Source organism: Humulus lupulus, chromosome 2 (genome assembly GCF_963169125.1).
Source record: "Humulus lupulus chromosome 2, drHumLupu1.1, whole genome shotgun sequence".
In the NCBI taxonomy this organism is placed as follows: domain Eukaryota; kingdom Viridiplantae; phylum Streptophyta; class Magnoliopsida; order Rosales; family Cannabaceae; genus Humulus; species Humulus lupulus.
Genome location: NC_084794.1, coordinates 171,245,663 through 171,317,751, shown reverse-complemented (window position 1 = coordinate 171,317,751; position 72,089 = coordinate 171,245,663). Strand labels below are relative to the sequence as shown.

The following is a 72,089-nucleotide window of genomic DNA, read 5'->3' as shown; positions in this document are numbered from 1 at the left end:
AATACCATAACTTTATTAGAAAAACTTGTAGAAATAAGAGTTACTTACATAAAATATCAAGAAGGATATGGGATCCCATTGTCTTAAAAACAAAACATAATTTAAAAAAAAAGGAGTTACATAACAAGTGCGGAAAAATACATGTAAAACCATAAAACAAGACTACATCCTCGAAAATCGAACTCTCGACTCCTTGACTCCATTCACCACCGATACACATTCCCCAAGCATCCACGAATCTTACCGCCACTATAGCTATTTTCCTGCACATATAAACAAAAAGGAATGAGCCTAATGCCCAGCAAGGAAAAATCTAACACATAGTTCATATACATAAATTTCATAAGAAACATAAAAACTTAACATAACACTTATATCATGCACATACTATAATGGCCATTATTACTTGGGGTCCCATAGACTAATCAAGTCATATGCCCATTAGATTAGTGGGGTCCTACTAGCTAAGTAGGTCATATGCCCATAATCTATTTGGGACTTGTTAGTCAAATGGGTCATATGCCCAAGCCTACAAACATACATATTTCATAACATATTTTATAACATATTTCATAGCATAAAACATAAGATAACATAAGCATATAACATATAGATTCTATCCTATTTTCCTTACCAAAGTTACCGGGATGTGAGGACAGAGTTGGGACTTTTGGAACACTCCTAAAACCATATATAACAGGGTGAGTAGATTTGAAGAAAAAGAAATGAAAGGATTGGAAGGACTAAACCTTTGAGAAACATACTTACCAAAACCTTTTTGCTCAAGAACTTAGATTTCCTAACCAAAATAGAAATTAAGGTTAGAGGCTGAGTAGAAGACTATGAGAACTTGAAAGAAAAGTACAGAATTGAACTAGAGTTTTGGGTTACCTTGAAGACTTGTAAGACCAATCTACACCTCAAACCGAAATACTATAAAACCTTACTTCCCCAAGTGTTTGATAAGCTTATGATGATCAAGCTTATGATTTCCCCACCCAAGTGTTTAACTCTCACACTCACCTAGCAACTTGCAGCCTCTGAACTTAGAGTAAAAGGTGAATAATGGCTGGGTACTAGGTCCTATTTATAGAGTTTGGGAATGAAAGGATCTTAATTTTACTTGAATAAAAATAATAGCTTTTTAGGTGAAAATAATTTGAATTATTGTTCAGTAGAGGCTGAAGACTCGTTCAAAAAGATGTTGGACTTATCAAGAGGTTGAATGGCTGAATGGAAAACGATTTCAAAATGTTTCAAAATATACTGAAGGAGGCGATATATCGCCCCCTGTAGGCGATATATCGCCTGGGCCAGTATGCCCGAGGCTGTCGTGCATCGTCTCGTGTTTTCCGTATCTACGTGCTGCGATATATCGCCCCCTATAGCTGCGATATATCGGCACACACTGATTATTTAAACACGAAATTACACATTTTTAGCTAAATTTGAATGGGGTAAATAGCCTTGACTAAGCCCTCAACGTATTCAAAGCTGCTGACTGACCTTATAGCATTCAAACTTTACCCCTTATTAAATTTAATCCTCAAAATACTTAATCCTTAATCACCCATACATAACATGTGCTTAAAATCCTATTGGTTCTTATCTAAACCTTATAGTATAATAAATATTATCCTTAATATCAGTCATATTAATCAAACCTTAGGTTAACATCAATATTCTTAAACTATAGGTTAAACTTAGAAAATCTATAAGTACTACTATGAGTGTCCAAATAATTCTCGGTCTGAACCAAAAATCCACAGTTACAAAGATAATACTATAAATACTATAATACTACTATCTAACTAGCTAAGTAAAGTTCTTTGACTCTACATTATTTACCGCTATATTGAAGTAGTAGTTATAAGTGAATAAAAAAAATATAATTAAATTTGATACGGCATACAACACCCATCAATATCACCATGGACTTCGTGGTTGGATTACCAAACACAGTGGGACAGCATGACTCTCTATGGGTGATCGTGGATAGGTGTTATATTATTTTATAATATAACACAATCTTATATTATATTATAATATAATGTTTTAGATTAAATAAATGTGACAAAGAGTGTCACATATTGTAACATATAATAGAGAGTTACAATATTTAGATATATGAGATATATCCAAATATGTAACATATTTGGTGTTACAAATTTGTAACTTCCAAATATCACCCATTATTGTGTAGATTTGTTGTTACACAATATTGAGATGGTTTTCTTAAAGCCATATGAGAAATTGTTGATAGAGATGTGATTTTAACTCCCATATTGTGTATGGAAGTTACAAAATCAAGTGAGAATAAATTTGGAACGTTTTGAAAAAATTGAAAAATTGGTTGCTAGAAAATGTCTAGGGCCGCGGCCCAAGTGGCTGACAGCATCTTCTAACTTTCGGTTTTATCCAATTTTGAACATTTCCAACAACCAAATAACTCCCAAATTCTCTATTTTAATTCTATAAACATCCAATTAATCATTAGTAACATCCATGGGGGTTGGTGGAATTTGAAATTCAAAGGGTGTCTCAAAACTCTATAAATAGGAGCCTAATGCTCACTTGTAAAATACAACATTTCTATCCATTAGAGCACTTGGCTAGAAACACCTTGAGGCTTGATTATTCTAGAAAGTATTTCCAAAAATTTGTGAGAGATCCCTTAGTGCTTGAGTTAGGGGGAAATAAGCTTTTGGACAAAGGTTTCAAACCTTGTTTAAGTTGGTGATCCCAAATACTCTTCACTTTGGTAGTGTGAGTGAGAGTTGTTTCTATTTTGTTTTCTTGTTCTTTCTTTCTATTCTATTTCTCTTCATCTTCATATTCTTCTCTTTTGTTTATTTGTATTTCTTGTTTTGAGTTGTAATCTTCTTTTCTTTTTGTTTCAAACACTTCACTTTATTTGTATTATCACAACACGAAAAAAGGGCTTTTACTTCGGTTTTTAAGCAGGATTTACTTCGATTTTCGCTAAAATTCGAAACCACAGTAGTTCGAAGCGAAGTAAAAAGTAGTTAAAAACCGAAGTGAAAATAGGCTTTCTACTTCGGTTATTATGTAAAAACTGAAGTAGAATCCCCACTTTCTACTTCAATTTTTACATAATAACCGAAGTAGAAAGCCCCCCTCCCCCCCCCCCCCCCCCCGCCATTTTTTAATAATTATTTCTAATTATTTTTAATTGACCCAATTCTATTTATATATATATTGCCCTACTTTTTTTTAAATAATCTAATTATATGAATTTATAGTTATATATATTTTTACAATTAGAATTGGTTTATTGTCATTTAATTTATAACAGAAATAAAAATCACAAAATTTATACACTTAGAATTAAAATTCTTATAAAATTAAATATTTATACATTCACATAATTGTTAAGTAGAATAACCTAATCATTCATATATACATTCACATAATTGTAATTAAGTAAAATAGTCTAAACATTTATATATACATTCACATAAAACTAAAGGTATGTATAAACAAAATAGTCTTACTAATAAATTTAAGTCATCAATCGGCTTAACTATTCTTGTTGGATTCGCAAGATGTCCTCCTGACCCTTGGCGACAATTTGACTACTAGTAACTTTGCCATTTAGATCATTCTATGAAACAAACCAATGAAATTTTAAATTAGTAACTTGTAACAACACTTAAAAAAAATTCCTACTTTGCTTTAAAACACTTACAACTCTTTCTTCAATTTTGTTGTCCAAATTATCTTCGACAAGAGTCTTCTTCGTTTCTCGCGCTCTTATCCAAATTTCATATCCATCTACATCTTTCACTCCTAGTTCTTTTTTCTAGGACATCAAACATAATTGAAGTTTAATTATTAAATTTTCCTAAGTCTAACAAAATTTCGGCAGCATAACAACTGCATTTTAACATCTCCAAAAATTTAAAAACCTGTAAAAAACACACAAAATATCTCGACATAGTGTGCGAATTGAAAAAAGGAAAACAATTAATAAAATCTATAAAAAATTGGCAGAGTTTCCTTTGTTTTTGTAGCATATACCAATTTTATAGTTATATATAAATTCAACACAAACAAACACAAAATCAACATACATAATTCTATCCTTATATCACTGCTAACAACAAATTTCCCAGAACCTATTTCACTAAAGTAAAACATGCATGATTTAACTCTAATTTTATATATAAATATTGCAATAGTAATAAATAAAATTTAAATATTACTCACCTCCAATATTATTCTTGAAGTCACCCAAAATCAATACCAAATTGGCAACTAAATCAACAACCCTACTAAAAACCTTAAATAAAAACAAATAAAAATTAATTACATAATTAATTAAACTAGTTACATAATCATCAAACAACATATCAAGCTAGCTAGTTATAGAAAATAAAAAACAAATGTCACTAATAATCCAAACATTTCAAGTTCTAACATTGGCAACAACATTACCTATTGAAGCTATGTTTAGAAATTTAAATAGCAAGTCACGACAATTTTTAAATTTTACTAATATATATATAATTAATAACATTATATAAAATAACAAAATAAAAAAAAATATAACACAAATATACTAAAAAATAAGTATTAAATTCAGAATAATATAAAAAAAAAATTAACACAAACAAAGTTTTAAGGTAACAAACCTTCTTTGATGCTCAAAATAACCTCTAAATCAATATTAGCAACTCTAAAACCTATATATAATACACACATTATATTTATAAGAAAAAAAATATGAAAATAATATAGAAAAAAAAATAAAAATCATACAAACAAAGATTTAGTGATTCATACCTTTTTTGAAGCTCACGAACTTATTTTAATGTAAGAAAACCAGTCAAAGTCCAATAACAAACTCATTTTCGAACCCTAAAAATACCCACACCCAAAGTCTTTATTTTCTCCCCCAAAAATAAAAATGGAACTAATATTTATGTTTTTAAGTAAGAAAAATGGTTTCAAATGGTAAAAAAAAACATAAAAAAGGGTATATTTGGTGAAACCCTCGTGGGAGTACGACAACAATGGAGGTTTTCTGGGTTTGGCGTTTGAGATTTTTGCTTCAGAGAGACGAATGATGGGCGGGAGCTATATATTAAGGGTATTAAAACTCTTTTACTTCGGTTCTTATATAAGAACCGAAGTAAAAGCCTTCAGGGCCACTTTTGGTTTGCTCCACTTTTCACTTCCGTTTTTTCATAAAAACCGAAGTGGAAAGCCCCAATATAGTGTGCAAACCAAACATGACCCTTGTCTATTTTCTATTTTAACTTCATTTTTTTAAGAAACCGAAGTAATAGCCTTTCTTTATGTACTACTATTCCCAAAAGCGAAGTAAAAACCCATTGAAAGGCTTTTACTTCAGTTTTTTTATATTCTATGTGTAAAAAACAAAGTAAAAGCCTATATTTCTAGTAGTGTATTTTGCATAGAGTTGTATTTCTCTATTTCTCTTCTTCTATTTCTTCTTTTATTTATTTGTATTTTCAGTCATAGAGTTGTAACTTTATTTAATCAATAATTATTTATTTGTAATATTTTGTTTAGAGTTGTAATTATCTTACCATTTCCATTGAGGCAAAACTATTTTTCCTAACATTCAAAAGCTTAACCCTTGTTTGTTTCAATGGAAGGTGAGACCATCAAGATTATGAATCAAGACCTAGTGAGGTTGGATAAGTTTGATGGATCAAACTGAACTAGGTGGTAAGACAAGGTAAGTATAATTGTATACACTATTTTATATAATAGTGATGAAATTTTATTTCATGTATTAGCATGTTTTCAAATGTTGATATATGAATAATTGTGTAGATATTAACATGTTATACAATATGAGATACATTGTAACATAGTTGACACATCTATTTGTGAAAGTTAATGTGTAATTCTTAGAAGTGAACTTTTGACAAGCTCTACATAATGCAGAGATTGTTAATCTTATGTGTAGGCTATATGTGAGATAGTAGTACATACATTTGACATAAAAATTATGTTTTGAGAATTTATAAAGCATGATAATTAGGTACTTTTTGACATGCCTATATATTGATTTTATGAATCAATAGTATATATCAATATGTGGATATGTGAATTATTGTATGATATTTGTGATATACTTACAATATAATTTTGAGATTCAAAATGCATGCTAATATGATGGATATATGTTGACAAATTATGTGAAATTTCTTTGAGACATAATTATGTTAATATATAAAAGTATTTTGATATATACATGAGAATTATCATGATTATTATGGTGTGCCATATAATATGATTATTAAGGTGATAATAATATAAATATGTTTTATCCTCTGTTATTGCAAGAAAATGGATTAATGGGATCCAAAATTATGGGATGGCATATTGACCTATAGGCTTGGAGTCTAAAAGTGTGGTCAAAAGAGAAAACATTTAAGAATTATTTAGTGACAACAATTCTCAAATATTCAATGTCTCAATGAGGTGACATTACAAAATTGGAGAAGCAATTTTGAATCTTTATACCAATAGTGAATAAGGTTGAAGAGAATTTTATTCATTCTTGTTAAAGATGGTGATATGTTCTAAATTAATGTCAATGGGGAGATAATTTTAAACCAAAGCATTAGAAATCAAAGTGTTTAAATAAATCATTGAGGGTTTATTTTCTTTGATTTAAGTGTTTAAAAATTGACATCTTCAAATTTATTTTGAGGAGAAAATCAATTGATGTCAACATGATGTTTTCAAAAGAATCTCAAAGAGACTCTTAGAAAACGCACAAAAGTTTTTTAAGTGATTTTGAGATTATTTAGACAACTAAAAGTGAAATTAGTGATTATTTGCTTGAGAAATGTTCACATGGTGTTTTAACTAGAGGTGGTAAAAGGTATTTTCTTACTTTTATAGATGATTTTAGTAGATATGTCTATGTGTTTCTTTTAAAGCATAAAGATGAAACTTTTGATGCTTTTAAATTATATAAATTAGAAGTTGAAAATCAACTAAACAAAAAGATTAAGGTGCTAAGAAGTGATAGAGGAGGAGAATACTTCTCTAATGAATTCAATACATTTTGTGAAGAAAATGGTATAATTCTCGAGTGCACCGCACCTTATACACCACAACACAATGGTGTTCCCGAAAGGAAAAATATGACTTATCTAGAGATGATAAATTCTATGTTGGTGTTTTCTAAGTTGAACTTCAACTTATGGGGTGAAGCGCTTTTAACCGCTTGTCACATTCTTAATCGAATACTGATGAAGAAAAATGAGATATCTCCATATAAGTTATGGAAAGGAAGAAAACCCAACATAGGGTACTTCAAAGTGTGGGAGTGTCTTGCATATTGCAAGAAAAACGAACCTAATAGAACAAAGTTAGGTTCAAGAGCCATAAAGTGTGCTTTTGTTGGTTATGCCAACAATAGTAAATCTTATAGGCTATTAGACTTAGAGTCTAATATTGTGATTGAATCTAGAGAAGTTGAATTCTTTGAGAACATGTTATGTGACAACAATTCTCAAGCTTCTACATCCAAAATTAATTTTCAAGAGGAGAATTCTCAAAAGAATGTAAAGCAACCCTTTGAACTTAGAAGAAGTCAAAGGCTAAAAAATAATGAGAAAAGTCTAGTAGTGGATGAGATAGATTCTCAACGAATTTCATTCTACATGGTAGAAGGAAATAGAGAGGAAGTCATTAGGAAAATTCCTATTGTACTTTTTTTTTTAGGATGATCCTAAGACTTATAAAGAAGCTATGCAATCAAGAGATAGTGCATTTTGGAAAGAAGCCATCAATGATGAGATGGATCCAATTCTTTCCAACAACACTTAGGAATTGGTAGACCTCCCACCGAGGTCTAAGCCAATTGGGTGTAAGTGGATATTTAGGAGAAAATACCACACTAATGGCACTATCCAAACCTTTAAAGCTAGATTAGTAGCTAAAGAGTTTAGGCAAAAAGAGGGTATCGATTATTTCGATACCTATGCGCCTGTTGCAAGAATAACTTCTATAAGAATTTTGTTCCCTTTAGCTTCTATACACAACTTGTATGTTCATCAAATGGATGTCAAAATGGCATTCCTTAATGGTGACCTTAATGAGGAGGTCTATATGGAACAACCCGAAGGGTTTGTCCTACCAAAATATGAACATAAAGTGTGTAGACTTGTAAAATCCTTATATGGATTAAAATAAGCTCCTAAGCAATGGCATGAGAAATTTGGTCAAGTCATCATGTCTAATGGGTTTAGACATAACAATGGAGACAAGTGTTTGTATTCCAAAACTTGTAAGGGATATGTGATCATTATTTGCTTATATGTGGATGCCATGCTTATTCTAAGTGATAGCATGAAAGGGATAGAAGAAATGGAGAGGTTTCTATCATCAACCTTCAAGATGAAAGATCTTAGAGAAGTTGACACCATACTTGGTATCAAAGTAAAGAAACATAGTGGGGGTTTTGTGTTAGGGCAAGCCCACTATGTTGAGAAAGTATTGAACAAATTTGACCATCTCAAGGTTAAATATGCCAATACTCCATTCGATCATAGTGTAAAACTAGAGAAAAATGAAGGAAGAGTGGTGGCTTAATTGGAGTACGCTAATGCTATAGGGAGTTTAATGTACGCTGTCCAATGTACTAGACCTTATATAGCATTTGCGGCTAGTAAACTTAGTAGGTTTAGAAGTAATCCAAGTGTGGATCACTGGAAGGAGATTGGAAGAGTCCTAGGTTATCTCAAGAAAACCAAAGGACTAAGCCTTCATTACTCCAAATTTCCTTCAATCTTAGAAGGATATACAGATGCAAGCTGGATATCCAATCTTGGGGACAACTTGTCCACAACTGGTTGGGTATTTACACTTGGTGGGGGTGCAATTTCTTAGGGTTCCAAGAAACAAACCTGTATATCTCATTCCACCATGGAAGCAGAGTTTATAGCTCTAGCTGCTACCGGCAAAGAGGCTGAATGGTTAAGGGATCTGTTGATAGAGATACCCCTAATCAAAGAGAATGTATCCACTATATCGATACATTGTGATAGCCAAGCGACATTGGCTAGAGCATACAGCGGAGTGTATAATGGAAAGTCTAGACATATTAGTCTAAGACATGGATATGTAAGAGAATTGATTCAGAGAGGAGTCATCTCAATATCCTATGTGAGAACAAATGAAAAGCTGGCGGATCCTTTCACTAAGCCACTAACGAGGGATTTAGTGGCTACATCATCTCAAGGGATGAGACTTACACTCCCTAAAGAGATTCACGATTGATGGTAACCTATCTTAGCACTAGTTATTTAACTAGTGTTAGGTTCAATAGGTAACAACAAGTCAATCAAGTGAATATTAGTTGTACTCAAAACAAGTCCCATCTGAGATATTGAGTACTTGTGAGTTACCAAGTTAAGGGTTAAAACCGAAATATTTTTTAATAGAATTCAGTCTTGTGAAGACAAGTATTTTTGGTAACAAAATACTGTAAGAATTCTACCTATATGGACCTAGGGGTGGTGCCACCTCTCATGAGAATTGGGAGTATTCTCAAGAACGTCCATAAATGGAAAGTGCACATGGCCATTGACGGTGCAAAGCGAGACATAGAGGTCTCAAGTGAACATTGCAAAGGTGTGTGTGTTATCACTGATTTGTTATAATGAAAAGATGGTTCAATGCCTAGTGCAACCAAATTTTCGGCAAATTTTATGATAATTACACTATAGTAAAGTTCAAGTTGAAAAACACTTTTCTTTATGCACTAATGCAATGACTCCTATAAGAGAGAGTTCTTATTTAATCAAGTGGGGATCTGTTATATTTTAAAATATAATAATTGATTAAATAAGTGTTACAATAGATAACTATTTAATCTAGTGGGGGAATGTTATATTATTTTATAATATAATGTAATATTATGTTATATTATAATATAATGTTTTAGATTAAATAAATGTGACAAAGAGTGTCACATATTGTAACATATAATAGAGAGTTACAATATTTAGATATATGAGATATATCCAAATATGTAACACATTTGGTGTTACAAATTTGTAACTTCCAAATATCACCCATTATTGTGTAGATTTGTTGTTACACAATATTGAGATGAATTTCTTAAAGCCATATGAGAAATGGCTGATAGAGATGTGATTTTAACTCCCATATTGTGTATGGAAGTTACAAAATCAAGTGGGAATAAATTTGGAACGTTTTGAAAAAATTGAAAATTTGGTTGCTAGAAAATGTCTAGGGCCGTGGCGCCTGTTTGTCAGGCCGCGGCCCAAGTGGCTGACAGCATCTTCCAACTTCCAGTTTTATCCAATTTTGAACGTTTCCAATAGCCAAATAACTCCCAAATTCTCTATTTTAATTCCATAAACATCCAATTAATCATTATTAACATCCATGGGGGTTGGTGGAATTTGAAATTCAAAGGGTGTCTCAAAACTCTATAAATAGGAGCCTAATGCTCACTTGTAAAATACAACTTTTCTATCCATTAGAGCACTAGGCTAAAAACACCTTGAGGTTTGATTATTCCAGAAAGCATTTCCAAAAATTTGTGAGAGATCCCTTAGTGCTTGAGTTAGGGGGAAATAAGCTTTTGGACAAAGGTTTCAAACCTTGTTCAAGTTGGTGATCCCCAACACTCTTCACTTTGGTAGTGTGAGTGAGAGTTGTTTCTATTTTGTTTTCTTATTCTTTCTTTCTATTCTATTTCTCTTCATCTTCATATTCTTCTCTTTTGTTTATTTGTATTTCTTGTTTTGAGTTGTAATCTTCTTTTCTTTTTGTTTCAAACACTTCACTTTATTTGTATTATTTTGCATAGAGTTGTATTTCTCTATTTCTCTTCTTCTATTTCTTCTTTTATTTATTTGTATTTTCAGTCATAGATTTGTAACTTTATTTAATCAATAATTATTTATTTGTAATATTTTGTTTAGAGTTGTAATTATCTTACCATTTCCATTGTGGCAAAACTATTTTTCCTAACAATAGGTACACCAAATTAACTAACTTTTTCCCTGTTAGAACAACTCATACAATGGAGAAGTATGTTGAGTTGTATGTGAAGGATATTGTGTGACTCCATGGGGCTCCGAGGTCGATAGTATCCGACATGGACCTTACCTTCACCTCTAAGTTTTGGGAGAGCCTGCAGAAGGCTACAGCACGCAATTGTGGTTAAGTACCACCTATCATCCTCAAACGGATGGACAGTCTGAGAGGACGATTTAGATATTGGAGGATATGATGCGGGCCTGTCTGTTGGATTTTGGGGGATCTTGGACCAAGTATCTCCCTTTTTCGTATAATAACAGCTATCAGGTGACTATCGGAGTGGCTTCATATGAAATGTTATATGGGAGGAAGTGCAGTTCGCCCATCTATTGGGATGAGACGGGTGAGAGAAAATTCTTAGGTCCTAAGGCTATTTAGATGACCAATGAGGCAATTGAAATGATTAGAACTCAGATGCTCACCTCCCAGAGTCAACAGAAACTGTTACTCAGACTTGAGACGCATGAATGTAGAGTTTCAGGTCGATGATCATGTGTTCCTCAGAGTTGCTCCTTTGAGAGGAGTAAAGAGATTTGGAGTGAGAGGCAAGTTAAAGCCTAGGTTTGTTTGCCCCTTTGAGATTCTGGAACGGGTTGGGGAGGTAGCTTACAGATTGGCTATGACTCCAGCCTTATCAGGAGTTCACTACGTATTTCATGTGTCCATGCTCCGAAAGTATGCGTCAGATTATACGCATGTGCTGAGTTATGAAAACCTGGAGTTGGATCAAGATTTATCTTATGGGGAGAAGTCGATTCAGATTTTAGACCGAAAAGATAAAGTATTGCAGAAAAAGACCATTGCCTTGGTAAAAGTGCTTTGGAGGAACAACAAAGTGGAAGAGGCAACTAGGGAGCTTGAGACTGATATGGGGGATCGATATCCTGAGTTATTCAGGTAAATTTCAAGGACAAAATTTCTATAAGGAGGGGATAGTTTTAACGTCCCAAATTTGCTAATAAGGTTTAGTGCCTTGATTAACGTGTCAGGAGAGCAATAATTGATTTAATTATGTTATTATGTGGATTAAATGATTATGTGATTAGGAATGCATGTTTAGGTGAATGAAAATGCATGTGGGCCCATTTTGGTTAATAGGGGCATAATTGTAATTTTGGCCCGTTGAGGGCATAAATGTAAATTATATGTGTGTTGTGCTTGATACCACAAGATTGTGGTGATATATTTGTGATGTGTGATCTAAGACGGTCCTAGGGAGTGAAATAGTCACAACGGGATCGAGTGCCCGGCTCGGGGTGAGCCTAGGGGTATTATGGGAACATAGCACGTGTTCTGGATTTACTGGGTAACGTGTAGTGATTTAGCGATTATTTGGGTATGTCGAGGATTAAATGGGGAACTATAGGAACACTCGAGGAATTAGCGGGATGTAGAAAATGCCAATTTTTCCCTTGGTGGCATTAGAGGACTAAGGATATACTTAGGGCCATCTTGGACATTATGCAGCTGAGATAGACTTAAGTTAATTAGAATTCTAGAACTAAGGAGAAACAAAAACATAACCGTCTTAGCCTTATCTCTCTCTCTACTCAGTTCTCTCCCTCTTTTTGGTGTGCTTGGAGCTTTGGTGAATTCTTTGAGGATTTGGCTGAGAATTGAAGCTGAGAACTTGGGGAAAAATAGGCTAGAAGTGTTGGGGAATCAGCTCAGGTCGAATTGTCCATTGAGGTAAGAATTTAAGGTACTGAATCACCAAGTTTCCTGCTGTGGTTTTTACTTTATTTAGTCTTAAACCTTAAGTCGGATTTTGGTTATTGGTGGGGTTAGAGGTTATTTTTTGAGATGTTTAGACCAGTTAAGCTGCTTTGAAACAAGCTGTAGACTAAATTATGGGTATAGGGGTTGATTTGACAGAGAATTGGTAAGTTTGGCTGAGGGGAAATGCAGTAGAAATGCATGGATATCTGGGTTTTGGGGCTCGCGTTGCAGCCCTATTTTTCAAGCGCCACGACCCACATGAACCCAGAGGCTTGGGAGCCTCGGATTTTTTACTAGGTGCAAGCTGAGTCGCGCTGCAGCACGTGTCCCCTTGAAGAGAGCCCAAGGCTCTTTAACTTGCAGCGGGCTGCGACCCTAGGGGATGGTCCACGACTCAAATGTAGCGTCTCAAAATTTTACTTGGCTAGATAGTAATAGTAGTAGCCAGTAGTAGCTTGTAGTATTTTAGTTTTCGTGATTATTGGTTTAAGCCGGGATTTAGTTGAAAACTTGTAGAAATAGTTATGGGTTTTACAAGTTTAACCTATAGTTTAGAAATATTAATTTTAACATAAGGTTTGATTGATATAGTTGGTCCTAGAAATATTATTTATTATAACCTAAGGTTTAGATAGAACTAATAAGAACGTGACCCTTGTCACAAGCATGTTTATTAAGGATTTAAGCATTTTGGATGAATAATTTAACAAAGGATAAAATAGAGAACCCTTAGTCCCATTATAAATCCACAACTGGGTGCAGTTTTCTTACCTTTAGTTTCCAAATAAACTGGTCACGAGTGATGCCTCTTGAGCACGATCCGATTCCCGAGCCCTAGCTTAGTACCTAGTCACAACCAAGATAAGGAATACCATCAATGATTGTAAAGAAGGGTTTCTAGACAAAGTTCTAATCTCCGGAACATCGAATTCCACCAAGCATGGTAGAAGATTCGATCCCGAGCACCCTAGGTTAAATTCCCATGCTTAAAATCCCAAAATCCCTTAAGGGCCACGGCTCAAGCCACCCATGCCGCGGCGTAGCCCCCAAACAGAGCCCATCTGGGCTCAGAATTAGACAGGGGTCGTGGCTCTACCTAGACCATGCCGCGGCCCGCCCTCCATCTCCCACATCCATCAGCTTCAGAGGATCGCGGCTCACCAAGAACTATGCTGCAACCCAACCCCTTCGAACCCAGAAAAACCTCCATTTTTTACCCTCAAACCTCACTCAAAACAATCCAAAACCATCCCAATTCCACAGCTCAATCATCCCAAAACTTCTCACATGATTCCAGCAACACAACCTAGCTGAAACTTAGCCTAGAAACTTACCAAAATCCCACTTCAATCTCTGAAACTCACTTATTCAAGAACACTAAAACCTGCCTTAAAAACTCAGAATTCAAACACTAAATCACAAATTAGAGCTTACCTTCTTTGATGAACCAACTCCCTTAACGATTTCTGAGCTAAAACCCAAGCTTTCTAGCTTCAATTCAGTCCTTAAATTTCAAAACCATAAACACTTTAAAAACCCAGCCAAATCACAGAATTAACCACCATGCACAAAGCTTAGATCTTACCTCAGTTCTTGATTAAACTCCTTAGCTTAACACTGGGCTAACCCTTCAAGATTCCAGCCCAAACCACTGAATTCCCAGCTGAATTCCTTAAGTTTTTTGTGGTTTTTCCTTAACAGAAAAAGGGAGAAAGAGGGAGGGTTGGTTCCTTGTGTTCTACTATGTTCTGAGATTCTACTTAGTCTATCCTTAGGTGATTAAGTTAATCCCAAGGCTCAGGGTGCCGGAAACGTCCCCGAGGGAAAAATGGTAAAATTCCCTAGTATTCTCGCCTAAGCTTTCTAACCTCAAATATATCTCAAATTATTTATTTCCATAACCCGCTAATCTAAATAACCTTCCAGTACTTAAAATACCTCTTGACTTGCCCAAAGTCAAGTATTAAGCCCCGTTGTGACTTTCCCGCTAACCAGCTCCCTAGAATCGCCTCAAGTCGCATGCTGCAGATTTACCCACATAATAATGTGGTTCTCACAAATTTAACATATAATCACATTTATATTCATATAACCATACTAGCATGCTTGTCATATAATCATGCATTAAGTCAAATAAATTCACGCATGAACCAATTATGCCCTCCTGGCATACTAATCAAGGCCCTTAAGCCTTATTAGTGATTTTGGGTCGTTACAGTTTGGGATTTAAAAAGCTTTTTCAATCTAAGCTTTTCTAAACACTTCGGAAGTAAGATAGAGTGGTATTTCGGTATCGAGGTGTAGATCAAAGTTCTAGTCCATTCAAGGTATTCTTATCCTTAAGTTTAATCCATCATAGTTCTTTTATTTTCTTTCATTTTCTTTGAGATCCTAACTCATTATTATGGCTTTTGGTTAGGCATTTAAGTTTCTTGAAACTTAAGGTTTTTTTTCGGTAAGTTTCTATCTTGATGGTTTAGATCTCTTTTTCATCTCCATTTCTTTAGAAACTCATGATTCTTATTGTTGATTTTAGGAGTTTTCCAATCCCATTCTTGTCTCCAATATCCCAGTTTTTGGTAAGGAAAATTGGTTAGATTATATGTGTTATGATATGTTATGTTATGTATGTATGTAAATATGTTTTGTAGTCACTTGGGACTTATAGTTCTTGTAACGCCCTACTACCTTAGAGCCATTACTTAGTGAGTTTAAATTAGAAATATTGCTTTTGACTGACTCTAAGTGGTTTCTAAAACCAAAAGTGTGGATAAATCAGAATTTAAGGCTGTACTCTTTGAAAATGTTTAACTTCATTAAAACGTTAAATATAAAGCATCTGGGATCCCAAAATAAGGTTTACAAAATATTTACAACTCAAAAATAGGTTTACACTTGATCAGTTATCAAAAGAATGATTTAATACAGCCATATACAAAATGCCCCCAACCAAAGCAGTCGGGCAGGCCGAACATGTACGCGCCGCTCCCACGCTCTCCATACTCATGGCCGGTTGACTGACTCCTTGCTTTTACCTGCCACACGGAGCACCCGTGAGCCGAAGCCCAGCAAGAAAACCCAAATAGCACATAACATATGCAAATAATATCGCTGGCATAATTCACTGATAAATAAGAAAATCATCAATTTAAACAAGCACGGCCATGCCGCCCCAGAGGCCTTACCAAAGCTTGGGGTCTCGGTCATTACCGTAGGATAACTCATGTATCCCTTGGGTCCCACCCTCGCTTTAGCATCCCATGTGCTGAGCGTTGCTTCCGGCCCCACTGCCGTACTCGGCCCTTGCCGCTCTCGGCCTTGCCGTTCATTCAATTACAATCACACATATCATACATTATGAAATAACCATTCAAACATACAATAGTTTATCTAAGATTACACATTTGCACACAATACAAACTAGGGCCGTGCCCAACAATCACACAGTGGGGCCATGCCCTAAACTCGGGTGTTACGGTTTTCTTACCTTTAGATTCAGTAGCCTTGATCAACCGGACTCCTTGAGCACGATCCTACCCGAGCCCTAGCGCTTACCTAAGCAAAATCCACAAGTCAAAGTCATCACCAATCCTCAAGTCCAAAACCTAGTCTCGGGACTAATCCCAAGCCCCCGGGAAGTCCTAGATCCCCAAAACAAAGTGGCGGAATCGAGCCCCGAACCCTAGGTCAAAATCCCTTCACAAAAGCCCAAAAATCCCCTCTGTGAACAGTGCAGCGCTACAGCGCTCAAAAGGTAGCGCTGTAGCGCTACAAGCAGAACCAGCCACACCAGACAGGGGCTAGCGCTACAGCGCCCCCTGCCTAGCGCTGTAGCGCTAGTTGCAGCACAGAAAAACCAAAAATCGCATCTTGCGATTTTCTTCCCCCATTTCGAACCCAAACTTGTCCAACTCTTTCCCAAGCCCAAAAACAAACATATATACACCACACACTCATCCCAAGCACCCCAAGAACTCAATTCCAAGCTCAAGCAACCCACCACTCAAAATCTAACCCAATGAACCCCAAAACCAGAAAAATCAATCAAACAACAAGGATAGGGTCTTAAAAATCATACCGTGGGTGGAATTTCGACCTTGAACTGAACCCTAGACCTCCTTGGCTTGCACCTTCACAACCTTGACCTGTTTTCCCCAAAAACCCCATCCATTTAGCTCAAAAACACAGTTCAAAACCAGCAAAACCCTAAAACCGAAAACCTCAAGAACTTACCTCAATCTCAGATTTGATCTTGCTAATCCCTTGCAAATCCACAAACCTAGCTTACCACTGAGCTTCACCTCAAGAAAAATCAAAGAAGAAGGGTGGGAGAACCACAAACCAAATCTTCCAAGCCAACCCTTCAGCTTTCCCTCTCTTCCTTTTCTCTTCTTTCTTTCTTTCTTTTCAACTTATATTTTTCTCTACTAAATCCACTAAGTATAAAGGCCTTCTTTATTTTATCTCTTGCAAGCCTAATGACCAAAATACCCTCTCTTACAAATTCTAAGCCTTTATGTCCATAAAGGGCATTTTAGTCATAATACCCAAATTCCCACTAATTCCTCAAGTGTTCCTAATTATTCCCGTTCGCTACCCAATGCCTAATAAATCACCAAATACATTCCCAAATTCTCGATTAACTCCCCAGGCTTAACCCAAGCCTGGTACAGGTTCCCGCTTTGACTTTCCGCTAACCCGCTCGTTCTAGGATCGTCTCGAGTCATAGATCACAGGTATCAACATAAACATGCCCAACATGGCCAAATTACAAATATGCTCAATCAGGTCTACATGCATATTAATTCTCATAATCATGCACCACAATTAATCACATAATCATAAAACGTGCACTAAATCATAATCATGCATAAAACCCATTAAGACCCACACAGAATTCCATTATGCCCTCCAGGCACGCTATCTCAGGCCCTAAGCCTTAATACCGAATTTGGGGTCGTTACAGTTCTTTTATAGCAAATCCCAAGATTTTTTTTTTATCATTATCGTAGAGTATAGTTATGATTTACCCTACCTATATTAGTAGACTGAGGACCTAGATGGCTTATCATATACTATTTTGTGATCTAACCTACCTCGATTAGTATACTGAGGACCTAGATAGTTTTATCACATGCTATGGTAATGAGTTAATGGCCATTAATATTGTAGTCCTATATGATATACGTTTTTACATCATATGTTTTATAGAATATGTTTTATGATATAGTCTTATGATTTATGATATATGTTTTTAGTAGATTTTCCTTGCTGGGCATTAGGCTCATTCCTTTTATTTTAGATGGTGTGGGAAAATGAGCATGGAAGGCGGGTCGGATTCGTGGCAGCTTGGCATGTGTATTAGTGATGGATTGATTGAATGGATTGCTGGAAGATCGATGATGAAGTTATTTTAAGTCTTTAATTTATGTATTAATTTTCCGTATATAGTTTTGGACAATTAATTAAATATTATGTTTTCTTTAAGTTCTTATGTTTAAAACAATGGGATCCTATACCGTATTTTGGATTTTTAATAAAGTTCTATTATTACTTTATGCATGTCTTCCAAAATAGTAGTTATGTTTAGTAGTTTTTAATGGTCCGAGGTCTAGAATTAGTCAGGGCATTACATCAAATTAGGGGAAATGGCCTATGTTTGGTTTTAAGCTAGGGAACACAAATGTTAGGACTCGGGAAGAATTTTACTACCCGGTTTAGTAGAATTTGAGGTCTCGAAGGCTAGTATTTTAATATGAAGTTCTTAATTGGCTAGGAATTTATGGATGCCTATTAATTAATGCGTTGTGACTATGATTTACGTCAAGGCTCGGGTTTCGGGGATCATGCTCAGGATCGCATTAATTAATCAGCAGGGGATACAGGTAAGAAAACTGTTTGTACCTGTAGAGCAGAGCATGGTCCGATTATATGTGTTGAATGCTTTATGTGAATATTTATGACTTGTTGTGCAATGTTTGTATGATTGTGAATGAACGGTGAAGGCCAGGAATGACAAAGGCCAGGAACGGCGATGGCCGAGAACGGGAAAGGCCGAGAACGACGAAGGCATCCTGATGCACGCCGCTAGAGCGAGACCCTCTAAGGATGATTTATTCTCCCGCTCGGTGAAGACCATAAACCCTGTGCCTGGTAAAGCATCTGGGTCGGCATAGGTCGCTATGTCTTTAATCTATTGTCTGTTTAAGTTGTATATTATTGGATTTGATTATGATATGCTATGTGTTGAGTTTTCTGGTTGGGCCTCGGCTCATGGGTGCTCTATGGTGCAGGTAAGGGTAAGGGAAAGGTCGACCAACCATGAGTTGGAGAGCATGGAGTGGTTCAGCCTACCTGGTTGCCACAACCGGGGTTGTTTTGCAGGAGATGTTGTAATATTTGGTTTTGTCGCTTAGGTCGATTATGTCTAAACTTTTGAGTTGTAATACATTTTTGAAACAGTATTTGTAATGTCCCAAATTTCTTAATAAGGTTTAAGACCTTGATTAGGAGGCCGGGAGGGCCATAATTGATTTATTATGATATTTAATGACTATATGCATGTTTATGTGAATTATATTATTATATGATGGTGAATGCATGCATATGGGCTTATATTTTAAATGCAAGGGCATTTTGGTAATTTGGTCGTTGGGGCGTGATTGTGTAATTTTATACATATGGGTGAATTATAATTTTACCACATTATAAGGTGGATTGGTTCGAGCCTTTCGACGTGAGACGATCATGGGAAAGCAAGTTTTCGGTCAAGTCATAACGGGATTAAGTTCGGGGCTCGGGGTGAGTCTCGGGATGATATTAATGATTATAGCGTTACCGGGGATTTAAGGGTAATGGGATATGATTTATTGGTGTTTGAGGATATTGAGATTAGCGGGATTCGGGAAGCGTTAATTATGATTAACGGGATAAGCGGAAAGTACCAATTTTACCCTTGAAATGGTTTTAGAGGATTTTGATGGCTTAAGGGTATTTTGGTCATTTAGGGTTTTGGATATATATGACATGAAGGCTGTAGAAAATACAGAGATAAAACATAGCCTATCCTCTCTTTCTCCCTTCCTTCCCGTACAAGTCCTCCTTCACCCTCTTCTCTAGGTTTTGAGAGCCTATCTTGAGGAAGCTAGCTAGGGAGTCAAGCTTGGGGAGGTTTAGCTTGAGTTCAGCCATTGGGAAGGATTCAAATCATGTTTGGGGTAAGTTTCTACCATTAATTTATGGTTCATACTCTGTTTTGAGTTTTAGCTTTTGACTTGTGAATCACTTGTAGAAAGTTTGAATTAATGGAGGTTTGGGTGATGTTTACTTTGGGTTTTGATGAGGGTGAGTTGTAGAGGATGTTTGGTGGTTCAATTGGGTGTTAGGTTGTGATTTGAGACAGGTTTGAGGGGCTGGTTCTAAGGGAAAATGCAGGGGAGAAATCTAGTGTGCGAGTTGTCATTTTGGCTGAACTGGAGGTTGCGCCGCGGCATGGTCAGGGAGAGCCACGGCCCTTGGAGTAAGCTGGGTTTGGGCGCCTCTGTTTGAGGGGCGGACCGCGACATGGCCAAGGAGGGTCGCGGCCCTTAAGGTCATTTTTGCCAAGGAAGGGGTTTTAAGCTTGGGAATTCAAGCCTTAAGCCTCGGGGTTGTACCTAGTACCCGGTTAAGTGGGGATTGATGTCCCGGAGGCTAGATATTGATTTGGGAACTTAAGTTGATCATTTTTATTGATGTTACCTTATGTTTGGTTATGACTAGGTGACCGCTAAAGGTCTAAAAGCTGATCGTTCTCAAAGGTCGTTTCTTTTATTAATTCTCGCTCGAACCCAATGTAAGAAAACTGCATCTTGTGTATATGTGACATGCATGGCTATCATGGATGCATGTTGGTTGATTATTGAGCATGACATGCATGGCTATTATGATGCATGTTGGTTGGCTATTGAGTATGACATGCATGGCTATTCTTGATGCATGTTGGATGTTTAAATGTAAACATTGATAGCATAATGAATGCCTGGCAATCTTGCCCATTTGCATATGATTATTATTGAGGCATGCTGGAGGATTAAGTGTGATGCATGTGATGCACGAGAAACGTATGATTAGGGAATGCCATGAATGATGAATATGATTTTGGCCAAAGCTTGAGTCTCTGAGTTTGTGCATGATTATGATTATGCTAGCAACTGTTTAGTAAGCATGCTGAATGCCCTACTCTTGGATAACTGGCATATGATACATATTGATAGCATTGCTTACTTGTGCATGGTACTGACTGATTAGTCAGATTTGGCAAAGGTGCTAGTATCAGCTGTGAAGCTGTGACTCACTAGTCAGGTTCGGCAGTGGTACTGGGCACTGGTCACGTTGCACTGACTCGTTAGTCATAATTGGCAAAGGTGTTAGTATCAGCTGTGAAGCTGTGACTTACTAGTCAAGTTCGGCAGTGATACTGGACACTGGTTACATAGCACTGACTGATTAGTCAGAACGGTTTTAGCGTGGTTCACGCAAGCCAACAGAGATTAGATCTAATCGACCATCAGCATTAAATGACTCAAAGAGCATTAATGCCCAACCGACCCCGAGGGTCGATGAATGAAATAAGTGTTTGGAGCTAGTGGCTTACCTAGCAGCCACTCTCCCTCTTGAATCATATGATGTTCACTCATTGGTTTGGAAGCTTTATGCTCCGTGTGATTATAATGATAATCATTTGATAATGCTTATGTATAGTGTTATGTTTTCTTGCTGGGCTTCGGCTCACGGGTGCTATGTGGTGCAGGTAAAGGCAAGAGGAAGCTAGACAATCCTTGAGTTGGAGAGCTTAGGTGATGACGTGTACATATGCAGCTGCTCGTCCGCCACGGCCGAGGTTTAAAGTGGAACTAGGGTTGAACCCTGTTTTGCCGCTTAGAACGGCCTGTTGTAAATATTTTTCTGTAATAGACTCTGAAACTTTATTTTCGGGATCCCAATGTATATAATAAACGTTCTAGTGAAACGTTACCTCCTAACCAAAGTTTTTAATCCCTAAATCGCTAATCATACCTAGATCACGATTTTGGCCAAATGTCTCGATTAGCGAGTTTAGCACTGTTTACAAAGCACACCGTAACAATCCCTGGAGTTTGGGGCGTTACAGTATTTTGGGATCCCAATGTATAACTTTTACATATTTAAATGAATATCCAAATATTTAGTAACTAATGTTCATCAAATGAGTCTCTGATTCAAATTTAATCACACTCTTCAACCTAAAACCTCGATTAGCGAGCTAGTGGCACATTTATAAATCACATGGTAATGGCTCTAAGGTAGTAAGGCGTTACATTCATGGCCAGGTGACAAACATAATTTATGGCTTAAAATTTCATTAACGTTGGTCTTCCCAAAATTGTATAACGTCTATTACTATGAATTCAAGCATCTTAGCAATAGCTCGTACTTCATCTCCCATAGCTACAACGAGTTGGGTTGTCCCAACAGTTGTCATTCCTTCTTGTGAGCAACCATAAAGAGTTGTGGAGGTCACCTTCAAATTGGCTACTGACAGCCCCATATTTTCTAGAGTGGACTTGAATAGCATGTTTACTGAGCTCTCATTTTCGATCAAGATTCTTCTAACCCTCAAATTGGCGAGCTAAATGGTTATTTCAAGCGGATCATTATGAGGGAATTAGACGTGGCTAGTGTCACCATGAAAATGATAGGTTGTTTATCTATTCATTGTTGCTTTGATAGCCATTTTTCTAGGGTGAATACCACGCCCTCATGATCTTTTAGCTCTTGGATGTATCTTTTCTGATCCCCATTGCTTGTGCCTGCCAAATGGGGTTCACCTGCAATGGTGGCTATATCTCTTCCTTCGACAGGAAGAGGGATGATTTGATTTTCCAGAGCTGGGAGAGCTTGTGGCATATTAGTTTGATGTCCCTGAGGTGGTTGTGGGCTTTACACAGCCAGCGGGTTAGGAGCTACCTGGTTTCGAGCGTATTGTGCTAACGGTCCAACTCATATGAGTGTCTTGATCTCTCCTTTAATTGACAGCAATCGACAATGTTATGGCCAATGTTGTTGTGATAATGACAAAACTTGGTCGGATCAATCTTTGTTTGTTGATTACTCGGGGGCTATGGTTTCTTCCAAGGAAGGCGGAAAAAATTGCCCAAGTAAATGTATTCCCACGTGTTTTTCAGGCCGATGTACGTGGTGAATATAGAGGTGTTTTTCTCTCCAGGCTTATTCTTTTTGGACTATTTCTGGTCGCTTTCACTGTTTCCCTTTCTTTTATTATTCCTCGCTTGGTTGTTATGGGCTGCGAGTTGAGCCGTAGCTACAATGTTCGCCACCACTCCAATGGGTTAAGTGGGAATTTGGTTGGTTTTAGCCATCACAGACTCTGCCTCCTCGAGGTTTATCCATTCTTGAGCTAGGGCCAAGAACTCATATATTTTTTTTTTACTCCCTTCCTTTGGAGCTCTTTCCACAATTCACCTCCACGGTGATTCCTGACCACATGTACATGAGCTTGGCACTAGCATCGGCATCCTTAGCTTGAGATATTATGTTTGTGAACCAGTTGATGTACGCCTTAAGGTATTCACCCAGTTGTTGTTTTATATTGGTAGGGAGTTGGCCTCTACTCAAACTTCTTTCGCAACTCAAAACTGTTTTTTGAATTCGTTCGATAACTTTTTCCAAGAAGTGATCGAGTGCCTTTTAAACTTGTTGAACCATAATTTAGTTGGTCCTGTCAACGTGGCTGGGAACAGGACACAGCGCAGGTCGATGTCGACGTTGTGGGCTCTCATCAAACTATTGAAGGTCCCGATATGGTTCGATGGATCAGTAGTTCCCTCATAAGTGGTAATGTTCGGCATATTGAACCCAACAGGATATGGAGCTGCTGCAATTTGAGGAGCGAAAGGTTCAAGCTCCTTGTCATAATCACAATCGCCCAAGTTTTTTCAAGACAAGATTTGTTTCATCTGTTCTTCCATTAGAGCCAAAAATTCAAGGGTTGGATCTTTTACTTCTAGGCTATTTGGGAGTTGAGTATTAGATCCCATCCTATTCTGCACATTATTCGGGTTATGGTCCCTCCAAGCTTGAGCTCGGTTAATCGGGACGTTACCATTGTCACGCACTATGGAAGGATCTCCCATTGTTTGAGTATAACTCAAATCGTTGTTGCAGATCGGTTGTCCTGTCTGAGTGTTTAAGTGATCACACAGGTCAAACTGAAGATTATAATGTAAACTTTGAGCCGCATTTCTTAAGTCACTTTCTTGTCTTTGGGAGTGCGTATTGTGAATACTCCCTGACCTTCCCTCACGATGACTTTTCGTACCATAGTTTTCTTTCGCAAAGCTTACCATTCGTGGCTGAGGTCGTGGGGCCTGATTGTTCACGTGAACTCAGAATCTAGTGTCTCGAGACAACGAAACATGCATGTGTTCTCTGGGTACAAGATTTCTTCGGTTGTTCCCAGGAGCTGAAACATTCCTTTGTGGTCACAGGTGTGTTGGATGACGTATAGGCGATGGGGGTTCCTTATTGGTGAGCAATTCACCTTCCATCTGGGTAGACCAAGCTAGCTCGCCCATTATCCATTCCAATGTCTCAAGTTGGTGGTAAAATTTCCTCATTTCGTTGTACTTGAATAGTTGGTCTAGTTGGTGCTGGAGGATCTATAGGGACTTTTGCTCTCCTAGATGTGGTCCCTGCTTGTCCCGCCTGATGGTGCTAGTTTCTGGCGACGTGGGATGTCTGTTCAGTCTTACGATTGTGGACAAGCTGGCTGTTGCGGGGAGTCCGTTCAGATGGCACGAAGCTCGGGGTTGCTATTCGAACAAAATAGCTCACATCAGGGTGGTTACGCATGTGGGATCTAGATCGATAGGACCCACTTGCTATCCTTCTAACATTATCATTGGTTGCAGGAGGGGGTATCTGTGCCATGATTTCGTCAATTCTCCTATTAGCCTGGGCGAGGTGGCTTCTCAGCTGAGCATTCTCCATCTCTATGGTAGTGAGATATCCTGGTTAGGATTGTGGGGGCGCGAAGTTGAGCTTCCAGTATCGCCATGGTTGTCATCCAGATTTTGGGGTTGTTTCTCCGGGCGATGAGATATAGAAGTGCCCTCTCCAGTAGGGTCAACCGTACAGAATTCTCCTTGATCTCTAGGTCTGTCAGACTCATTGTCGTGCTTTGAACGTGTTGCCACCATAATGATATTGGGGTGAAAGCTTTCTGAAAAACTTCAGTAAGCCTAATCTATCTCTCGATGAAAGCATCAATCTGTTGACGCGGTTTTTTCGCCAATAGTAGATTAAGAAATCTGGAAAAAAAAAAGATTAGGCTCTATTAAACCGTAAAATAAGAAACATAAAATTTTACGTGGTTCAGTGGTTAAAATCCACCTAGTCCATGAGTCTATATTCTGTTTATGAACTTTTTGAGAAATTATAGAGTTTTTGCATGCAAAATTCGATCCCTTTTACTGTCAATTCCCTTTGTATTTATAGGGTTGATGGACAATTTTGGGTAACCGTACAATATTTGGTAATTTACAAGAATGGGTAAATTCCCAAATTCATAATTCCTTAAATATGTTAATTCCCTTGATATCAAGCATTTATTAGATAACAATTACAAGTATTAATCATGTATTGAGAATCTCTGAGTCTATGTGAGTTCTTCTGCATGTGTGTCATAGTACTGCCATGAGCTGAATGTGATCCTCAGATTGGAGGTTATACACTAAGGGCGATTTGACTCAAGTGATTCTTGAAGCTTAACTAAGGCCATCTGGATGTCGTGTTACAAGCCTTTAGGACGATCTATAGGATCTCACACTATCTAGAATTAGTGACGCAACCTCGAGTTGTTTGAATAGACAAATTGATGAAATGTCTTCAGAATACAATAATCCTTCATTTATTGCTTGCTAGTTGTACCTCGAACAAGATGATTGAGCTCGTATTTTTAGGGTACAACAGTTACCTAGGACCACAAAAAAACATGACTCTGCATGGATAATAGTGGATAGACTCACCAAGTCTGCTCATCTCTTACCAGTCAAGACGACCTATTCAGTAGACCAGTATGCATAGTTATATGTTAGTGAGATTGTGAGACTTCATGGGGGTACCAAAGTCGATAGTCTTTGACATGGGATCGATGTTTACTTCAAACTTTTGGAAAGGATTGCACAAAGCGATGGGTACAAGATTAAAGTTCAGTACTGTTTTTCACCCTCAGACAGATGGGTAGTCTGAGATGACTATCCAAATTTTGGAGGATATGTTGAGGTGGTGTACTTTAGACTTTTCGGAGGCATGGATTCGATATTTACTTCTAATGGAGTTCTCTTATAAAAATAGTTATCAGTCTACTGTTGGCATGGCTCCCTATGAGATGCTTTATGGGCGCAAGTGAAAATTTCCCCTATACTGGGAAGAAGTTGGGGAAAAATAGATATTGGGCCTGGAAGTAGTGAAGGAGGCTAGTGAGGCAATTGAGAAGATTCATCATAGAATGCTTACTGCTCATAGTAGACAGAAGAGTTACGAAAACCTTAAGAGAAGGGACATCGAGTTTTTAGTAGGCGAGTTTGTGTTTCTAAGAGTTTCACCAATAAAAGGGGTTATGCGTTTTGGAAAGAAAGGAAAGTTGAGCCCGAGGTACATAGGTCCATTTGAGATTTTGGACAGAGTTGGGCAAGTTGTGTATCGATTAGCATTAGCACCAGAGCAAATACGCGTCGGATCACTCCCATCTGTTGATTTATGAGTCGTTACAGCTGAAGCAGGACCTGAGTTATAATGAACAACCTGAGCGTATCATCGAAGAGGGAGTCAAGGAACTAAGGTTCAAGAAGATTCCATTAGTTAAGGTCTTGTGGAAGAATAGCACAGAAAGAGAAACAACATGGGAGTTGGAGGAAGACATGAGGAAGAAATACCCCGAGTTATTTAGTAAGAAAGAATTTCGAGACGAAATTCCTATTAAGAGAATTATATTGTAGCGAACCAATTTTTTTTATTTAATAGTTCATTAATTGTTTATTTTATGATTATTTAAATGTTTGTTTTTATTTTTAATTTTTTTAATTGTTAAGTTGAATAATTCATTTTTATTTTTATTTTGTTATTTATTGTTTGCATGTGTATTGTGTGCTTGATTATGTATGTCTGAGTGCATGCACTACTACAAAACTGGGCTTTCCCGACATCCAACCACGACAGTCAACTTGCTAAGCGGGACTCTACATCGACAGTTAAAAACTGTAGGCATAGAGACCAACGCCGACAGCTAATAACTGTCACTGTTGCTTTTGACAGTCGCTATTGACCCCAATGCCGACAGTTAATTTGAGACCAATGCCGACAGTTAATTCGAGACCAATGCCAACAGTTAAAATGTGTCACTATTGACCCCAACGCCGACAGTTAATTCTAGACCAATGCTGACACTTAAAATGTGTCGCTATTGAGCTCAACGCCGACAATTAATTCGAGACCAATGCCGACAGTTAATAGGTGTCGCTATTGACCCCAACACCGACAGTTAATAAAATTCCAATGCCGACAGTCATATAATGTCGCCAAAATTCAAATAAAAAATTATAATTAATGAATAGTATAATTTTAAAAATATAAAATAAATTATGTAAATATATATTTATAAAAATTATGTATTTATTAAAAAAATTTAAAACTAAATTTTTTTGTTTCTAAATTTTTTATTTACTTTTGTATTTATAATAATTTTTATATCAAAATTTAAATTTATTATTCTTTAACATATTTATAAAATTAATTATATTATTAACTATATTATTCTTTAACACATTTATAAAATTTGTATTAGTTAAAAAAAAGTTATTTTTTATTAATTGGAAAAATATTGTAAAAAATGTAATGAATAGTATGATTTTAAAAATAAACTAAATTATGTAAATATATATTTATAAAAATTATTAAAAACTTTTAAAACTAGATTTTTTTGTTTCTAAATTTTTCATATTATTATTTTTTGTATTTATATAATAATTTTTATATCAAAATTTAAATTTACTATTCTTTAACATATTTATAAAATTAATTATATTATTAACTATATTATTCTTTAACACATTTATAAAATTTGTATTAGTTAAAAAAGAGTTGTTTTTATTAATTAGAAAAATATTGTAAAAAATTTAGTGAATAGTATAATTTTAAAAATAAACTAAATTATGTATATATATATTTATAAAAATTATTAAAAACTTTTAAAACTAGATTTTTTTGTTTCTAAATTTTTCATGTTATTATTTTTTGTATTTATATAATAATTTTTATGTCAAAATTTAAATTTATTATTCTTTAACATATTTATAAAATTAATTATATTATTAACTATATTATTCTTTAACACATTTATAAAATTTGTATTTGTTAAAAAAGAGTTGTTTTTTATTAATTGGAAAAATATTGTAAAAAATTTAATGAATAGTATAATTTTAAAAATAAACTAAATTATGTAAATATATATATATTTATAAAAATTATTAAAAACTTTTAAAACTAGATTTTTTTTGTTTCTAAATTTTTCATATTATTATTTTTTGTATTTATATAATAAATTTTATATCAAAATTTTAAATTTATTATTCTTTAACATAATTATAAATTAAATTAACTATATTATTCTTTAACACATTTATAAAATTTGTATTAGTTAAAAAAGAGTTGTTTTATTAATTGGAAAAATATTGTAAAAAAATTTAATATATAAATTTATTAGTTATGATTTTTTTTATTAATATATATATGTTTAAATATTTTTTTATAAAAACGTATTGGGGCAATGCCGACACCTATAAGATGTCGCTATTGGAGGCAATAGCGACAGCTTATAGGTGTCGGCAATGCCCATTAAAAAAAATTAGCTGGTAAATTTTTTCCCCCCAAACCTCAATTTTTCCCTCTTCCTTCTTTCTTTCTTTTCCCTCTTCTTCTTTCTTTCTTCCAGCCAAAATAGTTCCTCTAGCTTCCAGCCGAAAGGTTTCTCCACCAGCCAGCCCACCACCACGTCGTCGACGCCGAACCAGCCTCTCACCCGCCGGCACCGCCTCACCGGCTCTCACCCACCAGCCAAAAGGTTCCGTCTTTCATGTAGCCAGCAACCAGCCACACCCACGATCCCTCTCTCTCTCTCTATATATATATATATATCTTGTCTTGACTTCTAGTTTGGGTTGTATTTAACCAGCCACATCCATATATTTTGGTGGACTTCTCTTCCACTTACTGTATTATTCTTTTCCCATTAATATATTTCTATGTGTAATGTAAGCATACTCGGAAAAAGACAAGTATTCTCCCTGTTCTACAAGAGAAAACAACTCACTTTCTGTTGCATTTTGTAGCTGAGAAAAACCTTGAAAATGGTTGAATATACAGTGTTGAAGGCAATACAAAGTTTTAAGTTAGCCTTCTTAAATAGAATAGCTGTTTCTATAAAACATTTGATAATTTTATTTATTGAATTATTGAATTATTTTTCTTCTTGGATTTGTAATTTAAAATTGCAGATAATAACATTGACTACGCTGTGAAGGTCCATGGAGTCAAGATCTCTCCTGATCCTGTGGTAATAGGCAAGCCAGCCACGTTTAACATATCAGCCTCAACAGGTGAGAACTATCAACTTCTTTGATTTATTTATTTTCAGTTTTGTGAGCTACTTCTTTATCTGCTTAACATTGTGATAACATCTAAAGTAGTTAGCTGGGTCTTGATTATCTATTGTAGAACAAGGGGAATACTTGTCTTTTTCCCAGTAATAGTCCCTTTTCTTTTAAAAAAAAATACTAATATGATTTTAGGAGAGGAAGGACAAGACTGGGTTACTTTCACACTGAAATAACTGGAAATTTACTTTCAGACGTAAATTTATATATTAGCACATGACAAGACTAGACTATCAATGACAAGTCTAAGACATGTTATAGAGCTCCACTCCGCATAGTGTCAATGGAACATAAGACAGTCCTTTTTAAAAAAAAATACAAATAAGACTGCTCCTTTAGCAGCACCATGTTAGATACCCAATCGCATACACTACTAGGATACAGAGTTACTAGATTTCATTTCTTGATGATTTCATAGTTATCCATATTTTAAACTTGAAAAAAATAATCTTAATTTTGGGAACTCTGTTTATTAGGTTGTATTATAATTTTACTTTTGAAAATGGAGTCATAATGTTGGATTATAATTAAGTACAAATATATATATATATATATATATTCTGACTATTATTATTGTTTTGTAGCTATTATATAAATATATCATCTCACTTAGCTTGGTAGCTATTATATAAATATATCATCTCACTTAGCTTGGTAGCTTAGTATTATTATTTTAGAAAGTAAATGTTGACAGAGATTTAAGCATAAACTTATTACTCTCTTATTTATTTTATTTGATGTTTTTGAAAGGCTCTTCGGGATAAAACTCTTGATCTCAAATTTTTACTTCAGAAAGCAATCTAAAGTTCAAATAGATCATCTCAGGTATGTTTTAATGGTTAAAACTTATTAATTTGGATTCTAATTGTTTAAACATATTTAGAGGTATATTCTTTTATTCTTTTTAAAATTATACAAGTGTATGTTAGAGGAGTTTGAATATCTTAAATATTCATCCATAGTGAAGTAGGTTCTGGGATTATAATTGTGTACTGCGGTGATAACAGAAGATTGAGAACTTGCATGTCTTAGTGAAGTAGATACTGTGATATCTATATAATTGCGTGCTGGGGGAGATATAAGGAAGAAAACTTGTTTGTTGTTTGAATTGATTGAATTATTTGTATTGATATTGACAGATGGTTAGGTTACAAATATAGGGGAAGTGCTGTCCGTTTTAAATCATAAAAAATTGTATGAATGATTTAGATTATGAAAGATTAACGTTTCAATTTCATTTATATTCAAAGCTCAAGTAGTCATATATTTTGACTACTTCAAGCTTTCAAACCTCTGCAATGAATCTTCAAACTGATTTACTTACTCTTTAGTCCTTAAATATATATTTTTTTTAATTTTTACACAAAAAATTAAACTTTTGTTTTTCTTGAATATTTATATCTATTACAAATTCCATGTACACTTTTTTTAAGAAAATAAAAGCACACAATAAGTGGATTGAGAAATATATTGTTCTAAAACTAAAGGAGCATTTTCCCCTGTTTATATAAGGACACCGACAGCATACTTTCAATTCATTAAGAATTTTTTATTGGTTAATTTATTTGCAATACACATTTTAACATATTAAGCGCTTTTGACAATAAAATGAGCATGCGATTCAGAGAAAATTATATAGGGGATAATATATAAATATATTTTTTTTAAATATCATGAAATCCTTAGTGCATGTATGCAAACAGTATTAAAAAATTAGACTGTTTTAATTCAAACTCCTTAGTCTAATCAAAACAACCTAAGTTTAAACTTAAAACCATAGCATATGGAATTGGAAAATGATATGAAATAATACATTATATGAGTAAAGACGGAATGAGATAGTCATTTCAAGATAATTAACTCTAATAAAATTGGAAGAAAATAAGTTTCTTATATTTTGAATATTTTAGATTATTTAATTGAACATAGTTCTGAAAATAGATTTTTTTGTGTGTACATTTTTAGACAAAATAATGGCAATCGATAAAGAATGGATGTCAGCGGATAGATTATCAGTGAAATATAAGGATGGAGTTGAGCATTTCTTAGAGTTTTGCGCAAGAAATGCTAAAGATCCTAATAACATTTGTTGCCCTTGTATTAAGTGTGGTAATGTTCAAAGAATGAAAATTACTGAGATAAAGGGTCACTTATTTAAGTATGGAATAGATCAAAGTTATAAGATGTGGTTTATGCATGGAGAAAAAATCACATTTAGTAGAGAATCTCCATCTAAGAAGAATAATTGTGATTATGTGAATGATGATGAGAGAGATGACATTGCAGAAATGATAGGTGACGTACAATTTGAATTAGATTTTGATCCAGTGAAATTTCAATCCATGTTAGAGGATGCTGAGAAACTCATTTACCCTTGTTGTAATAAGTTCACCAAACTGTCAACACTTCTTAGGTTGTATAATATAAAAACCAAACATGGGTTGAGTGATAAGAGCTTTACGGATATACTTTCCTTTCTAGGAGAGTTATTACCCGAAAATAATGAAATGCCATTGTCGTTTTATGAGGCAAAGAAGACATTGCGTTCATTAGGCATGCAATACGAAAAAATTCATGCTTGTCCTAACGATTGCATCCTATATCGAAAAAGATTGGTCGATGCAAATGCATGTCCCACTTGTGGTGAGTTAAGATGGCAGAAGAAAAATAATTATGGTGAGGTTAGGGTAGGAGTTCCTGCAAAATTTTTATGGTACTTATCGCCTATACCTCGTTTGATTCGAATTTATCGAAATGATGATCATGCTAAAAACTTAACATGGCATGCCAATGATAGAATACAGGATGGTAAACTTAGACATCCAGCTAACTCACCTGCTTGGAAGATAGTCGATTGGAAATGGCCTGAGTTTGGTAACGAACCTAGAAATATTCGTTTAGGCCTTTCTGCTGATGGAATTAATCCACATACTTCCCTAAGTAGTAAATATAGTTGTTGGCCTGTTATGCTTGCCATTTACAATCTACCACCATGGTTGTGTATGAAGAGGAAGTTTACTATGTTGACATTGTTGATATCAGGTCCTAAATAACCCGGAAATGATATTGATGTATATCTAGCTCCTCTTATTGATGATTTAAGCACTCTATGGTATGAAGGCGTTGATGCTTATGATGCATATAGGAAGGAAGAGTTCAAACTTAGAGCTGTGTTGTTATGGACCATTAATGATTTTCCTGCGTTAGGCAATCTATCCGGGTTTAGTGTGAAAGGGTACAAGGCATGTCCTATCTGTGAGGAGAACACATGTTCTCAATATTTGAAGCACTCTAGAAAGATTTGTTACATGGGACACAGAAAGTTCTTACCCCGCGATCATGTCTTCCGAACATGGGAAAAACCATTCAATGGTTCACAAGAGTTTGCAATGGCTCCACAACCATATTTGGAAGACAATTGGTTGAAAAGTTGAATAAAGTCCAATTCAAACTAGGAAAGCACAAACAGAGCATGAAAAGAAAGAGAGGACGTGAAAATGGTGAGGAGGTTCAAATTGATCCTAAGGTTTGTTGGAAGAAGAAGAAGTCTATATTCTTTGAGCTTGAATACTGGGAGCATTTGGTCCTACGTCATAACTTGGATGTCATGCATATTGAGAAAAATGTGTCTGATAGCCTTATTAGTACATTGTTGAATATTCCTGGACGGAGTAAGGATGGAATTAATGCTCGACTAGATTTAAAAGATATGGGTGTGCGTACAAATTTAGCACCAAAGGTTGGTGAGAAACGAACATATTTACCACCAGCTTGTTATACCTTGAATAAAGAAGAGAAACGAGGAATTTGTCATTGTTTGGCCAATGTGAAAGTTCCAAAAGGTTATTCCTCCAATATTTCGACATTGGTAGATATGAAAAACTTGAATTTAGTTGGGTTGAAATCTCACGATCATCATACACTTTTACAACATATTCTACCAATTGCTATTCGTTCTGTCTTACCCAAAAAGGTTCGGAATGCCATCACAAGATTTTGCTTGTTCTTTAAATCTCTTTGTTGTAAAGTGGTAGATGTTTCTAAGTTGGACAAACTTGAATCAAAAATCATATACACTTTGTGCTTGTTGGAGCAATTCTTTCCACCTTCTTTTTTTGATATTATGGTTGATGGACCCAAAACGGGTATGTTTAAAAATTTATATATCGCAAGCGCACGAATCATCCATATAGAATAGTGATCGTGTAAGCAAGGATGTCGAACCCAAAGGAGTTGTCTAAAATCGAAAATGAGAAACTATTTTAAACCAAAAGTAATAAATTCTAACCTAGTTCCAAAGATTGATGATTTTTTTGTATAATAAAAATTAAATATAAGATACTAATAAAGAAATTAAAGACAATATATATAACATAAATTAATAATAGAAATGAAGATGGTAAAATAAGATTATTAAGGATTAGAATCCACAAAATATAAGTTCAATAATATTTATAAGTACATTGATTCCCAAGTTTTAGTGATAGTTAAAATAAATCAAACTATCATTTTCTAAATAAATTTATAATTTTAAGCACAAATTATTTCTAAAAAGATAGGATTTTTCTTCACTTTTCAAAGTTATAATTTCAAAGCATTTAGTGTAAATCAATCTAATGAAATAACAAATAAATCAATGAACATTATTTATAAGGCAAAACATAATATTTTTGTTCTAAGCATGGATGTGTTCAATTTAATGACACATCTTACACAAAGAATATTATGTATTTGCACTAATGAAGAACAAAGTTTAAATATGTGCTAACAATCCAAAATACATGATATTTAAGATGAAAGAAGATATTTGAAGAAGAAAATTCCATAAACTTTGTTGCACAAAATGGGAAATCAACATACAAAATAAACACTATCTAGTTACAAATTGTTTCATCATCACCTTAATAATCTTAAAAAGATTAGAAACTCATAACTAGAATAACAAATACAAACTAAAAATTACAAACATAAATAGGGAAATTTGGAGGATGAACCCCCAAAATTTCCTCTAAAAATACATAGAAAATAAAATAAAAAGAAGAAAAAGATGAAGAGAATTGAGAGGTTTTGAATGTGTAAAAATTATGGTATAGTAACCTCTCTCTCAAAATTGGACACCCTAAATGGTCTTCAAAACTCTCTATTTATAGCCAAAATGAGATATTAAAATAATCAATTTAAATTAATTAAATTGATTAAATTAATTTAATTAATTATAATATGGTAAATAGGGGTAAATTATAGGGTGTAATAATGATGTTTTTGGTAAAATATGTAGAAAGTGGGGTAAAAAGTGGTATTTTTGTCATAGGGGACAAATGGTACAAAAACATTTTTTGTGGGCTCAAAATGTTGGTGGCATGCATGGTTGACTTCGGCTGGTGCAGGACTTTGGTGCAACAGGCGGATCCGCAGGAGATGGTTTGGTTGATGCACTGCGTGATGGGCATGGAGTTTGATTGGAATGAAGGCTGGAGGGAACCATGGTGCACGTGAAGGTGGAAAGCTGAAGACTTCAAGATGTGGAGTTGGGCCCAAAATCTGGGCTGCTGGCAATTTTCGTGGGCCTTGGCTTTGGGTGCAAGTGCTGAATGTGGTGGACTTGGACAAATGGCACTTGTAACTCTTTTCTTTTCAAATTTGCCACTTTTTTCCTTTATTTTCTTTACTTTTCAAGAGCATAAATTCCCTACAAAATAAATATAAAATCAATCATAATACAATATTTTCAACTATAAAATAAATCAATTTAATTCTTTGAAAATATTAATTATAACTTAATTTATATTTTGCATTTAAGTTCAATAATACAACATTTTTTTACTTCTAACTAAACACAATAATTCGAATAAAATTTTACAACAAAAATAACTATAAAAACACACAAAAATTTATAAAATTAAAATAAACTTAATAAATTCAAAATTACATGAAAACTTAATAAATCAATTAAAACTCAAGAATTAAGCAACAATTAGCACATAAAAAGTGGTAAAATAACTCTATTTTGTAGAGTTATCAATGGTTCACCTAACAGTTCATTTGGTGAGAGAAGTGAGATTGTGTGGACCAGTGTATTTAAGATGGATGTACCCTTTTGAAAGGTATATGAAGATTTTAAAAGTTTATGTTAGAAATAGAAGCAGGCCTGAGGGTTGCATTGTTGAATCTTATATCGTTGAAGAAGCAATGGAGTTTTGTTCAGATTGCTTGTCAGGTGTTTCAAGTGTTGGGGCATATCCATCTCGAATTGAGATTGAAATTAGTAAAGGTGGAAGAGGTGGTGTAGTTTCGGAAATAAATCAAGTTGATCGAGATGAAGCTCATCGCTTAATCTTACAAAATATTAACGACGTTCAACCTTACATCGAGTAAGATACTTTTAATTCTAATTCTTTTGATCAATTTAACGATATAAGTAGTTAACTTTGAAAACAATAATGAAGTTTGGATCGCTCTATTTTCAAGGGAGCATTTCAATTGGATCAAAAGTTCCTATCCAACTAAGTCGAAGAATAAAAAATGGCTACAAGATGAACATTATCGAAATTTTAGCACTTGGTTTGAAAATCAAGTAAAAAATTATTGTTTTGTGTTTTGTGGGCCTAGTTTTAAGTTATGATGATATTTTTATATTTTATATATCTGATTTTTTTTTAATTTTTGTTTGTAGGTCCTAATTGAATTAAGTAAAACACCTAATACAGTGTCAGAATCATTAAAATGGATATCACGAGGCCCTACATTTAATGTGATTAAATATCAATCTTATTATATAAATGGTACTCAATTTAACACAATGGATCGTGATAATAGTAGAAAGACACAAAATTATGGTGTTAGTATTGTCGCCAAAAATTTTCAAGTATCTAGTTCTAAAGATAAAAATCTCATAGAATGTGATATGACATTCTACGGAGTTATCAAAGAAATTTGGGATTTAGATTATATAAATGTTCGAATTCCTCTTTTTTTATGTGATTGGGTGAAGAGTGATAGCGGGGTTAAACAAGAGAACTTCGGATTTACATTGGTTGACTTGAATCGAATAGGGCACAAATCTGATAGATTTATAATGGCGTCCCAAGCCAAGCAAGTTTTCTATGTCACTGATCCTTTAGATTCTCGTTGGTCAGTTGTGTTAACAAGCCAACCAAAAGACTATCACCTAAAAGAATCTCACAACAGCGAAGTTTTACTCGAACAAGAAACTTTTGTGCTTGACGCACCACTTCCTGATGTCACTATTGAGGATGCAAACATTGGTTTACGTGAGGATGGTGAAGGTTTATGGTTTGGAAATTAAGTGTTACTTGACAAATTAAGTGGTTTTTACATGAAAACACTTTTAGAACAAGGTACTTTACATTTTGTTTTATCAACCTTTGGTGGGAAACCAATGCAATACTTTGTGAGCTAACTTTTATTATTCTTCAAATGTAGGTACACAAATATGGATCCCCATTTATCTGATGATGATGTTGACCCATTTGGCGATGACAATGATGAGATGGGTGAAATCCCACAAGAAGTTAAAATTTCGAAGATATATAGGGGCAAAATAGTTTGTGCTGACGTCATAAAGGCTAGAAGTGAGGGTCGAAAATTAGTAGTAGAGTATAATCAATTGGGGATATCAATTGGAAAGGGGGCAACGAAGATGGCAAGTCATATTGGAGTGTTGGCACGTTGTCACATTCCTTTGAATATCGATGACTGGAGGTTGGTCCCAAATGAAACTAAAGAGCTAATTTGGAAGGAAATTAATGTAAGTTTTTAAATTTTATTAACTTGTATATGAGTGAACATATATAGTTGTTTATTAATTGATTAATTATTATTTTTTTATTTATGTAGGAGTCATTCGATGTACAGGCCACATCTAAAGCTAAAGTTTTGAGTGAAGTTGGGGACCGATGGAGAGATTGGAAGAGTTGGCTAATAAAGAATAAAGTTGAAAAGTACAAAGAAAAAGCTCCTGAACTCCTTGCCCATCCACCAGATGCATGGAGTAACTGGATCAAACAAGATGATTGGGAAGGATTTGTTGCTAAGAGATTATCTCCTCAGTGGGCTGAGCTAAGAAAAAAGAAACAAGGTGCGCGGGCATAGAACAAATACAATCACCGCACAGGACGGGGTGGTTACAAACAGATAGAGCAACAACTTGAAGCAGAATTAGGCCACGAACTAACAGATTTTGATAGAGCTGATATGTGGTTAAGGATAAGAAAGGATAAAAAATGAGATTCAACTGAGGATGTAGCATCAATTATGGAGAAGATTGTGAGTATAATTTTACTTTAATAATTAACATTTTTAAATGGAAGTTCATATTAATTATTAACTAATTTGATTTTCTATATAGGTTGACTACAAACAAAAGGTAGCAGAAGGAACTTTGGTGATGGAAGGATCCAAAGATGTCCTAACTTTGGCTTTGGGCACCCCTGAGCATTCTGGACATGTTAGGGGGATGCCTAAAGGTGCACCCCTACCCAATTTTTTAAGACACCAAAGCCTAAGAGAAAAAGTCAGCTCGAAGTATCTACTTCAGAAGATGGGCATTAATAGGCTGGAAGAGCAACTTCGACAATCTGATGAGAGGAACCGTCGAACTGAGGAGAAGTTAAATCAATTGATGGAGCAATTTAGATCGACACATAGCAATATCGGTGAGTCATCGCATGCATCTGGTTCTTGTGTGGGAAGAGCAGCCTCTAATGTATCACCACCACCACCACCACCACTAGCACCATATGTTGAACAAGAGGTTGTTCCACCTAATGTATCACCACCACCACCACCACCACTAGCACCACATGTTCAACAAGTGCTTGTTCCACCAATACTAGCACCACCACCACCACCACATGTTCAACCAATGATTACTCCACCAGAACCACAAGTTCCACCAACTATGCATGAGGTATTCTTATTACCATAATCAACTTAGAAAATGTTAATGCTTAATAATTTCACTATTGTACTATATTAATTATTTCTTTCTAACGCAGCATATTAAATGCAAGCTTGCTATCAAAACGAGAGACAACATAGTTGCATCGGGATACATCCTTAAGACTGATAGTTCAGATATCCATGGAAAAAAGATGCCTAAAGAAGTTGCTCGTGTAGTCGTTGAGGTAGCCCACGATGAGATGGCTAGGCTACAATTTCCTAATTTGAATGTAGGGATCACTTTGGTAGGTCAAGCAGTTGGGGTACCAGTAGCATGGCATAAACATCTTATTATCGATGAAAGTGAGCATGGACAGGTAATGTCTATACGTTTTTATCGCCTAACTTATTTTATTTTGAAATTTATTTTATTTTAACTTTTCCTTAGGTCATAAGCAGAAGAGAAAGCAAGAAGATATTGAGGCAATGATACCTTCCACTCAACATCCACAGCCCCCAAAGCTTCCGTGTGTAGAGCCATTGCCACAGGAGGTAGTGTCAATCTCTCACAATGATTCGACATCTATGTCAAGCAATTTGACCTCTTTATTGAAGTTTGTATCACCATGGGATAATGACTACCACAAGAAGATTAATATCCCATCGCATGTTTTTGGATACAACACGATTGCTACGCTTTTCAAGGATGATGTGACGCAATTTTGCAACATGGACAAGATTGGGCAAACTCCAATGATATTGTGTTTGAGGTATATATTCATGTCTTTTATAATTTAAAGTTTCAATTATATGCATGTCTTTTATAATTAAATATGATTAATTTCTAGGTTGTTGGATGATATACTACATACCAATGGGTTGGATCATTTGTACGCATTTCAGCATCCAGGTGAAGTTAGTGTAGGTCATGAGAATAAGCGTGCCCAAGCACTTAAAGATCGATTCATTCAAATGGGTGAGAAGCAATTCCTTATTTGTCCCTGGAATAACAAGTAAGTTTATATTGAGTTTTGAAATGTTAAGTTCATATAGTCATCTTCTAAATATTTGATTGTTTGTTTTCTAGTGAACATTGGATGTTATTGCTATTTCAACCTCACTCACATTCAGTGGCGTTCTTGGATCCCATTAACCTTCAATTACGCATTGAGATTAAAAATATAGTTAGGCTGTAAGTTTATATAAGTTTCATTCCTTAAAGTATATTATCTTTTTAATAGTACTTGTTTGCTAATTAAAATACTTTTATTATGTATAGTGCTTTTACGCTATATGATACGGAAAAAGGAAAAATAGTTGTAAGTCTAAAGTATTATAGTCCAAAAGTAAGTAACATTCAACTTTATAAAACATAAGATTTAAATTACAAGTATACTAACAAGTATATGTAATATACTTTTATATTTGTCTATGTTAACAGTGCCGACAACAACCAAAAACCACAGAGTGCGGTATCTACTGCATGAAGTATGCTAGGGATCTCATTTCACAACAAAGAACCAGAGCATATCTATCGAATAATGTAATAATTAAATGTGTTTACCTTTTAACTTTAATAAAGTTATATTTTAATTTCATATATATTTGACATGTAACTTATAATTTAAATTATTTGCAGTTCAATTCAGATTTACCATATACTGACGCAGAACTTAATGAAGTTCAAGAAGAGTGGGCAAAATATATTCTACCGCAACTCGCTAAATGATGGCATGCTTGCTTAGTACCTATGTGAGGGGATTTAATCATTTTTTGAACTTTTTATTTCTTTTATTAGCAATTGTTAGAACTAATCAAATACAGAATCAATCTAACAAATTATATGTAGTTAATTTAGCTTTTTGAGGTGTATACTGTGCTAAATATTCATTTTATGACAAACTTTTTTGGAACGGTGTATTTCTTTTATTTAGAAAGTGTTAGAACTAATCAAATGTAAAGTTAATGTTACCAATGTTAATTTAATTTAATTTTGATGTGCATTCTTTTACTGCAATTGCTACGTTGATTTTGAAACTAGGGGGCATTGACAACATATTTGCAATATCCTCTGGTGTGGAAACTTTGCGACAGTTAAAAACTGTCACCATAGACAACCAATCACGACACATAATAACTATCGGCGTTGCCAGCAACGGTGACACCTATTAACTGTCGGCGTAGCCAGTAACGGCGACACCTATTAACTATCGGCGTAGCCAGTAACGGCGACACCTATTAACTGTTGGCGTTGCCAGCAACGATGACACCTATTAACTGTCGGCGTAGCCAGCAACGGCAACACCTAATAACTGTCGGCGTAGCCAGCAACATCGACACCTAATAACTGTCGGCGTTGCCAGCAACGACGACACCTAATAACTGTCGGTGTAGCCAGCAACGGCGACACCTAATAACTGTCGGCGTAGCTACCCTATGCCGGCATAGGCAAATACGACAGTTAGTCGACTGTCATCGTTGCTCAATAGCGACAATTAAAAACTGACGGGAAATCTCGTTTTTGTAGTAGTGATGGGATGTAAGTGTGCATGCATGAAGATAAGGCTTGAACCTTGACTAAATTATGTGAATGAGAGTGTTTCCTTGTTTAGATATTTCTATCAATAAAGAGAGAACAATTCTAGATGGTTTGTGTTCACATGGTAAAAAGGAAACAAAAGAAAATGAAGAGAGAGAGAGTGTGGCGTGTGGAGTCAAGAGCAAGAGTGGAATTCTTGTTTCCATTTTGGAGAAATTCTACATTAGTGTGGGATCAAAAGAAGAGGAAAGTCTACCTTTTTCTTTACTAAAAATATAGGAAATTAATTGATAAAAATAAAGAAGGAAATAAGTGTTTCTTTTTCTTTATGGGGCTTAGGGTTTCAACCACTAGGGGTTTAAAAAGAAAAAAAATGAGCTTGAGTTCTACACCATCAAGAGGTAATGTAATTTTTGTTAATAATTCTTTTCTTTTCTTTTCTTGATTTCATAGAAAAGGCATGATATGGTTTCTTGTTATGCATGCATTGATCTTCTTCTATCCTTTCCAAAGTCTAGATCATGTATGCTAAGTTTTGATTTATTTTTTCATTGATTTGTTTATGGATTTTGGTGATGTGGTTTCGACATAGGCTTGATCAAGGGTTCTAGTATGTTTGTAAAATAATGTTACTAGGATGAATACATGCGTTAGTTTGATATTTTGAATAGCAAGAATACCAAGATTCAATCTCCTTTGAAAGCTATGATTTGATTTTGGTGTCTTGATATTGTGTTGTTGGTTTAAATTGATTTTTGATGCTTTGATTTTATGTTAAGTATGATGATTATTCAGATACAAAGCTTGAATACTAGAAGCATCCTAGGGTTTAAATCTAGCAATTTTGTCGAAATTGATGTTGTGTTATTGTGATTAGGGTATTCAGCCAAGATGGTATAAGATGATTTCTAGTTGTTTATTTTTATTATTTTCTCTCTTGATATATCGAATAAAGAAGCATGATGAGATTTTTGTGATAAACTTTGTTATTGAGTTCTACATGTATTTCAGCCTAGGGTGGCTTTATGTTTAAGATTTTATGTATTGAAATTTCAACATTGTACTTGTTTCATGACCTTGCCATGTAGGAGAGCATGTTAGGCATTTGTGTTTAATGCTATGATTTCATGATGTATGCTAAAAATGAAATAGATTAGTTTCACATGTTTTGTTCTTTCTATCTTATTAGAAAACCTATGATTTTATGTGACTATATGCTTAAAAGAGAAAAGTAAATAAATTGGTAAAATGCTTAATTTTATTTTAAGTTTATGTGATTAGCAAGCATGTGTATCTAAGGGTGATTTTATTCCATGATGACATTGTATTTATAACTATGAATATTAAGCAAGTTTTGAATAATTGTGAATGCCATAATTTTATGTGATTAGGTGTTCTAGAAAGGAAATTAAAAATAATTTACATTTTATTATTAATTTATAAAAGTGTTATTTCTTATTTTGTGGTTGGATTAGAAAGCATGTTAGGAGTTGATTCATGATGAAAAATGATACATGAAAACATATTATTTAAGTATTGAATTTAGTTTTATAGGTTAGGCCAACTTTATGTTGATTGGAAGTTGGTTAATTATTTTGGTGATATTATTTTTAAAATAATTATGGATATGAAACAAGGTTGTGTATATGTATGTATTGCCATGTTTAAAATAAAAGTTTGGTAACCTTTGCCTATTGTTGATTTAAGCCATGATTAGCTTGTGAGTTTTGAATTTGATTTTTGGGTTAAGGTTTGGTGCATGATTTCAAATGATTTTAAGATGTCAAAATGGTAGCAAATATGCTAGGAAAATTAATGGGTAATTAACTGAGTGTTAATAATGCTTGCTGAAATTTTGGCATAGTTTTCAAGAATGGTCTCACGTATGCATGTTACATGCAAATTCATTTTTACACATAATTATATATTAATTGGGTAAGTGTATTGACATTGTTTTTCATGATTTTATGTGTGACATGCAAGCATAATTTTGTGTATGAGCTATGCTTGAATCTAGAAAGTAGTGTAACTTGTTATGAGATAGAAAACACGTGTGTATGACCCATGCACACGTGTGGTATGTTTTGACGCATTCATGTGTGTTTTACATGATATTAAGACAAGTCTTTTGAATATTATTCTAGGCTTGTTGTGAAGTTTTCTCGCTCTTGTTTTTTGCTTGGACTTTAGGTAAGGAAGTTAGCTAGACTTCTATGTAATATTGTTCTGAATGTTTGAAAGTAAAACAAGTACCTTATGTGGTAAGTTAATATAAGTTTTATAACTGATCTGTTGAATGATTGTATGAAAGAGAAACAATGTTGTTAGCGTTATGTACGTGACACAACATAGGAGTTACTAAGGTATGACGTAACTCACAGGGCAGACATTCCATAGACCCCTAACATGAGGATCAGTTTTCCCTGGGTTGTTTCCTGGTTTCCTCGAAGAATTGTACTTTATTTGTTTGTGTATTTAATTTCAGATAAAGTATTTAGAATTGAATGACTATGTGTTATATTTCATTAAAGATATGATGATAGTGTAGAAATGTTGTATTTTTATGTTGATTGTATCTGTTTATACTTTCATATTGGGATTTTAGCTCACCCCCTTACTTTTCCCTTTCAGGTAGGTGTTAGGTTACTTATGTGGCACACAATGTGAGCTGAGAGTTTCCATTGTCATAAGTATGTATGTTGCGGGGTACCAATAGATGGGGACAATCCAAAAACACCATAAAATAATTATCAATCTACCTTTTATTTATTTTTAAATTCAATGGGTTGTATTTATTTTCTACAAAACTGCATAAAGACATTTTGTTTTGTTTTTAAACATTTGGGCCCATATTGCATTACTTTAATAAGGCCCCACTGAACTTTTAGACTATCATTAGCAATTTTTTTTATATAAGTATTACAAATGATATTTTTTGTAAGTTAGTTAAGTTAGTGCGTTTTATAGGGAGGGAGAAAGAAAGAGAATGTGGTGACTTCTTAAAGGTGAAGAGTTGTGACATCTTCAAAGGGTTGGGCTTGTTCGCTAATAGAGGTAGCCTGTGATGGAGAAGGCCTTGCCAGAACTGAAAATGAGCCTCATCATAAAGATCCAAGCCCCTATGATAGCATTTTTGTTTGATTTTGTGTAAATTTGGGTTTGAATTTGGATTTGGTTTTTGATACATTTATTGAGTAGGAATTGATTAGGTTAATGAGAAGAAGAAAAAAAAAAAGAAGTATCAGTGAAGAAGAAGCTGTATCGATCCAAAGTTAAATTTTGGTTTAAGTTTAACTTTTGTAATTAATTTAGATATTTAGATAAATTTTCACTTTGTTAAATTATTGTTGAAGATTTATATAAATTTAGATATCAATCCAACATTAACAATAAATTTCATCTAAAAAAAAGTAAGAATAATTTTTTTAGCAACAATAACAATAATTTAAAACTACAATTAAACCATTGTTTTTTAATTTATTTATTTGATTATTTTAAATTAATTTTTAAAATTTAAGATATATTTTTAATTAATTTTTTTATTTTAAAATCAAATAATAAGATTTAAAAAAATATATATGATAAGGACTAATAATATAATGACATGTGTCATCCTTATCACCTATAACACTGATAAATAGATCTAGTAGGCTCGTAGTGTTGATTGCACCTAAAAAGTAATTTTAGATATTTTTAGTATAAAAGAAATTTAGATATAAGTGAATAAACACGAAAATATAAATATTTTATGTCGTAAATACTCTTATATTTTATAAATAAAATTTATTATTATAGATAGTATTTATTATGTCATTGTAATTTGTTGTATCAATTTATATATGATTAAAAATAATAATAAAATTTTCCTAAAAAATAATAGTAATGTTATATTATATTGCAATGGACGTATAAATATTAAAGTATTGCTATAATGTATTCTAATACTCTTCATGTAACTTATAATATTGATTCCTATATATTTTAATTTTAAGTTAATTTAATTAAAATACATGAAATGGGATATTAATTTACACCAAGAATCATACAATAATCATATAGGATTGGACACGTACACCCTATGATCCTCACTATGATCCTGTTCAGCATTTCTATAAACATTAACATGTTTTGACACCAACCCCCGTACCCCTCTAATCTAAATGCAATGCAAACCAATATATAAATAAATAAGAAAATTTCCACATTGAAAATCTCCCGTGAAAACAAACAAGAAAATTTGTCAACAATACATTTAATTTTAATTTAATATTGAAAAGGTATCTCATTCAAAGACGGCAATGCATTTATGGAAATTCACAAATTTGGTGTCTCTTTTATTTGTGGTTTTTGCTTTGTTCTACTACCATCACACTCATCAATTTCATCTTTCCATCATGGCCGAAACCGAGCAGACCCCCAAATCGATTTACGACTTCACTGTCAAGGTCTTTTCTTTTTCTTCTGATTTTTATTCCTTTTAGTTATTTGTTCTATGCTACTCCCTGTTTGTATACCCAGAAAATCAGGGGGGAAACAGAAAAGAAAGAAATCTTCAATTTCTGTTTGGGGGTGTTTTATGATTGGTTCAGATCTTTAGGAAAAGTTCTGAACAGAATGCCTCTCGTGTTTTTTTTTTGGTTGTTTTGTGCCTATAAACTTTTGGTCCCTACAGTGACCGACGTGCAAGTTGGAAAGGCCATTCATTAGTTTTCACTTCTTTTTTTAATAATTTTTTTTAGTTAATCTGATATGTCATTGGATTTAATTCAGGATATTCGTGGAAATGATGTGAGTCTGAGTGAATATAGTGGAAAGGTCGTTCTGATCGTCAATGTTGCTTCAAAATGGTACCTTTTGCATCAATACATTGCTTTGTATCGTTATCAAGTCTTATGTTATAATATGATTATATGAACAATTTTTGCAAACTATATTAGAGGAATATTCAAGAAAACTTGTGCCTCTTTACGATTTTGTGTTCAATATATGCATAAACAAGTAACACAGATTTATAAAGGGATAATGTTATATAGCAATTTGAAAGAATTTTACGGCAAACTTTTGTAAAAATGATCTTTACTCTGAGATTAAATTAGCAAAGGGTGCTTTAGGTTAACAGTCTCGATGAATTCTAAGCTTTCAAACTTTTCTTCTTCTTCTATGGCTATGTGAAAATCAGATTAGTAGTGACACAATATAATTTTGATCTTTGTTAATTTGAAAGAACCGTTGGCCTGAAGAAGAAATCTGGTAGGCCATGTTTTCTGTTATGCTATATTGGCCCTCATCATACTTCTTTTGAATCCTGTATAGTTCAGGATGAAATGCAATAACCTATTCTTCAAATTCATCTTATGCTCTTTGCTGGCTGGTTTAGAAGTTTACAAGTTCGAATCAGTTTAAGAATAACTGAAAAGTATTTAGGGGTTCTTGTTAAACTTCTTTGGAGTAATCCATGTAATTTTGATCAGGTAAGACTTGATCCTGGTTTAAATTAGGCTCATGGTCTGCTCCCGTGAGGTATTGGATTCGATTTCTAATAAATCCGAATTGAAATAAAAATTGGAACAAATTACCGATCGTTTTTCTGGCTGAGTCGCAGACTATGTCGCTCTCTTTAAGACGTTTCGCGGCTCTGCTCAAAGTGTGCACAACAGTCTATCAACCACGCCGCTCTCGAGATAAAACAACCTCTGTATCTGGTTTCTCTTTGCACCGAAAGGCTTTGCTCTTTTACACCCTCAAGCTCAGAGAAATTCAAAAGAGAATATTTTTTTCTCAGAAAAAAGATGTGTCTTCTCGTTTTTTCTTATCAGAGTTATGTAAAGAAGTCGATCTGTATAAAACGGTAAGAAAACGTTTTTCAAACGTGGGAAAAAATATCGTGGTCATAGTAGTTAAAACAAATCACGTTTACTGCTTCTTAAAAAATCGTTTTAAAAATTAATTAATAAGTAAAAAATAATTATTTTATTATTAAATAATTTTTCAACAAAAAATAAAGTATGACTCCACACTACCCGCCCGCTAGCTCAGCTCGATCGGACGGCGGCGGCGCGCGCGCGTGTGGTGATCAAGTGTGTGAGTTCTCACCCATTTGCACAAAACTAGGTACCTCTTGGGGCACACCCCAATGGATGGGACTTGCATCTTATGTACACTCTTAGAAGAGTGTTTCAAATCCATGTGAGATTTTTCCCATATCACACACAATTATACTTTTTCAATTTTTTTTAACAGTTCATTTTAACTTTTAACAAAAAGTTCCAACAATCCCCCACTTGAATTTTTAAAAATTATTTTCTCGAGCAATATCAGAATCTATAAGATTGTACATAAACAAATGTATCTTTTGATTTGAACATTTGCGTAGGGAATACGATTTAGATTATACTAGAGTGACACGTAGTCTTGAACTCTATTTCTAACATCGTACCACGCACCAATCTTTCAAGAGTGTAATCAAAAAGCCCTTGCGTTAATGGTCATGCACGTCTATCCCAGTATAGTGAATGCTCTAGAAATTTTGCCCAAAATTCCATAGGAAGCGGCCCCACTTCCACATTTACATAGGTGAGTCTATCAAGAGTACTCCTGTAGCTCAGTACTCCACTCCACATAGAGTATAGATCTCATTAAGAGTTTCTATTAACTCATCCTCTCATTGCTTCAGGAATTCATGCTTCTATATGCTTTAATGGAAATAGCATGATCCAACTCATATCACTTCACAACTTGTTGTTACCCATTGAACTTAGTTCTTGGGATCTCCAGTGTAGAGACTCAGAAAAAGAAAAAAAAAAAAAGTATTATTTAAATTATTTTTTTTTGTGGGTGGGACCCACCTGAGTAAATGAGTCAGTACTCATTTTTTTTCTTCTTTTCTTTTCTTCTTCTTTTCCCTTCTCTCTTCTCGAAACCCCTTCTTCTTCTCCCTTTTTCTTTTATTTTCTTTCCTTTGTTTTCTCTCCAAACCAGTCACGGCCACAACCAGTTGGACCACCGCCGGAGCGCCATTTCCGACACGCGCTGGAGCTGCAGCTTCCCTGACCGGCGATGATGGAAACCCCAAAGTTTGGTGGCCATCGGAGCAAGGACGCGCCTATACAGCCACTCCGAAGTTTCGCCGTCAAAACTTTGAGGTGACTTTCCGGCGAACTCCGACCACCGTTCGGCGAGTGGGTGGTACCGTTGGAATCAGCGTCGTGAGAGGATCGTCGCACACTAAGTCATTCTGGTCAACTCACCATTTTTCTCCGGCGAGATTTTGGGTATCTTCGCCCCTTTGGAAGCATTTTCCGGCGACACCGGAGGTCATTTGGGCGAAGGAGCTGTACTTTCGTGATGTACTCATCGGGATGATCGTTTTGATATATGCCATGCATATATTCGTTAACCTTTCCGGTACCGCCACCAACCGCTATTGTGCACCGCTTGGGTGAGGTTCCGAAACTTGAAATTTTAAATATGGTCATATTATATGTCATTGGGCATGATTTTGAATAAGGAATGCTATGATGATAGTCGTTTGCTCATTTGGTGCACGTAGGAAAAACGTGATATTAAAATCGGACTAAATCATTCTAAGATCATCGATAAGCTTAGGAGCGTTGCTTTGGGCTTGGATTAAATTCAAAGGAGGTATCTAAAGAGGTAGGGACTCAACTAGACTATTGGACTTATTTTACTCGTATTAAATTGCATTCAACATATTCCAATTTTGATATTTATAAAATGTTTGAAAAATTGAAAACTTAACCTACATGTTCTCTGATCTGTTCTGAGGGCACCGAGTGCCAAATATATATTTTGTTCACTTATTTATGCAGGTTATGATTTTTGGGTTTATTCAAATGTAGTTGTTATGCTGCCCAATTTTCTAAAATATAAAGAGAATATGTTTCTTTCTTTTCATGTTTACCTGCATTTGGTTATACTGGTGAGAGCCATAGTGATCATGATTGGTGCACGTTGTTGTTTCACGACCTAGTCTCTGTGTCATCACAGGTAGATCAGGTGTCTACTCACCTGTAGGTGTAAAGACCTAGCATCTGTATACAGGAAGTGTTCTGAGCCTCCCCCTTGTGGTGGTTATCAGGTCCGGCTACCCGATTTAGGATGTCGGATTTTCTATGGTGGGTAACGGGAACTAGGGATCTAGTGGACGGTGTGATGTGCACTTGTAGCTATGCTCTTATGATTATTTGTGCTTTCTCTATTTTGGTTTATACATGATGATATATGTTTTGCTTTCAAAGCTAACTATGCAGGGGTTTTATTAAACTTTTGGGTCCATGATATTAGTTGTTTTCCTACTGGGCTTTATAAGCTCACCCCTATCTCTCCCATTCTAGGAGCCTAGTGACGCGAACGTGGAAATGATGAATTATCGATGGAGCCAATGTGTTTAGCCTATTTCTATTTCGGGTCATTGTCTTATCTTTTGAGCATTATATATGTATTCGACTTCGAATCTAATGATCGGTATATCTGAATGAGCTATGAAATAGTTAGGGATGAGGAATGGTGGATGCTAAGTATTATTTTGAGTGTTTATGACTTATTAAATTTAACTATTTGGTGATTACATAACTGTGGGAATATTATTATTTTGAGTGTTTATGACTTATTAAATTTAACTATTTGGTGATTACATAACTGTGGGAATATTATTATTTTATGTATAATGATAAATGATCATACTTTTATTACTAATATTTTTCTATCTAATTATAGGAGTTATTTCATTATTTTAACTTATAATTATAGTACGATTTAATATAAAGTAAATGATCTTTTATAAAGACTATTTTTCAACGAGGGTCAAAGTTTGACCTTTGACCACCCAAGTTATGGATATTACAAATCTGCCACGGCCTAGGGCTCGGGTCGTGACATCCAGTCTTTAGGTTAGGTTACCATCATGAGTGATTCATCATTCTAAGGGCAATAGTCTCATTCCTTTCGATGTTTTATGGACTCTCTCTAGCTAATCCTTTCGTCAAAGGATCTGCTAAGTTATCATCAATGCATACATAGTCCACTCTAATAGCTCCGGTTGAGAGAAACTCTCTAACAGTACTATGCTTACGACGTCTGTCGTCTCTTACCGTTGTAATAACGGTTCTGAATTTTTACAATAGTCGCGGTACTATCGCAGTGGATCAACACAGCTGGTATCGGTTTTTCCCATAAAGGGATCTCAACTAGCAGGCTTCTCAGCCAACCTGCTTCTTCACTAGCTGTAGCTAGTGCTATCATTTCAGACTCCATGGTGGGTTGTGCCAAAATAGTCTGTTTCTTAGATATCCAAGAAACAGCTCCACCAGCTATACTAAAGATATAGCCACTTGTTGCTTTAGAGTCATCCGACAAAGTGTTCCAGTCTGCATCACTATAACCTTCAAGAACAGCTGGAAACTTCTGATAATGTAATCCAAGGTTCATGGTTCTCTTAAGGTATCTCATGAACTTTTCAATAGCATGCTAATGCTCTATACTAGGTCTACTAGTAAACCTGCACAGTAATCCCACAACATATGCAATGTCAGGTCTAGTACAATCAGTGGCATATCGAAGACTGTCAATGATGCTCGCATAGTCAGACTGTCTCACACCATTAGCAGTGTTCTTAAATAACTTAACACTTGGATCATATGGTGTGCAAGCAGGTTTACAGTCAAAGTAATTGTATTTCTTTAGAATCTTCTCAATGTAGTGAGATTAATCCAAAGAAATTCCCTTTTCAGACTTAGTAATTTTAATACCAAGGATTACATTCGCTTCTTCAAGGTCTTTTATATCAAAGTTAGCACATAATAAATATTTCACCTCATTCACAGCATGGATATTCGAACAAAAAATGAGCAAGTCATCCACATATAGACATACAATAGTGCAAATGTCATTCTCGGATTTATAATAAATGCATGTCACTTTCATTCACTTTAACTAAATTGTCAAATTTCTCATGCCATTGCTTAGGTGCCTGCTTAAGACCATATAGAGACTTATCCAGTTTACAAACCTTATGTTCCTGGCCATGGATCACAAACCCTTCAGGTTGATCCATATAGATCTCCTCTTCTAATTCACCATTCAAAAAAGCAGTCTTAACATCCATTTGGTGAACAACTAAATTGTGAATGGCAGCTAGGGAAATCAAAACTCTAATGGATGTTATTCTTGTAACAGGTGAAAAGTGTCGAAGAAATCATATTTTCTCTCTGCCTAAAACCCTTGGCTACCAAGCGAGCCTTGTACTTGTCAACAGTACCATCGGGTTTCAATTTCTTTTTCAAAATCCACTTACAACCTATAGGCTTACAACCAGGAGGTAAATCAACTAAGTGCCATGTATTGTTAGACTCAAGATAGTCCATTTCATCATTTATGGCTTCTTGCCAGAGATCAGCATCTAAAGAAGACAAAGCTTCTTGGAGGTTAGCAAGATCCTCCTCTAATGTATAGACACGGAAATCAGAACCATAGTCTTTAGCAACTCTAGCTCTCTTACTTCTCCTAGGTTCTGATTCTCTATCCTCAATATGCTCATTACTCCTAATCGTAGGAATGTTGCTAGTAGATGCGCCCCCACTATTTCTCAATTTAAAAGGGAATCTATTTTCTTAAAAATCAGCATCATTTGATTCTACAATAACATGCGCATTTAAATCATAGAACCTATATGTTTTATTATTAATTGTGTTGACGCGGTTCTTCGCCAACAGGTAATTAAGAGAAAGAGAGAAAAGGATTAGTGCAGAAAATAGAACCGTCACAGATATGGAATCTTAGAGGATGAACTAGGTGACTCAAGACACGTTTTTTAAGTAGTTCGAAGGTTAAAATCCTTCTACTCCACTAGTCAATATTATTGATATATTCTGGGTATTTGGTTACAAAGTGTATATCTCTTTTGAGACTATTGTTTTTCCAACCCTTATCAACTCCCAGGGTCTCCATATTTATAGGAGAAGGCACCTGGAAGTTGGTAAGGAGGTCATCCCGTGACCTTCTTATTTGTCATATCAACTCTGTGACATTCATGATTAATTCCTAAACCTGACACATAAGTATGGTCAAATCGATAGATAAGGAGATAATGGGCCGCATGGCCCAACCCAGCCGTGGGTGTCTGAATACGCACGTTCCTGCGGCGTGTCCGAGAAGTCAGGGAGATATCAGACACGTGATGTCAGATATAGGCACGTTTATCTTGCGTGTGTTGACTTTACAGAGGGTCAGAGATCCATGAGAAGCTCGTACCACGAGCTTCTTCCCTGACCCGACCTTCGGCCTTCAGACTCCTTCCCCCAGTCTTGGGCAGTCCTGGGTGAGTCCTTGAGTATACCTCGAGCTAAGGGGGTACGACCTTAAAAACAGGATCTCCGACCTGGGGAAATTCACGGACTAACCTTGATTAGTCCGATGCTCGACCTGTTAATCAGCCCGTGTGAAAACCAGGGCGTACAAATTGCATATTCGATAAATACACATTCATAGGCTCTACTTGCTAGCTTAATTCTTAGGATCAGGAATACGAACATAAGCCAAACAACCCCACGTTCTAAAATAAGACATGTTAGGTTGCCTATTTTTCAAGATCTCATATGGTGAAACTTTGTTCTTAGACTTAGAAACTCTATTCAACACATAACAAACAGTCAAAAGAATTTCTCTCCACCAATGAGATGCAGCACCAGAATTCAATAAATAGCCACAATAGATTCAGTAAAAGTTCGATTCTTCCTTTTAGCTTTACTGTTCATTTCAGGTGAATATGGTACAGTGGTTTCGTGTACAATGCCATGTGAATTATAAAACTCAATAAACATGCTTGAATCATATTCAGTTCCTCTATCACTACGAAACCTTTTAATTTTCTTATTGAATTGATTCTCAATTTCAGTCAAATAATTTGAACATGTCAAGCGCATCACTTTTATTTTTCATTAAGTACACATAAGTAAAGTCAGAATAATCATCAATAAAAGTGATGAAATAACGTTTACCATTCCTAGTTAACATTCCATCAAGTTCACAAATATCTGAATGAATTAAATCTAAAGGCTCAGATTCTCTAGTAACTGATTTATGTGGTGTCTTAGTTATTTTTGCTTGACTACAAAAAACACATTTTTCAAAATCGTTATCTGACACTTTAGGAATTAAACCAATGTTACTCGTGTTCTTAATAATGCGCTTATTAACATGACAAAGTCTAGCATGCTAAACATTAAAATCACACAACATATAAGCAGAAAGAGAAACTTTATTGAGTTCAACATTTAACTTAAACATGCCATTAGTAGCATAACCCTTCCTAACAAAAATACCATTCTTAGTGATGGTGAACAAATCAGCCCCAATAGTTTGAGTAAACCCAGCCTTATTAAGCAGAAAACCAGAATCCAGATTCTTTCTCATCTCAAGAGTATGCATTACATCTTTCAGTAATAAAGTCTTTCCTGAGGTAAACTTGAGCTCCACATTCCCAATCCCAGCAACAATAGTGGTGTGGGAATCTCCCAATAACACTTTCTTATCATCAGCAGTAGTGTATGTTTTAAACATCGATCATAGTAGACATAGCGTGAAGCGCCAGTGTCTACCCACCACCCATCTGATCCACCAATAAGGTTGATCTCAGAAATCATAGCTATAAAAGTTTCTTCAGTCAAGTTAGCCTGCGGAGCAGTGCTTGGCTTGTTCCTACATTTGCGTGCCATATGACCTGGCTTGCTACAGTTGTAACAAAGGAATTGTCTAGAGTTATTGTGTTTAGGTGGAGGTTGCTGCCTTCCAAGTTGGTTCTTGTTATGGTTTCGACTTTGATTGTTGTTTCGAGGAGTATTCTGGTTGTTGTGGTTGGAATTTGAATTCGAATTGCAGTTCTGATTCTTAAAATTTTCGCCATTAGGCTTCAGAACCGCAGGTGTGGACTTCTTGGGGTTGCTGTTAGAGACAACAAACACCTCTTCTTTCTGGTCTTGTTTCCTTGCTTCCTCCTCAATATGAAAGCGGGTGATCAAACTCTCTAAAGAAAATGCCTTAGTCTTATGCCTGAGATCATTTTTAAAATCCTTCCAGGAAGGAGGTAATTTGTCAATTAAAACAACAACTTGAAATTGTTCATCAAGGGTCATACCTTCTGAGATAATTTCATGCGCGATTTTCTGAATTTCGTGAGATTGGGCCTCCATAGATTTATCGTCCACCATTTGATACTTCAAGTAGCGACTGTTTTAGTCCCTGCCTCTTCTGTATCATATTTCTTTTGCAGCGCTTCCCAAATTTCCTTTGTTGACTTGTCTGAATTATAATAGTCATAAAGATCTTCAGATAAACCGTTAAGAATAAAATTCTTATAGAGGAAATTGTTTTCAACCCAGGACTCCAATTCCTTTTGTTGCTTCTCGCGTTCAGTCTCTTTGTTGTTGTCGGTCGAAGGTTCAGAGACGACCGACTTTAGAGCAGTGAGGACAAACACAACCTTCTTCATGGTCAGATAAAAGAGCATCTTTTGTTTCTAATGCTTAAAATGCAAACCCTCAAAACGAAATGGCTTGTTAATATCAGTAGAGGCAGAACCAAAAAAATCATCGGTAGTAGCCATAGTAGAACAAAAATGTCTTAAAATTGATAAATCTGAATTGAAATAAAAGTTGGAATGAATTACCGATCGATTTTCTGGCTGAGTCGCGGACTATGTCGCTTTCTTTAAGAGGTTTCGCAGCTCTGCCCAAAGTGTGCACGGCAGTCTATCAACCACGCCGTCCCCAGGATAAAACAACTTTTGTATACGATTCCTCTCTGCACCGAAAGGCTTCGCTCTTGTACACCCTCAAGCTCAGAGAAATTCAGAAGAGAATATTTTTTTCTCAGAAAAAAGATGCGTCTTCTCGTTTTTTCTAATTAGACTTATGTAACGTTTACTGCTTCTTAAAAAATCGTTTTAAAAATTAATTAATAAGTAAAAAATATTTATTTTATTATTAAATAATTTTTCAACAAAAAATAAAGTATGACATCACACTACCCGTCCCTCGGATGGACGGTGGCGGCGCGCATGTGGTGATCAAGTGTGTGAGTCCTTATCCATTCGCACAAAACTGGGTACCCCTTGGGGCACACCCAATGGATGGCACTTGCATCTTATATACATAGAAGAAAGTTTCAAATCCATGTGGGACTTTTCCCATATCACAAACAATTATACTTTTTCAATTTTTTTTAACCATTCATTTTAACTTTTAACAAAAAGTTCCAACAATTTCTCATGGTAATCTACCTAAGCAATGTTAGAGCAGAGTAATCACATACTGTTTGCTTATAGATAATCGACTGGTAGTTACAAGTTCTCATAATAGAACCTCTATAGAGAAATGTCAATAACTCAAAACTTGGACACAAATCACTACAATTATGGACAAACTCTTCCATTAATAGTTTTCTAACATTTCTTTCAAAAAAATAAAAAAATGGTTTTCTAACAGCAACAACTCTCTTTCTCTATGGTACTTATGTGTTCAACTTGATTTTTTTTTTTTTAAAAAAAAAAAACTCTCTTTCTTTATAGTTTTGTTATCTTTATTTTGTTTTCATTATTTTGCAGTGGTTTAACACAGTCAAACTACAAGGAGTTGAATGTTCTTTATGAAAAGTACAAAGACAAAGGTACAAAACTCATTCTCATGCAATTTCTATAAGTTTCTATATTAACAGGTTTTGGGCGAGCACTGAGACGGGCAAGTTTGTATGTCATCGAATGTATTGTTCCTGGTAGGTTTTGAGATCCTGGCATTTCCTTGCAACCAATTTGCTGGACAAGAACCCGGAAACAATGAGGAGATCCAGGACGTTGTATGCACCAGGTTCAAAGCTGAATTCCCAATTTTTGATAAGGTAATCCTGATAAATGGAAAGAAAAGCAGAAGCAAAGCTTCTCAAAGGTTTTGTTAATTCCAATTTTAAACTTTATAAACTCCTTCCGTGGGGAGCACTTGTCAGTTGTTATGCTGCTTTATCTCTGAATGACATATACTAATAATCATCGCAAGAAATAACTTGTAGCTTAGTACTGAACTGATTCAGCAATTATTTTTTCATAGAATCTTGATATTCTGTTCGCCGCTATTTACATAAAAGCAAAGATTTAATGTTCATAGCAAAATATGTGGGCATTCACTCATTCATTGTTTAAAACGTTTCATTTGGTTATATTAGGTTGAGGTGAATGGGAAAGAAGCAGCTCCCCTTTACAAATTCCTGAAAGCACAGAAAGGGGGCATCTTTGGAGATGGAATTAAGTGGAACTTCACAAAGTTTTTGGTAAATAAAGAAGGAAAGGTTGTGGAGAGATATGCTCCTACCACAGCTCCTCTCAAAATTGAGGTCAGAGAAAATTATCTCATTTACTCATCTTTGATTCTGAGGAAGCCCATTATATTACGTCGCCCAACTCTCTTTTTCTTTCTATATGCAGAAAGACGTTCAGAATCTATTGGAGTCTTCCACTTCCTGAGAACCAAGGTTAGATTATATTCATCATGGATATGCATTTTAAGCATAAATAATTAAAATGTCTTTGGTTTATGTTAAGGAAAACACACCCCCCCACACAAATATATTCATAATCGAAGATTTCTTTGGTTTATATACAATTTGTACAAAATAAGTCTCAAGTGAAAAGTAGTGTTATTTTTATCGTCCTTGGGCCTCTCTGGTTTTCCCAATTAAAAATGGTTCAGATTAGAATAAATAGTGTAATAAGTTCTGTGGATGTCAAGTATATATTCATGTAGAAAGGTTCCTTCCACTCAGCATATTTTGCAAGTTTTTTAATACAGATTCTCTCTCTCCATCAATTTAGATCCTGTTCATTGGAAAATATTGTCTTATACAATGTCTTAGTTTTGTTTTATATGCATTATCAAGGATAAGAATGATGGAAAAGATGTTTTATATGGTCTAACACTCTTCATTTTGGATTTGCAGGAGAGAGTTGCATTTGCTATTAAATATGGTTGAAATATGACCTGTGCAGATGTTTAAATACTATTTCTTCTTTTACAGACTGGTGTTCTTGGTGCGTTTCGACTATTCGTTAATAAACCTTATGTAGGCCTAGCCCTCTTTATCTATACATTTATTTAGGACTCAAATCATGTCCCAAGTTTATTCTTTTCTGAAAAAATTTGCAGTTTAACTCTTCAGGTAGTTGTATTTGTTACACTTAAATAAATAAAAAATTTGGGAGTATACCTCCCTATCGTCACTCGCCCGCCATTAATGTGTTCTAGGGACATGTGGCTACATCAGATTGGATAAAAAGTTAAAATGAATATTGCGGCATAATTTCTTATGTAATTATATTTTTTGTATTTAAATGCTTAATTTTAAAAACTTAATTTATTTTGAAATAAATTTATTGATTTTATTTAAATTTGACTTTTTTTAATTTAAATAAAAAATTATTTCAATTTTTAAAATATTTAAACTTAATTTATTTTGAAATAATTTTATTTATTATATTTTAAATTTAATTTATTTCAATTTAAAATAAAATAAATTAATATGTAAAAGGAGTTACATATGCCGATAAAAAAATTAGTTAGTCATATAAGTGCAATAAATATAACTACATAAATAGTTATGCTACAAATTTCACTTTAAAATTTTATCCAATCTAGTGCGTCCATGTATCCTTAAAACATAGTTGACAGTCAGAGAGTGACAACTGCACCAAAACATTAACTGTAAGGCGTTATGTCGCCAAAAATTTTACTTAGATATTTAAGTACCATAAATACAATTATAAAGTATATATCACCAAAATCCTACCTTTTGTTTTACATCTTTATTTATTTTTCTTTACAATATTAAAGTATTATATTTTAAAATTTATTTCAAATATGATTTTTCAAATAAAAAAAATGTTTAAGTGCAACATGAGAGAAATAAAAGGTTTTAAAGTAGGCTACAGTATTTTGTAAATATAGCTTTTAGAAAAATAAAGGATCTTTTTAAAAATATGAGATTTTAATAGGTAATATATAAAAATATGACATTCTCGTATGTCTAACTTTTACTTGAATTATTTTTAAAAATCCATACTTTATATGACGTTTTCGTAATCAAGTTTTAGAAAAATCTACGTATGAGAATGAATTTAAAAACAATATAATATTAAACTTGAATAATTAAAAAATGATGATTAATTTAAATGTATAAGTAAATTCTACTATATACTATATGATTTTTTTTCCTTTATGCATATACCCATATGTATATAGTATATATATATATATGAAGCGATGACAACGCATTTATTTTTTTGACAATACAGGTGCATCCTTTTTCTATTTTCGGCACCTAGATAGATATAATCCCAAAAAAATTTATATGATGTTGTACATTGTAGCTACCTAGAATATCCTACAAATTTTTAAGAAATTCCAAATAAATAATGGTACCGAAAATAGGGCTTGTTGCACACGTGTTTATTTTTTTTATACCCTTATAAAAGTCAATTGTTTGAACTTTATTTTCAACACTGTAAATTATTCGAATTTTTTTGAAAATTTGCAAGGTGTCTTAAATTATTACAATATACACTGTCATATAAAAAAATTGGAAATTTTTTTTATCAAGGTGTAGAAAACATAAAGTGGCCGCACTGCTATTGTAAAAAAAGTGAATGCATTGTAATCGCTCCCTATATATATATTTAAATATATATATCTACATAATTTTTCATATATTTTTTAATTATGTCTATAAACAAATGAGACCACTCACAATTTAAAATAATAATATAATTTAGTTTCATTAAATTTTAAAAACTTTAAGCATTATCCATATCCACATATAGTAAAGCAAAAGATAGTCCAGATAACTCTTTTACTCAAGGGAACAAAATATGGAGGCATGTAAAAAGGAAAAGTATTCTATTTTACTCTTGTTAAATGTAAGATTATACATGTATCTTTAAAAGAAACCATTGTTTCAAACTTGTTTAAAATTTGGAAGCTATTTAGCTAAGATTTGTCATGATGAAGGAAATGTTTATTTTTTTACCAAAAAATTTCAAACAGTTAAAAAGATAAAGCAAATGAGAATTTTTGGAAGAGAAATAAAGAAAGTAACAAAAATATTTTTATCTTCACTTGATTAATATTTTACAATTTTTAAAGTAGGTAACTAGTTACAAATATGACAATAATTGGTTATAGTTTTATAGGGTGATAAGCAGTTACAAATTAACATGTTGCACTAGTTACAATTTTTTGATTTAGGAATTTTTTTTCTTTATTTTCTTATTTTAAGACAAGTTTGGAGTATACATATATAAATACAACTAGAAACAAGTTGGTGTGTTTTTATTATTTATGAATAAATAGATTACTTTGAATATCTAATTTTTTGTTGTGGGGAATAAATTTATTTTATTCAGAATGCATAATATAGGGAGTACAACTTGGGGGAGGGATTTTCTTTAGCCAACAAAACTCATTGTCTAGCCAAAGAGCATGCAAATATACTCTTGGAAATTAGACAAAAGAATTTTCATATCAAAATAACTAATACCAATATAATTTATTAGGTTGAACTATTGTTTTAAACCAAAATCAATTGAAGAAAAATAAAAGAAAATGCCGCAAGAAGAATATCAAATCTTGAGCATAGAAAAGTTGATAAGTAAACCTGCAACATAAACCAACAAATATAAATAACTTCTTAAAAGTAAAATAAAAGAAAATCTATTAAAATATAGGAAATCAAGCCAAAGTTTCTTCCTTTGGTTTTCCCTCGATTCAAATTTTAGAAATAAAATTAGAGAGAGTAATAAAGTAACAAAACATCCACATCCAATAATTAAAAATAATCAATTAAGATAGCTAAAATTCCTTTTGGCCCAAAGTGAATTGAAGGAAGCTATTAGCAACATGATTACAGTTTTATAATAGTCAATCTTGTGTGTTGACTACCAATTCATCAAACCTACAATCAAGGCACAACAAGCCTACAAACAGGCACAAAAACACAAGCTTACAAAAAGGCACAAAAAACAAGCCTACAAACAGGCACAAGAAAGCCTACAAACATACAAAAAAAACAAGCCTAAGAGGCACAAGATATGTGAGAGATAGCATATACTCAATTTAGGACTTAAGGAGATACACACATTTTAGCTTTAACAATATCCAAGAGAAAAACTATGATTCTTGTGCATTGTCCCTGTATAATTGAAATAAAGAAGCTACAGAAAACATAATTATAGAATAATCACTCTTAAAAATAAAAATGATAAAACAATATTAGGTTAATTATAAAATACAATTTAACTTCCAAATATAAAAACAAAATATTGTAATAAAATATTAATAGGTTAAAATAATTTTAATTATATTTTACCATTTAATTAATATAAAGGAGCAATTAAAATTTTAATTATAAAATTCATTTAATTTCCATATTATACATTTTCAACTAAAATTGAAAAAATCTCTCAATTAATTAACCATATTAATTGTAATAAATGGAAAATTTCAACTATTGAATTAAAATTCCTCAGTAGAAAAAACGAATTAATATTAAAAAGTAATAAATGTTATAAAATAAATGTCATTTACTATTAGAAAAAAATTATAAACAATTATGTCAAAATTGATTACAATCATTTCTATGAAAGATATGATAAGTCAAAATTGATTACATTGAACTCAAGTAGCAAGAAAACAAAATAATATATATAATCAAATGATAAATCGACACCAAACCTTACCAATTTACAGAATTAGAATTTCACACATCTGTGATCTCTCACAGTTTGAATACCAATAAGAAATCACCATAAATCTAGTCTACCAAGAAATCTAACATCAACAACACACCCAAGAAAATAAGACAACGGATCTAATATAGTCGAACTTGTATATTGCACTTGGCTATAAGACTCTCTTGTTGAAATTAAAAGATAATATGTTAGTTAGTAATAAATAAATAAAACTTGTAATTTTAATATCAAATTAAAACGTTTTTTTAAATTCAGTTAAAAAATCAAATTAAATTATAAATAAATACATAGCATAATAATCTCAATTAAACTGTTAAACTAATTGGAGGTTACAAACCCAAAAAAATACAGATATTTTATTAATAACTATAATAAATTCCTCCAAAAGGAAATCAATTAATAATTTAAAATATAAAAATTATTAAAAAAGGAGCCTATCCAATTAGGGAAATAAAAAGATAACATTTATATAATTCATAAAAAACTTAACACATAATGGAGAAAGAAAGAGAGTCAAAATTCTTAACACATAATGACAAATTGCCTAAAAATTGTATTGGACTAAATTTAAATCAATTTACTGTAATCATACATAAATTTCGATTGAATAAAACAAAGAATCAAATTTTGTACTCAAACCATGAAGGAACAACAAGTCAAATTAACAACTTCAAAAACAAACAAAATATGAAAAGAAAAACAAGTATTACATTCATAGATACATAACAACAAACACGTAGAGAATAACTAATTACCTTGGTTGAAGATGAATCGAAACTCGGTCTAAGAATATAATCCTAAAAATGAAAACAACAACAGATATGTTCCACCATATTCGTGAGCCACAGGGCCACACCGTTCCATTTTTAACCAAGAATTCTCGCAGAGTGAATATTCAAAAAACTAAATTGAAGAGTCAACCAAACTTTAAATTCTATGCAATGGAAATAGATGCATAAATTACCTCTGGAGGACCCGAGCAGCGCTGCCATCATCGGAAGTAAACAGGGCGATGGCGATGTGCTCAGGGGGCAATGAAATTGTGACCCCTCGCTCTGGAATAGTCAACGACAGCCTCAAGAACGCGTTTGGTGCTAATGGAAAAGGGGATTTGAACAGAAGAACTGAAACTGGGATCTGATTGCAGAGGAATTTGGTGACGCCAGATAGTGCGAACGGTATTACGGGCTTGGTCCATGGTCATGCCTGATCCAAGAAAGCCATTTCCATCGTCCTCAGCGATCAAACCCAGCAAAAGATGCTGAGTAAAGACCATGTCGCAGCCTAAGGCTTTGGCTTCCCTCTTGGAGAAAATAACAGCTTTAATCACTCATTCAGTAAAAGGCTCAAACACTGCAGAGACACTAAAGAGGTTGAGAACCACTTTGAATATCTGATTTATATAAAAAGTGTGGAGATAACACAAATTTTTTATTTTAACAATTTTTTATTATTTTTTGTCCGTTGACTTTAACATAATACTATTATATTTAACAATAGAATGTAAATATGACTTAAACTTAAATAACATTAAATAAATAGATAAAAAATTAAAATATGATATTTTTGAAAATTTTTAAATGAAAATTATTTAAAAATAATAAAACCATACATTTTATAACTTAAATAAAATTTAATTAAACTTAAACTTAAACTACACGTATTAGAATAATATCATATTAAACATATAATATAATCTACTATCAACTAGAAACAAAATTAAATTTAAAATCCACATATAATATTAATATTATATTAAATATATCCTATATAATCTCTTGTTGTCACTGCCAAATTCAAATACTAGAACAAACATAAACTTAAATAAATAAATTAAAATATGATATTTTAAAGATATTTTATGATAATTTAAACAATGAAATCATATTTATTTATGTTGACTGCATTTTTTGCTATCAACTTTAAGAAGAAAGATTAAATAAACAAGCGAAACGAACACACGGGTTTTTACGTGGTTCAGGTTATAAAAGAACCCTAGTCCATGATTATCTGGTATTAAGAGGATTGGAAGCTTGTGATGACTGTATTCTCAGGCAGCATATAGATTGCTCTGAGTACAAGGTGTTTTCTCTCCAAAAAATCGAACCCTTTACGAGACTCCCAACTCTATTTATAGAGGTTGGAGTCATTAATACTAATTATCAGTAATTAATACACATTCATCCCATTATTGGGGGGATTAATACCAATTCAATGCATTTGGATGCATTGAATAGAGACCACGACCCAAGCGAGATTTGTGGGGCCCACTGCGGAAAGACACCTACTTTATGGGGAACATGCCCCAGGTACTGTCAGGGCATGCTGTAAGTACCTCCATGTCAGACGACGTAGTAGGAGTGCGAATTGTCGAGTCATACACTCAACAACACTATTGATGGATCACCCAAAAAGGTTGTCAAACGATCCTCTGGCGTTGCAAACCCGCTTTTGCTGGCACGTTGCGCCTTATCTTAGGTCCGAGAACCAGAACCTCGAACCTGGGAGACGACTGGGGGAGGAGAGCCCTCGCCTTAATTGCCTGAGCTGGAGAAACTCAAACTTCAAGGGAAAACCTCAGAAAGTAATCTAACAATGCACCCACGACCTATTATCAAAGAAAAGGTCTCATCTAGGAGGACCCTTGTCCCGAATAAAGGCCTCGGGGAGTAACATACCTCGAGGATGTCTATGAGTGTCCGAGCCAGTCACTGGAGGTTGCCACGTGTTGGAGGTGAAAATACGGATAACATTTGCCCCCTAAGTCTCTACTCGTCCTCAGGTAGTGAAGACTTAACCAAAAGGCGATTTGAAAAAATGGAGGGAAAAGACGTTTGGACTTTCCTCTAACATCACTTTGAAAAGCAAACCCATGTGTCGACACTCCATTGTTGGGCCCGTCAGTCCATGCATTTAATTAGGGGTCAACTCTGAGATCCCAAACGTCTACTCTGCACCCGAGGCATCTTTTCCCAAAGAAACAATGATTGCAGTCCACGCCTTTTGAACCCTAACCGTTGGATCACCCACAGATGTTGGGAGGTTGCTTCCCTCATAAGTTTTACTGGGTATAAAAGCCCAGGAAAACCATCTTCAGCCTCACATGGAAACCATACGAAAATAAAAAAACCCTCTCACAGAACCCTCTTTTCTCTCTCGCCTGTCCTTTGTCTTCAATCCTTTTTTTCCAGGAGCTCTGGATGACTAGTGTGAATCGTCGTACTTTTGGCCAGACGGCAAATGATACTTTAGGGTTAGGACTCGCCTCAACACCTACCTTCGTTTCATCTCAGGTAAGTGCCTTCGACCCACCTTTCCGTTTTTGTGTGTGCTTGAGGTTTTTCGATATATGTTTAGGAATGCCAATGGTATGGAATTTTAGAGTTTGTTTCTGGTTTTCACGAGTAATTTTGGGCACATTTTGATATTAGGGACGTTCAAAATGGCCCTCAAAAGTCTTTGTCAACTTTGCATTTCTGAGCTTGTGACCGGAATCTATTCTCGTGCTACTTGGGTAATCTAGCTCCTAGGTGCTAAGCTTAGTTTTGCATGGAACAAGCTGCCTTCTAGGCTAGACTTGACTAGTTTCCTAGGATTTTCTATTTTTGGGATGGCGACACTAGGCTTACTCCTTAACAAGTTTAGTTTCCTAGGTCGTTCCTGTTGGGGTTTTATGCCCTAATTAACACCCAAATTCTTTGTAATCTCATTTTATTATCAATAAAAGAATAGAAATCATTTTTTGACTTGGTCAATCACTTTGCTCACATGTTTTATTTTCATGATTATTTGTTTAATATAAACTTCTATTAAATCCCGAGCATATAGCTAATCTTATTTATAGTGACGTAATCACAGTGGAATATAAATATGATTATATGTTCAAAAATAAGTTAGTCCTAAGATTAGTCAGTGCACCGGATTTACACTGACGTGCCAATCTACGATATGATCTACTTACACATTACAGTGTTATGTTCTTTCCAGAACATTAGCAAAGTAGATAAGATCAGATGTATTTGTTACATCGGACATGACCGATATTGACAGTTGATAAGATAAGTAAACATACCGTTATTATCTATTCTAGTCATATCATATAGTTGACCATAGGTCAGTTCAATCTCAATTCTGAGTGGTTAGTATTCTAACTGATTGTATTATTTGAGTTCTTTGACTTGTTCGTTACCAGCTTACCCTACGGACTAGCCCATACTTACATCTTGGGAACTCAGTAGTATAATTGAGTGGGAGTGTTAATCATAGATATGAACATCTATAGCTTCTGATGAAGAAGTGAAACGATGGTTTCCTTTTAGTTTGGTTCAAGGTGTTAAATGATAGAGATCTCATTTCAGTAATTAAATTAGTTTACTGAAATATCATTTACAAGGAACTAAGTGTTTTAAGGATAAAATACAATGAGGGGTAAAATGGTATTTTAGTCCTATCTCATTGTAGACCGTCTATAGAGGATTGAGTGACAATTATGGTTGTAACAATGGATAATTAATAGCGTATCTATATTTGTTATAGAGCGTTCTATGAATTCAAGAGTGCAATTCCAAGTCTATAGTGGAGTCACGAGGAATTAATAAGTTAGTAAATTTATTTGTTAAATTTATGATAACTTATTGGAGCTTGATTTCATAGGCCCATGGTCCCCATTGTACCTTGGATAAAATCATCTAGATAGTCTCAATTAATTGATTTAATTATCAATTAGAATTATCAAAGTTGACCAGGTCAATTTTGGATAGTTTCACAGAGTTGTGTAATTTTGAGAAGAAAAGAGAAATTATGGCAGATTTATTAATTAAGATAAAGTGGTATCTAAATTAATAAATAAATTTAAATCAAGGTTCAAATTATAAATAATTAATTTGATAAAGGATTTAAATAATTATTTAATTAATTAAATCAATAGAAAATAATACAGGCTTTGATTTTAAGTCCAATAGGCTTATAATCAAATGAGAAATTTCACGGGCCTATAGCCCATGATAATTTCGACCTAGGGCTTCAAAATGGATATTATTTTATTGATTTTTTTTAATTAAATTAAATGGCCTAATTGAGTCTATAAAAGGAGTGCTTACAGAGATGGCAGATAAGTCACAAGTCATATTTTCTGATAGTTTTATATTCTCTCTAAACACAAGTCCTTTTCTAAGCCACTTTGTTATTTTCTCTTCTTCTCTCTATATCTATCTCATGTGTTGAGAATTGCCCACACTAGTCTAGGTGGTTCTAAGGATACATTGGAAGATCGTGAAGAAAATAGAAGATCGGTTCAGTTTCTTGATAATACTCTGCGACAGAAAGGATACAAGAGTTAGAGAAACTGAAGGAAGGACTCTTAATTCCGCTGCGTATACTGTAAGTATTCTATTTTTGTTTCTCTTTGAATTCAATTTTAGAAACATGTTTTAGGCTATCTTGTATTAATTTGTTTAATATTAGATATACATGAAAATAAATAAAGATCCTGTATAAGTTTTTCCAACAGTTCCCTGTGAGGCGTAATGTTGCCCTAACTCCATGCCCCCCAAGTGATCGGAGACTAGTCTGCGATCACTTGTCCAGGCGAGGGAGTGCTCTTACATAGCATTAATAGAACAAAGGAAACTAATATATATAAGCAGGCAATAAATTTCTTACCATGTTTTTCATACACGATTTCCATTAAACATGCCCAAAGGCTACAAGAGGTGTTACAGAAATAAAGAATGTTTACTACTCATATTACTGGTAATATCGACGGAGATGCTCGGCATTCCAGGCATGAGGAATCTGCTCCCCACATAGTCGGGCTAACTTGTATGTTCCCAGACACATAACGCTCTCGACTTGTTATGGGCCCTCCCAGCTAGGTCCCAACACTCCTGCACCAGGGTCTCGAGAAGCTAAGAAGACTCTTCGCAACACCAGATCTTTGACCCCAAACTTTCTATCTTTCACTTTGGAGTTAAAATATCTGGTTACCTTCTGTTGGTAGGACGCTACTCGTAGCTGATAAGCTTTGCGTAGTTCCTCCACAAGATCTAGGGACTCCCGAAGTAAAGCATGGTTCGTGGTTGGGTCATATATATCTCGTCGATGTGTGGAGATTGTTGCTTCAACTGGGAGCATAGCCTCTTACCCGTATGTCATCAAGAAGGGATAATGGCCGGTGGAGGTCCTGGCAGTGGTGTAGTAGCTCCACAATGTCCTAGGCAGCTCCTCGGGCTAAGCTCTTTTTGCCTGCTCCAGCCTTTTCCTCAAAATGGACTTGAGTGTTTTGTTAACTGCCTCCACTTGGCCATTTTCTTGCGGATGTGCCATGGAGAAGCTCTTAATGACTCCATGCCATTGAAAGAAGTCCATGAATACTTCACTTTCGAACTACAATTTGTTGTCAGAGACTACCTTTCTCGGGAGCCCGTACCGGCAAACGATGTTCTTGATGACAAAGTCCAAGGCCTTTCTAGAGGTGATCGTAGCGAGTGGCTCAGACTCGACCCACTTCATGAAGTAGTCGATGACGATTATGGCATAATTCACTCCTCCCTTCCCTGTGGGCAGGGACCCAATAAGGTCGATGCCCCAGATAGCAAAAGGCCATGGGCTGGACATCTGTGTAAGTTCATATGGAGGTGCTCAGGGAATGTTGGCGAAGCGCTGACATTTGTCGCATTTCTTGACATAATCCATCGCATCTCCCTTCATGGTGGGCCAAAAGTATCCTTGCCTTAAGATTTTTTTTAGAAAGGCTCTGCCCCCCAGCGTGATCTCCGCAAAAGCCATTGTGTACTTCTCTGAGTATCAAGTTAGCTTCTTGTTTGGACACACACCAGAGAAAATGCATGGAGTAACCTCGCCTCTAAAGCCTATTATCCATGATTATGTACGTCGGTACTTGATACAACAACATCTGAGCTGCCTTCTTGTCTTGGGGAAGTTCCCCGGAGACGAGATATATGACTATTGACTCCATCCACCCATCTTGGGGTTGTATAGATTCCACCTCGTTTAGAGCCAAGATACTCAGAGACTCCAAGTAATCAATGGGGACCACATTGATTAACTCAGCATCTTTGGTCGTGGCCAGCTTAGCCAGGGCGTCAGCATTGGAATTATGCTCTCGCGGTACCTGTTGAATAGTGAATCTTCCACTACAAGAAAAAACAATATTCATAACACTTAAAAACTGCTAACCGGGAGTATTGATAACACTTCAGAAAATGCTAACATAGCCTCTATTATTAAAAGTCCTGTCTTTTCTATAACAGTATTTGAATGTTATGTTCAGTGTTATCTTACTATTCAATAACACATTTTTAGTTGTTATAATATTTAAATAATAACATTTAGTTAGAGTATTTAGTTTTAAATTTGAAGTTTAATCTTATACTTTTTGCATAACACTTTTCAACTGTTACATTTGATTATTTTGATAGCATTTTTAGTTTGTTATATTATATAAATCATAACGATTTGTTACGCTTATAATATGTTTTTAAATCGTAACATATAGTAATAAAATTTTGTTACTTTAGTGTGGATAATATATTTTAAATTTTATTTTGATAAGTATACTTATATGGTTTTTTTTTAATTAAAAGATTTTCATTATTGTATTTTGATAAAAACAAAACAAAATTAATCATAAAATGTAATTCTCAATAGATTGATAAACCATAAGTATTACATTAAACAATAACTAATTCAAACCATAAATGTGTCTACTTCATGAGATATTAGTTCTAACTTAAGTTTGAAAGCATAACATAATAAAGTTTTATAATCTTGAACATTTTTTACTTCAAACTATAGTTTGGATGATGTTGTTGTTGCTGCTGATGCTGTTGTTGATATTGTTGTAGCTGTTCTTCAGATTGTTGTGCTTGAATATGAACCCCAGATGGCGTACTAGTCCTTCGAGGGAACTTGTTCAAACTCTCTGAAAAATAAATAGAGAAAGATAAGCAGTCAGGTTTGGAGAGCTGATGCCACAAACCTAACATACAATTGAGTATATATACAGAAAAGACAAAAACTAATAAAGTAACTAATCTACAAAATAACAATAATTAAAAGCATGCTCATATGAAATGAAAGATACAAGAGCTCAAAAGGATAAAATGCCACTGAGTTGAAGGGAAACATAAAAAACATCAAAGAGAAACAATAGCTCCACCACTTGAACCTCATACATGAAAAAGTTCTTGTACTGTATATGCATTTAATGCTAAATGAAAAAGAGAACCCAGTGCCAATAGAATTGGCCTAATATACTCAATTGGGGAAAGCCAATCTATTGCTCTATCTTAAGACAGTTTTTATACTCAATCAAAAGTTGAATGCATGAATTCAACCAAACAGACCATTCTATTATTACAGAAAAACTGCATAGTAAATAAAAAGCAAAGCAACCCCATGGCCACAAATGAGGAAAAACTAAACAGAAACCAAATGAGAGACCCAATAAATGGTCAACCCCATGGACAAGGCAAGCCAAGATGACAACAAGCAGTAATAAGTTCCTGAAATGCCAGAAAATCAACTAGAAAACAAAATGAAGAATCAAACAAAGCATGGGAACAACTGCAAGATGAAAACTAAAATAAATAAACAATATAACAAGTGAATGCAAAGCCAATCCCATAACTATCATATAAACTATAACTTACCAAAGCTATAAATAAGAAAAGAGAATACATTGCAAAAAGAAATCAAACTTGTCAAACAACTTGCTGCCATTAAGACATTAGTTTTTCAGAAAGTAGGGAGCAATGAAGACATAAAGTGTTTCATAACCTTCTTCAGAAAGCAAGGCAAAGGCTTGATACACTACAAACATAATAAAGCAAAGTTTTTTTTTCAAATAACAAAAAAAACAGCTATATGTCCTTTACTGATATTAAATGTACAAAAGATAGTTTAAATATAAATAGATAGAATATATAACCTTCATGATAATATTTTTTATTAGAAGTAATAAACAATGACATCCCCTGTGGTAATACAAATTAAAACAAGGAAATACAAATCAATGCAACTTAATCTTAACTAGAGTTTATAAGAGCAAGCATACTCCTACCGAATTCCCAATAACTTAGTAATATAGTCAGAATTTGGTATTATTCCATTGTATGCACTACTAGGAAACAAGGAAATTGTTAAAGTAATTAGACCTATGTAATTGTGGCATGATTAAATTACCAAATTTTAAAAAATAGACCAACAGTAGTAGCAAAATAGACCAACAGTAGCAGTAAAAAAAACAACACAAACCAGTAACAAAATACACCAAAGCCAATAGCAAAATACATATTCTATGTCATTAAACCAGTAGCAAAATGCACCAAAGATGTTAATTCCAGCTACCTTCATGGCATGGTAAACTCTCAAGTCATGACTACTAAATTATGTAGTATCCCGAGGAAATAAAAAAAGAAATAGAAAAAAAATACCCAAACTAGAAAACACATAAAAAAACTTGTTATTAAACACAAAAGATGGGGGGCATTAACACATAAAAAAATGACAAGGAAATCTCAAAATATGAACACAAAAACATGTTTAAAACTATTTCTAAATAATGCATACTTATACTTACTTCAAGGACAGTTCAATTCTGTTTACACTACGAGTTGGCATTCTTATGGTCTTTAGTAGAAATATCACCCAAAAATGTGTCTTTCAGTAAATTAATCAAAGAGTTTCAAGACAAACGAATGAAACATACCCAAAAACAAAGCAAGTAATAGACAAAATTATGGACTGTCCAATACTCAAAAATAGAACTTATATATATGTATGCTATCCATAAACACTGAGAGACATATCAGAGGAGTCATGACAGCAATATAATTCACGAGCTGCTTCTCATTGCTGCAAGCATAACCCACAAAAGAACGGCACAGGAAGAGAATAGTGCTCACAGTTGCTGCCTCTGTTGTTGCTATACATAACAATTACTTTGTTCCATGTATTACCAGATCGAAAGGGATGTTTTTAAAAACAATTCATTGTCATCATTTACCACTAATTCATATATGAGACTATTATATACATTTTGTTATACATTTTAATAGTAAACTAAAAGAGTACAAAAAGAAAGAAAGTTAATAACCTCATTACGACTTTATAAGTTGGCCATGCAATTACACTAACTACAACACATAGGCCTCAGACACATAATTCTTTTAAACCCATTTCAGCAAAGAAAGCATCCAAAAAAAATGGTACAACATAAACTATTTCAAAACAGAAGAAGAGAATTTTCCTTATTTTTCAAAGGGGAAATCAGAAATATGCACAAGTGAAACCACTTCTTATCACAAGGGGTAAATAAAGTAAGGTTAAACTTCAAAGTGTCCTAAAAGAATACAGATGTTATATGTGTTCTTCTTCTATAGTTTTAGAGGAGAAAATTATAAATAAACATAAGGAAAGTCATTCATTCTAATGCTAGAGTAATAACGTATCAAAAAAGATACAAAACTCATTATCTTCCACTAATTTCTCAAGAATCCAAAGGTATCTATTTTCATCCTTGAGTTCAAATCAAAGTTGGATTATATAATAACTGAAAATAGGCAGCAGACAAAAGGTAGTCTATGAATTGAACTAACACAACATTGGTAAGGAAATAAGGAGACAAGGTAGTCTATGAACTGAGCTAACAAAACAATAGAAAATAGGCAAAAGGCACACTATGAACTAAACTAAAACAAACCAATCTATGATCCTGACAAAAATTTTGAGGGAATTGATCATAAAACGCAGTTCAAACAGATTCAAACACATAAATATCTCACACTTATCCTCAAAATACCAACTAGCCCACAAATTTTTTAAAAAAATCTTCAAAATATATCATTAATCATACTCCAAAGTCGTAACATATTAAAACCCCAGTTTTGAACACAAGTTACAAGGTTCTTAATACATACATACAATACAACTGTATCTAGATCAGAATAATTGTCTCCAAATAAGATAAATAGTAAAAGCGGATATAGAACCCATAATTTCTTTAGACCAAATCAAAATAGAGAAATGAGATAAAACATTTATAAGAAACTCAAGCAAACAAAAATCTAAACCTCACCACAGCAACAAAGAATCTGCTTTACTAATGCAGTAAACATAGGACAAATTATATCCTCAATTAGAATACCAATATCAACATCATGGAAACACAATATAAAAAAAAAAAAAATACAGCAAGTTAAATCTGAATATAGCAAACATGGCAGCACAATGTTAGAAAAAATATACAACAAACTTTGAAAAAGTAATGTGA

At 34.2% G+C, this 72,089-nt stretch overlaps 3 protein-coding genes and 3 long non-coding RNA genes across 6 annotated transcripts; 5 read left to right on the top strand and 1 right to left on the bottom strand.

Moving 5' to 3' along the window:
- The first annotated feature begins 37,829 nt into the window (after window positions 1–37,829).
- LOC133814929 (ENHANCER OF AG-4 protein 2-like) lies at window positions 37,830–38,946 on the top strand. Its single transcript, XM_062247831.1, has 4 exons — window positions 37,830–37,841; window positions 37,924–38,484; window positions 38,573–38,833; window positions 38,905–38,946. Exons 1-4 carry the CDS (start codon window positions 37,830–37,832, stop codon window positions 38,944–38,946), a joined length of 876 nt encoding a protein of 291 aa, XP_062103815.1.
- A 46-nt stretch (window positions 38,947–38,992) lies between these two features.
- On the top strand, window positions 38,993–39,704 carry LOC133816414 (uncharacterized). Its single transcript, XM_062248926.1, has 2 exons — window positions 38,993–39,226; window positions 39,305–39,704. The coding sequence occupies exons 1-2, from the start codon at window positions 39,042–39,044 to the stop codon at window positions 39,471–39,473; spliced, it is 354 nt and encodes a 117-aa protein (XP_062104910.1). The 5' UTR covers window positions 38,993–39,041; the 3' UTR covers window positions 39,474–39,704.
- A 31-nt stretch (window positions 39,705–39,735) lies between these two features.
- Window positions 39,736–40,228, top strand: LOC133816413 (uncharacterized). The gene is made up of 3 exons (XR_009885221.1): window positions 39,736–39,802; window positions 39,898–39,999; window positions 40,096–40,228. It is a non-coding gene; the product is annotated as an uncharacterized LOC133816413 (long non-coding RNA).
- Window positions 40,229–45,204: 4,976 nt separating this feature from the next.
- Window positions 45,205–57,274, top strand: LOC133818713 (probable glutathione peroxidase 2). Its single transcript, XM_062251744.1, has 7 exons — window positions 45,205–45,440; window positions 45,766–45,842; window positions 55,613–55,674; window positions 55,784–55,902; window positions 56,224–56,391; window positions 56,483–56,529; window positions 56,995–57,274. Exons 1-6 carry the CDS (start codon window positions 45,294–45,296, stop codon window positions 56,519–56,521), a joined length of 612 nt encoding a protein of 203 aa, XP_062107728.1. The 5' UTR covers window positions 45,205–45,293; the 3' UTR covers window positions 56,522–56,529; window positions 56,995–57,274.
- Window positions 45,849–49,587, top strand: LOC133818714 (uncharacterized). Its single transcript, XR_009886068.1, has 2 exons — window positions 45,849–48,433; window positions 48,545–49,587. It is a non-coding gene; the product is annotated as an uncharacterized LOC133818714 (long non-coding RNA).
- Window positions 57,275–59,417: 2,143 nt separating the features above from the next.
- LOC133818712 (uncharacterized) lies at window positions 59,418–62,180 on the bottom strand. Its single transcript, XR_009886067.1, has 2 exons — window positions 61,761–62,180; window positions 59,418–59,703 (listed from the first exon to the last, which is right to left on the bottom strand). It is a non-coding gene; the product is annotated as an uncharacterized LOC133818712 (long non-coding RNA).
- Window positions 62,181–72,089: the final 9,909 nt, after the last annotated feature.

Coding starts and splice junctions, on each gene's coding strand:
- LOC133818713 (XM_062251744.1), top strand. CDS start 45,294: ATGCATTTATGGAAATTCACAAATTTGGTGTCTCTTTTATTTGTGGTT. Junction 45,441..45,765: donor TTTACGACTTCACTGTCAAG/GTCTTTTCTTTT, acceptor GATTTAATTCAG/GATATTCGTGGAAATGATGT. Junction 55,675..55,783: donor TGAAAAGTACAAAGACAAAG/GTACAAAACTCA, acceptor TGTTCCTGGTAG/GTTTTGAGATCCTGGCATTT.
- LOC133816414 (XM_062248926.1), top strand. CDS start 39,042: ATGTCAAGCAATTTGACCTCTTTATTGAAGTTTGTATCACCATGGGAT. Junction 39,227..39,304: donor CCAATGATATTGTGTTTGAG/GTATATATTCAT, acceptor ATTAATTTCTAG/GTTGTTGGATGATATACTAC.
- LOC133814929 (XM_062247831.1), top strand. Junction 38,485..38,572: donor TTCCACCAACTATGCATGAG/GTATTCTTATTA, acceptor TTTCTAACGCAG/CATATTAAATGCAAGCTTGC. Junction 38,834..38,904: donor ATGAAAGTGAGCATGGACAG/GTAATGTCTATA, acceptor ACTTTTCCTTAG/GTCATAAGCAGAAGAGAAAG.